Source organism: Cyprinus carpio, chromosome A9, assembly GCF_018340385.1.
Source record: "Cyprinus carpio isolate SPL01 chromosome A9, ASM1834038v1, whole genome shotgun sequence".
NCBI classification, from domain to species: Eukaryota; Metazoa; Chordata; class Actinopteri; order Cypriniformes; family Cyprinidae; genus Cyprinus; species Cyprinus carpio.
The window spans coordinates 17,559,896-17,631,984 of NC_056580.1; the positions used below are offsets into that span (position 1 = coordinate 17,559,896).

Below are 72,089 nucleotides of genomic sequence, written 5' to 3' on the forward strand. Positions count from 1 at the left end.
GACATTGGAGTCATTGATTTGATTCGTTTTTTTATGTTTTTCTTTTCAAACTGTTAAGCATTTCCACAGTCACAGCTGTCTAAACATTAAAAGGTTAATGAAAATACAAAAAAAAATCTCCTATGCCATTTTAATACTATTATTTAATGTGTAAAACAGAATTTTTAAGTCATATGGACCAGGGACCGTCATGGTCACCATTCACTTTCATTGTATAGAAAAGAGCAGCTTGGATAGTCTGCTAAACATCTCCTTTTGTGTTTCACAAAAAAGAGAAAGTCATGTAGGTTTGAACATCATGAGAATTAATATATTAACAAACTACCCCCATAGACATGCCCTTTCTAATGTTGAAATAGATTAGGATTGCTGGAGGGATGACAGTCACATCTATACTTTGGACAATGCTGGTAGAACTGAAATCTTTGTTGGCATGTTATTTATGGTTGAAGTGTAAATGTGTATATTGGCCTACATGGGTTTGGTTAATCTTATCACCTTACACCAACTGTTTGCCTGCTGTGTAGTAAACCGTGGTAAACACGGACATTAGAGCCCACCTAATAGCCTTGGGTCCTTTCTGTGCCACAGCTGTAATCAAGGGTGTTCACTCTTTTTCTGTCTTCCTTTCTCTCTCTCTCCTTTGTGCAGGGGAGCTAAGATGGGGCCATGTTCCCTGGCAGAGTTCCATACACAGATCACCCTCCCACTGGAACGCCTGATTCCAGTTCAGCCCTTTACAAGACATGCCAGGACCCTTTGTGTGCCAGGCTGGGCTGGGTGTATGCAGACTATTTCCTTGAGATGTCATTATTGCTGGGGAAATTGCCACTCTTGTCAAAGGTTGCAGCTGGGTGGTATAGCATTTCATGAAGAAGCATCAGGGCTAATCAGCATTAAAAGCATTAGCAGAGTGGTATTTCAATACCCATTTTGTCAGACATAAGTATACAAGTCTTTGTTTTTTCCTGTGTAATTCACAGTGATGATATTGTATTGATATGTCTTATAATCATCTCACGGTTACAATGGATGTGGGTTCTTCTTTGCGGGAATCAATATTACATAATTCTTTTCAGATCAAAGAAATTTCATCTGCATGTTTCAAGTGCTAAAACATTTGGCCTGTTACACCTCAGTATTTAAAATCAGTATATTTAGGGAATGGACTATTAAGGATGCCACTACACAGAGAGATTAGGTCCAAAATTTAAGTCTCCACAGCGTGATATTTTCTTGAAACAACAAATATATATGTATAAATGAAATCCAACATAAGTAAGTTAGTTTTAGATGGGCAGAGTATTCAAATCACTATCAACCGCATCAGTTTGTGTGGGCATGGAATGCAAAGTCTGTCACAGATGCAAATTAGCTTTGTTACATTAATTAGGATTCCCAGAATTCTAGAATCCTTTTTTTCTTCTTCTTTTTTTTCCAGAAGAGCAAATCTACCTCTTGAAAACCATAGCTGCTTCTTCAACAGACCATCATTGAGCCTTCGCAACATTGCCTTATACATGCTTACATGAACAGAAATAAATGGCTTCTGTTGAATTTCAGTACAGAGACGTATAATCTAAAAGGGAGCAGTGTCTGAAGACTAATAGAAATTGAGCCAATTAAAAGCTGTGTGGCTGGCATTTGTATTTTTATATTTACATTCTCTGCAGACTGTTTCTTACTGAAACATTTTTTAATGCAGACACAAAATCTAAATGTTTAATTCTATTTCTTGATATGTTAAATGTCTACAGATAATTACTTTAGGTAAATAAACCCCAATTTTTATATGTCTTCAATTTGTGATACATACAGTAGATCAAAATCATATTTTGGACATAATTGCTAAAAAGAAAACAACAAGTGAGGTTTTAAATATGAATGTAAGACTATAATACAGCATGAAAGTTTTAATAATAATAATAATAATAATAATAATAATATGTAATCATATTTGTATTATAAAGTATTATTTACTTTTAAAACAATTTAATTAACAAAAATATTTACATGCTTTCCCTTTCTAAGCTTTTTTTTTAAATTGTCAGTTTCTAAACTTTTATAAAGTAGGGCACTTTTTGTGAGGAAATATACCTACTGTCTCTCTCTCTTTCCGTCCGTCTCCCCATCTCTCTCTCTCTCTCTCTCTCTCTCTCTCTCTCTCTCTCTCTCTCTCTCTCTCTCTCTCTCTCTCTTTCTCTTTCTCTCTCTCTCTTCCCCTTTAAACGGGGAGGTACTCTAGCGTTTCTCCACTGCCTGGGCTCAGAGACATGTCGGAAACCTCCCACGAGGGGCCCCGTGTAATTCGATGCATGCTGTTAAAGCTTAGAGTATATTGTCTTCTCGCTTATGAAGCCTCCACCCACCGGCCCACCCTACATTTAACAGATCATGTGACCGTGGTAAGTCATTTGCAAGTACAACAGTTCTCTGTGAGCTCCCATTCATTTCCTGAGAACTGCCCTGAGCAGCTGAGAGGAGCTGAGAGGGGAGGGAGTCACACACACACACAGAGAGAGAGAGACAGACAGACAGAGAGGACTGTATAAGGAAGACAGTTTCTGTCGCTCTGCAGCTCCTGGTCAGGTCTGTGTATATTTTATTCTCTTTTGCCTTTTCTTGCTGTTCTTTTTCCTTTTCTTCTTTGAATGCCTCTGTCTTGCTTGTTTGTCTGCTGTCACTGTAGTGTTACGCAAATGACAAGTCTGATGCAGTCCAGCCTTCTATAACAATCGTACAATGCAGGTGGCCAAAGACATGATAAAAAAGCATGGTGTCATTTTTTTCCTATGGAGTTCTTTCAGTTTGAAATGTACATTAAGTGCTATACACAATATAAATGTACAATAAAATGATTTGAAGTGTCTCAACAGAGTTGAATTAATTTTCAGGTTCACAAAGTGTGTTTAGGAATTTATAGAGGTGTTTTTAGAAAAGATCACATTTTTTTAAAAAACAGGCAAAAGGTTTTTCTGGGTTAAATACTGACACGCTGTGAGAAAAGTGTGTGCGAGGGAAGGGAGGCGGAGGTCTCTAAGCGGCCACTGTTCCACTCTCGAAAAAGTTTGATCCCCCTCGTTCGGCATGCATGCATGAACGCAAGGGAGTGTGAGCGTGTATGTGTGCGTTTGCCGATGGCACGTGCATCTCAGAAGCGATGACAGGCTTCCCGGTGAGTGGAGTTACCGTGGTGACAAACTGGGGTAGGAATCAGACTCAAGTGGTGGAGGAAGGACAGTGAGGGGGCGGGAGGCAAGCGTTTGTATGTGTGCGCCGGGGTGTTGCAGGGGTGGTGTCGTGGATGTCATCTGCTCCTCAAGGAACATGCATTGGTATTGATGGCTGGCTGTCAGTGACGGGCTCCTGGCTTGGTGCGTTGTGTCTGTGGGCTGGCCCGTGGCTGTTCTTTTCAATTACGGCAGACCTGGCCACAACTGACAGCGAAGGCATTTGTTCGTGGAGAGAGTGATGTGGAGGTCGATGTGCATTTGTGTGTGTGTAATTGTGGGTGGAGGTAGGATCCCCTATGATTGCGTGTGGGTGTACTTTGATACGGTAACTGTGTCCTGATCTGTGTGACTCTACACAGTGCAAATGTTGGTCACTCAGCCTTAAACTGTGAGGCAGCCACTGCTGCTCAAGGCTATTCTGCCAGAGAGATGAGGTTATTTAATGCTCTTATTGCGGTTAAAAGACACTTGTTAATAAAGTGAGTGTATGTATGTATTGTCTAAAACACTAGTAGTAAACAGTACTATTGCTGCTGATACTGTAGTTCACGTTGACCACAAATGGCATTTAGTGGTGCTCAGTAAGCAACCATTAACTTTCATTATTCCTCATTTTTATGGTCAGGCATTTGAGTGATGCCTCAAATTGGGTGGCTTGTTCAGCAGAGGTGATCAGATTTACGGTTTTCACCTGGTGGACCATAAAATGGTTGGGAAAAAGCCCTTAGATTTACACAGAATAAAGGATCTTTGTCTTTGAGGTGGTCTCTTATGTCTTGGGTCAGTAAGTAACCACCTAGCAACCACTTAGAACACCTTATCAACTGCATAGCAACATGCTACAAGCCTCTTAGAACATCCTTAGCAACCGCAACCAAATCCCTGGCAACCACCCTGAACACCCTAGCGTTGTGGCGGTGAGTTTTGCACAGACAAGCAGCACTTACGTTGTTGTAATATAATAATAAAAAAAGGTTCAGTTTTTGTTTTAGCGTGTTTTTAATGTTCAAATCTCAGTTTATTTTGTTGTTATGTAACTGTTCATGTTCTAGACATCTTTTTCAAATGTATTAATTTAGATCATTTTAGATCCAAATCTGTTTTCATTTGAGCTATATACACTGTACGATTCAAATCTGAGGTCAGTATGATTTTTAAATTTTTTTTATTAATAGCTTTCTTCAGCAAGGATACATTAAACTGATCAAAAGTGACAGCACAGGCATTTATAATGATACAAAAGATTTATAACTTAAATAAATGCTGTTCTTTTGAACTTTCTATATTTTTGAATCTTAAAAAAAAAAAAAAATCATACAAATTTTAAATGTTTTCAACATTGATAATAAAAAGGAATGTGTTTGAGTACCAAATCAGCATATTATAATGATTTCTGAAGAATCATGTGACATTGAAGAGTAATGCCTGCTGAAAATTCAGCTTTGCCATCGCAGGAAGAAATTACATTTTAAAATATATTAAAATTTAGCGATTTTAAATTGCAATAATATTTGACAATATTACTGTTTTCACTGAATTTTTGATCAAAGAAAATGCAGACTTGATACGCATAAGAAACTTAATTCAAAAACATTGACATCTTACCAAGCCCAAACTTTTGAATGTTGTATACTGATATATTCAAGAGCATGTTGGACACACTCTGATAAAAATAAAAGCTTCAGTTTGATTCAGTGACTTTGTGAAGTATATTCCCTATCAGAAGAGTATTGAAGGATTTTATCCGTGGCTCAGTGATTGCAATCAGCTAGATAGAGGGCTCAATAATGGGACCCAATAATCACAGGACAGCGTATCTGCTTATCACCTCTGCTTTATGGCTGTGCTGGAGGATTCCATTAAAACAATCTCTATAGCCACACAACTGGGCCCTGCTGGCCATGTGGATCGGGAATTAAGGTTTAGCGCCCTTCTGCTCGGAGGAGCTTCACACAGGTGGGCTGGGGATAGTGAATTATTGATGGGACTTGCCAGAGACTGGACACCTTGCTGAAGGGATTATCTGGGAAATCCTTCGAAAGATACCACTAGAGCTTTAGCCCAGGAAGTGGGATGGATTCAGTCCCAAACCGGCCCCATCTGTCCCAGACTCAACCCAGGGGACTCAGGAATGCCCGTGTGGTCTACATAGCTGTCGACCCCAGCTGATCAAATGTTCAGTTTTGCCCTCAATCCCGCTTTAGTGACAAACAGCTAAAGAGCACAACACATTCAGAGTGTGGACATGTTGAGTTAATGTTGGGTCAGGGTCTGTCACCGGTCCTGTGTGGCGGCACAGAGAGTGTGTCGTTTTAATGATACCCTTCACTGCACTGACGGATCCAGGTGTGAGTTCTGTATAGCCAGACTAAACAGAATGATTTATGTGGTGCATAGTATGAAATAGTACGAAAAATAGTTTGTCATTCCTTATTGGATCATAACATACAGATATGCGTTTGCACTTAGGCTGGCTTCATGCATGTCGGTGTGTGATTCAGTAGAATAATGACTCCGAAATGTTTGGAAACTCAGAAAGGAATGTTATAATTGTTTTATAATACAAGAGGGATATGGATAATATATTCACCTACTTTCCATCTTATGTATGCTGTATAAAAGAGATTATTTTATTTTATTTCAATAATTTTCTTTTACACTCTAAGAAAGGGTGCAATCTGAGGTTATCATTAGTATTTATTTATTTATTGAAAAAATTCAGGCCATTCTCTATTTGATCATGATCATACATAAAAAAAAAATAGTTTATTGAACGATTTCAGGCTGTTTTCTGTTTGCTGTTTTCTGTTTCTGTTTTGCATATGTTTCTAAGAAAAGGGATGATTTGAGATTGTGATCATTAATTTATTTATTTATTAAACAATTATAAGCCATTTTACATTGAATATGTTTCTAAGAAAGGTGAGAACCTGAGATCATAATCATAACATTTATTTAACAATTTCAGGCCATTTTCCATTTGCTCTTTGTTTCTAAGAAAAGGGGCAATCTGAGATCATCACGATCATTCTTCGACTATGCGTTTAGCACCCATACAAAAACTGAAAGAAGAGTAGGTGAAAGAAGGGATTGTGGGTAACAACGTGGGTCTGATGATCTCTCTCTTCCTTCTCATTTCGACATTTTGCTAAGCTGACAAAATGTTCTAGTGCATGTCCTCTGGTGTTTTCAACCCTTGACCCTTGTGTCCAGCCCTGGTTTGTTTACTGAAGCCGTGCGTGGTGAGGGGGAGGGATGATTGTTGAACACTCTGACGCAGAAAGCAAGACGTGGAATTCTGCTTCTACTTCAAGTACAAAAATGATTAACGACAACTGTCACTATTCAGTATCAGTAACTCTGGATATACCCTACACTCTTTATTTCTGTCTTGTACAGTATTCAGAACAGTCTTTATGGTATGAATGTCTGTAGTGATGTATTTACATATTTTTTTTAGTAATTAGACATGGTATTGCTCTGCCTGACAATAAGAGAAATCAAAGACGACCAGACCTGCGACATACACTATGTGCTGTTCTCTGCCTGTCGTCATGACAACACCTTTAGCGCACCTAGCTGGCGTCCCTTAACCTGAGATGACTTTTGAAAACTTAATGAAAAATAAAAAATAGATTCAGGACAATCCCTCAAAGCATAACAATACATTAAGGATTTGCTCTGACTTATTTATTTATTTTTTTTAATTGGTCAGTCAGGGAACTCAGAAACCATCGGTAGGATGCTCTGAGATATGCATGAACTTTGTTAGCAGTTGTATGTCTGGCGATGGAGAGGTTGAGAAATTATTCAAACAACATATGGAGTCAATTACAATCCAATGGCAAAGCTCAGCATGCATGGCTCAGCTTTGAGAGACTCAAACGTAAGTCCATGTCATATAGTATAACTTCCCTCTGGCGACTAGCTCAAACACTTACCTGGCGCCTAATGCTCGAAAACGTGGAAAAGTAACCTGAAAAAAAGATGCTGCATGTGAAGCATGAATATAAACCCAGCTGCTTATTCTATTAAGTGAGGCTATGGGTGCCAGAATGTGTAATTTATATTTATTTTATAAATTAATGTCTAATATAAATTTATTTAATTTATATATATATATATATATATATATATATATATATATATATATATATATATATAAGAAAATGTAGAATCTGAGATTAACCTGAGAATTTATTTATTTATTTAAGGAAAACATTTTGGCCATTTTGGTGGTTTAATCTGAGATTATCACGATCATAAATTTGATTATGTCATAAACAATTTTAGGCTATTTTCAATTTGATGTTTCTGAGCAAGGTGACACCCTGAGATTATCACAAACATTAAAACTGTTTATTTATTTGTTTGATATGTATTATATTTCAATTTTTTTCAATTTATTTTACATTTTTATTTAATTATCTGCTTATGCTCAAACTCATACCTGACATCTAAATCTGGATATTAGCAAAAAATGTGGAAAAGTAAACTGAAAAGCAGACACTGCATATGAAGCATGCACATAAACCCAGCTGCTTATTCTATTAAGTGAGGCTATGGGTGCCAGAATGGGTCAAATTTCAGGTTAAAAATACCCTCACAAGGACTTCCTGTATTACTTAATGTTCAAGTGAGTTGAACTCTGAATTTTTGCTCTGTAGTTGTTATTTTACTCAGTGTGGCAAGAGCGCCGGTTATAGATTTGCAGAGAAAAACAGAACGTGCGAGATGAGTGTGTGCCTCGCTTCATTTGGGTTGTGATAGTGTGTTTTCTTGTTTGGCATAAATGCCATTGCTCAATCAGAGAGCATGTGTAGGAGGTTCTACAAGAGGATGTGAGCTGTGTAAATATGCACGTTCTGAAATTGTGAATCTGGGTTTACGCAAGGGAGATTTTTGTGTAGCTCCATCCTGTTCACATCTAACTTACAAAAATTTTGTAGGTGTTTAGTTGCAAACTAGAAGGCAAGTTTGTGTTTGTGCATTCATACCTGGTTTGGTGATCTGAATGTGTGTGTTTATGTGTGTAGGGGGAGGGGGCCGGTGCGCAAGGCATTGAAAGGCTACAGAGAGGCGTCTTAAAGAACCTCTTTGCTATTAAGGCTCGAGGATGCAGCCGGCCCCCCGAGACATGAGGAGTGGGTTATTGTATTGATCATAATACACTCCACCACCTCCACCCACAGATCTCCAGCCCCACTCCCATCCACCTCCACAAACACACTTAATTAACAGACTCACTACATTTTATAACCTGCACTGCTATGCATATTGTAGTACGACTGCTCTTATTTCCATGTGATGTTCGGCGACCAATAGAATGACTATGAATGAAAAGGCGATGATGGCAGTTGTGTAACTGCAAGTGGCATTTAAGTGTGCCATTGAATTGCTATTATTTATAGAAAATCACTAGTGCCATGTGGCACTAAAAGCATGTGGTATAATAAGACTTGATTTTCTGAAGAGATACTATTAGTGCTGCTAACCTATGCTAAGCTAATGACTGTGTGGGGCTGAGGTGTTGCTGTGCAGTTGCGAGGGTTTTTAGTGCACTACTATTCACTTCTTAAGATGTTTTGGGTGGTTGCTTACTGGGTTCAGAACAAGCTTTCAAACAAACATAATAGCAGTGCCTTAGCATGTACCACTAATTATCAAATTAATTTAGTTGCATAATTGATGTTGGCTGGTCAAACACACCACTCACCTAAACTCATATGATTAATGTTTACTGTTATTAGAAATAAAAATAAATTACCTGTCAAAAGTTTAGGGTCAGTATAAGACTTTATTTAGAAAGAATACGTTCAACTGATCAAATTTGACAGTAAAGAAAATTTATAATGTTACAAAAGATTTCTATTTCAAATAAATGCTGTTGAAAATTTCCACTAGATATTGAGCAGCACAACTGTTTTCAACATTGATAATGCTAAGAAATTCTTTTTTAGGACCATGTGACATAAAGACTGGAGTATGGGCTGCTGAAAATTAAGCTTTGCCATCCCATGATTAAATTACATTTTACATATTAAAATAGAAAATACTAATTTTAAATTGTAATAATATTTCACAATATTACTTTTTCGACTGTGTGTTTGGTCACATAAATGCAACCTTGATGAGCATTAGAGACTTCTTTCAGAAACATTTAAAAACTCAAGCTTATGAACACTAGTGTATATAATATGTATGTGCTTTTTATAAGCATTTGGTTGAGTGAATCACACTTTACTGTTGTAAGTATAAAGGTGAATATTTGCTCTAAGCATCTGACAGTGCACAGCTCGAGTGTGAAACTGTATTGTTGTTTGCTCATCTGTGTGTGATGTTTTCTTTGGATGAAACTTCTACCTTTCCAGCAAACAGACCTTCCCTGCTGTCCACAGCTGGTACAAATGCAGATTGCCCTTAAAGGTTAGCTTTGGATATCTTTAAATGGATTTACTTGAATGCTGGGGACAGCTGTGAATGCCTTCTAAGCAGGAGTAGGCTTTGAGAGGTGAGGCATTATTCCTAACTGTCAATCACATCACAAGCAATTGTGGTTGGATGACAAACAGGGCGTGCGTTACTAATTAGAAAAGCTATGTTGTTTCAATGTTGGTTTGTTAATTTATACATGTAAATAATAGCCAGGGAATTATAACTGGCTTTTCCAAATAAGCCTGCTGTACTACAGAGCTTTTATTTGTAAGACTGATAGCCTTGGGCTGGGTTCATTAAAAGTGGATTAATAATATGTGAACAAATGTGAATTGTTTTTAATATGTTTAGCTTTTTATTTTTATTTCAGTTATAGTTTTAATAATTTTAGTACTTCAAATTAAACGTATTTCATTTTGAATTTAATTTATAAAAGGGATAGTTCAAGTCCTTGATTATGATTGGGTGAGCTGCGTTTAAAGCCATTATAAAATTCTGTATAAACACACACCTGTGACCTCATTACATCAGTATAACTGCACCGCTGTGATTGTATGTTGCTTGGCAACCATTCTACTAAACATTGCTGAAGAACTACTTTGCATGGCGGAAGGATTATTAATGGGTTATCAATAAATTATTACATTTTTGTTTCTGTTTTTTTTTTTTTTTTATGGAAGCTTGCCAGCTATATGTAGTAACCATTTAGTAGCAGCAGGTGAATTCAAGACTTCTTGGGGATAATTGCTTTAATTTTTTTTTTTATGTTTACATTTTTCATCTAATATTTAAATTTTGTTTTATTTTAGCTTTATTTTAATTACCTAAAATGATTCTTAATCGTTTTCTTTAACAATACCACTACTAAACTAGAAATGTCCCCAGTGTACATTTGGGAAATATGGCCATCTTACAGTACGCCAACAGCAGACTTGAGACGTGACACACTCTGAGAGGCAGAGAAAGAGAGTGAGAACTGTGAGGCATTGCTGGTCAGAGGCGGTTCATTAGCTTTCTTTTCTGAATTGGAGATGAGATTGGATTTTCCAGTTCCTGTGCAAACTGAAGGCTTGGATGGAGAAAATATGAAGTAGGAGCAGCATATCAGCACATGCACATTCCTTATTGATCCAGCACAGATCATCAGCATTTAAGTCCACCTCTCTGCAGCTAATACCCTCTGCAGTGACCACTCCGCCCATTCCATACCTCTTGGAGCAATTGAGATTTTTGTGTCAGGTCTATTTTAAAGCACAGGCCACTGAGACCACTGCGCTTTAACTAAAGGGGGAAGGGAAGAGGTGTGCTAGCAGTGGCTGGGGTCACCTATCTCTTGTGCAGCCTACCATTGCAGATTAGTAGTGTGTAGGTAACAACAGATTTCTATGTATTTAATTTTAGGGCTGGGCAGTATAGCTAAGAAATTAAATGTTTTTTTTTGTTAAATTCTATTCTCTGAATTAAGTAGAAAAAATATTTAATGTAAGAACTAAAAGTAAAAATCTGGTTTATTTAATACTTTACGCATTTCCACACACTGTTTTATTTTATTTTATTTTATTTTATTTTATTTTATTTTATTTTATTTTATTTTATTTTATTTTATTTTATTGAATTGAATTGAATTGAATTGAATTGAATTGAATTGAATTGAAACTTAACAACCAACAATTGTTGCATAATTTTATGTGGCCAGAAAAATCACTGCAAATATATTGTGAATATTCAATATATCATCCTGCCCTATTTCAACTTTGTTACTGTTAAACCAGTTTAACACTTTACTGAGATGGATATACAGTGTACGTATGTGTGTGTATGGGGTGATAAGTTGGAAAATCATGTGAAATTTGTCAGAGGTCAGACAGATTTGGCACAGGAACCAAAGCTCAGGAAGCCAGACAGGTTTACGAGAAGCTGCAAAACCACGTGAATGAAAAAAAACCCACAATGCCTTTGCTTTAGCGGTAAAGACGCCCCTTTGCTGTTCAGTTACATTCTGAAACTTCAAACAAAATAGCTAAGTTCTGACTAAATATGTTACGGATGTGTTTACTGATACTAAGCCCTTTAATTCTGTTTTCACAAACTTTGACACAGATTCTTCAGCTGAAAATGCTGATTAGGAACAGGCGACCTGGAGGATGCAAATATTGCAGCTGTGTAGATTATGTATATTTTCTCAGAACAGTAATATTAGTTTTTTTCTTAGCATTACATTCCGTAACTTGGATTCCACTGAACATTATTTTTGTGGTTTTAAAAAATTGATTTGTGAAGAGTCGACTCTGTCCCCTCTTTTCTCCTTGAGTGCCTTTAACACAACTCATGACCTCTCACCCCCATAGCTCTGGTCAATCAGTAAATAAACCTGAGTGGTATCATTTAGCTTGTAATATTATGTAATATGGGAAAGGATTTGATAATAGGCTAAAAGTTGTGTTTCATGCATATGTTTGAAAGCCTAATGGGCATTTTAATACCCTATTTCTTTCCTTTTCTGAATTCAGAACAAACTGAATGGCAGAAATAGCCATGATTTATCTTGTTCCAACAGTACCAGAGATTGACTGTATCCAGCCGTTTATATGCAAGTGGTGTGGACTAGGGCAGTTTCTCATGGGCTGAGCTGTCTTATCCTCATTGGAACACTGACACAGGATCTCCCCGTGCAGAAATAGCTAGAGCCCAAGGGCAATTTGCTAAACTACGGGTGCTTCCGTCAGCCTGTGTTTTGGAAAGTTGGCCAAGTGTTTACAAGAGCCTCAGCCTTCTATTAAAGGTCTCTCACTTCCTATCAGGTGTGTGAGGCCTAGTGATGGGGGTAATGGCGTAAAATTGATGTACAGTTCAGCCTTTTGACAGCTGGCCCCAGCATTTGACTGTCCTGATGGGCTTTAGGGCTTCTTCTGGGTGAACTGGATAATGCTCTGTGCATCTTGATTGCATTGACATGGCTCTATAACCGGCATTCAAGAGTAGTACGTTCCCTTGTGACCTCATTTTTTGTTCAGAAGAGTTTATCTGGTCATGCCTTTCAGCGCTTTTTCTGTTCATGTCTGAGTCAGAGTACATTTGTCACACTCAGAAAAATAAAGAGAGCTATAAGACAGCAAATCAGCTATGTTGGGGGCCCGAGTGAATGACAGGCATTTTTGTGTGGCTGTTTTTAGCCAGAGGAAAGTGGCAAAGTGGGCTCCCTAAGGTGAAGCGCTACTGTCTGGAGGAGAGGAGGAGAACACAAGCTCATGTTATTTATCCACAAACTCGGCTGGTACTGAAGCAGCACATCTCTCTAGAGCTTGAATCAGAAAAGGTCCCAAAAGCGGCCAAAGTCTTAGGGCAGACTTGCCTGCCAAGGAAAATGTGCCTTATGAAATGGAAAGTCTGAAGTCATTCACTGTATGCCAGAAAAGTTTAACCCAGAAATACAGTCCACACCGAAGTATGGGAAGCATTGGGGTTAGAATCCATGAAATCCACCAGGAAGCGATGTGAATGTGGGTGTGATTGTTTGTTATGTTTTCTGAAATTCATTCGCTGTTCAGTTTGTGTAAGGGAAGAAGTTTTTTTGTTGGCCATCAAGAATTAAGTTCCTCTTCAAATGCGGTGTGTGTGTGTTTTCATAATACAAATTGTTCCCAAACTTGATTTTATCAGTTCTTGTTAGGGAAACATTAAGTTTATCACAAAATTACCGTTCTCTCTTCAAGGGTTAAGGAGTTCCTATGTCCAGCATGACAGTAAATGGAAAGGTGGTATTTAGCCTGCATGTTCTCTGCTGGGGATGACAGAGTGCTGACTCGTCATATTTGCTGTTTATGGGGCCTCTAAAGAGGGAAGTGAGCTTGAGCTGAGTTCTGTCTTGCAGACATTGTCTGGCAGTGGCCAGAGGAAGCCTTTTTCTCATTGCATCATGTGGACTTTCTGTATGTAGATAAAATTTTTGACTTAAGTGGTTGCAGGATTTTTAGGAGGAACATCAGCAGGAACTTTATTTCATAAAATGCATAAATAATAATAATAAAGGTAATTGTAATTTTGTATTTTGACTTTGGCTCTCTGACTCTGTTTGTCTAACCATCTTCAGGAAGCCTCCTTACAGACAGTCAATGTTTTTACAATCTGTTGGTAGCACTAGTGGTTCTGAAATTGCACACTTCAACTTGTTTGTTTTTTGCAACTCAAATGACAAGGTAATCTTTTTACAAGAGCTCAATGGGGAGCAGCTCTCAATAGCTCTTCTCCTCAGTGTGTAGTCTGATGTTACGTAAAATGCTGTTCTTTTGCTCTGGTTGAGCCATAGAGGCTCACTTGGCATGTTTGAGTTCACTGTTCTTGTCTGGCTCTTGGCTGGGCTCCAGTGCTTAAATCCCTATCTCCCTCCCCAACCACCTCCTCCTCCTCTCATCCCCATCCGCATTTCCCCCCTTCGGCCCATGGCAGCAGGACCAGCCTCTGTGCCACAGATGCCCACAGTTGCTCAGGGCTCTCGACATGGGAACAAAGCATTGGCAGGACCAAGGCAACCCGTCTGTTAGTGTGCTACTCCTCCAGTGCAAAAATCTAAAATTTCAGATATGAAACGCCTCCAAGCAGTAGGATGATCATCCTGCTCCACTTTCTTTTCTGCTCATGTTCCAAATTAATTTTGTCTTGTTATTCTGAAATTTTTGAGTGTTTTATTCTAGGATACATAATATATCGGTATAGTACCATGTCATTTATGAGCACATTATTACACATTTTTGAGTACATATTGGCCTACTGTACAGTATATTGAATATTCTATTGTGCAATGTAGTGTTGTTGTTAACTAAAACTAAAACTATTAATTGTTTTTTGCAAATTGAAATAAAGCTGAAATAAAATGTACTTATTTTAATTATTTTCATTAGTTACCAAGGCAAAATTTCTAATTTTCATTTAAGCTGAAGTACTGAAATAAAACTGAATAAAGAACATTATATTACCATTTAGAAATATAAAGTTAAAAAACTAATGCAAATGACAGAAGAACATAACCAAATTACTAAAACTTAAATTAAAATTAAAAAGATAGTTGAAAATATGAAAAAAAAAGCTTATTAAAAATATTAATATAATAGTAAAAAATGCTAAAGTAACACTGCATGCTATTTTAACCTATTTTTGCATTTAGATTACCTAATTTAATAAGATTGTTAAATGTGAACTTTAGCAAATCTTAAAATGAATACCCATTTTGTCATAGTGCACATGTAATGTTGTAATGTGTAAAGTTTTTTGTATTTTCTATTTAGTTTATTTAGGTAAAATACTATAGAATTTAATATCAGACATAACACAAAATCAATTATCTGGTTGTTCATATCAGCCAGAATTTAAGATGTCAAACAAGTTTTTTACACCTTGAGCCTGGACAGATTTATACTACTCTAGAAATACCTCCAAACCACTTAAATAGAGGCTCCTCCTGTGCACTGCAACGCCCCTCACATCAATGCCACACCAGGCTTGGCAAGGCAGAAAGTTACACAATGAGGTATGCAATGGGCTTTAGTGGGGTAAGTTGAATGCTCTTTAAATCACTGTGTAGCAAGGTCAGCGTGGGGTCCAGGAAGGTCAGGCTTTTCCACCCAGACTTGTCACCTCATATTGATCCGCTCATCATTCATCAGGGTCTGCTCGGCGATTCTGCCCCCCACACAGTGTCTTCACCGGCACCCACGTCCATCGGGGAGTTCTGGAGCTATGGCTGGGCATGGGAGTGCCAGCCAATCCCCTCCCCTGACTCCCCCATCCTCAGGAGGAATCAGATCCCAGGTGGGCCCCCTCCCTGTTGCCCTGTTTCCAGTTGAATTGCCCTCATTCTTCTCAGGGAGCCTCTCGGGGGACGGCTCCAGCCGTGCATGGCAATGAGATGCCTGAGCACTCAGCCACTGCACCTCCCATGCTCATAACACTCACACCTGGGATCACCATTTCATTTCAGCATCCTGGTGAAATGGAAAGTTGATCTTAATCTCTCAGTTGCTCTCTTTCCATTTCTTCAGGTCTTTAAAGCAATAGTTGCCCAAAAATGAAAATTCTGTCATTAATTACTCACCCCTGTGTCATTCCAAACCTATATTGCTTTCTTTCTTCTGTTGAGCACAAAAGAGGATATTTTGAAAAATGTTTCAATGGGGTCCAAACTTTTTTTATTTATTGTATGGATAACAGATTAAACATCCTTTAAAATAAAAATATCTCCCCAAACCTGTATGATTGATTTTTCTCTGAGGAACACAAAAGATGATATTTTGAAAAAAATGTCTGTTTTTTTTTTTTTTTTTTTTGTCCATAACGTGAGCGTGGATGGGGTCCAAAGTTTTATTTTATTTATTGTATGGATAAAAACTGATTAAACATTCTTTAAAATAAGAATGTCTTTCCAAACCTTTCTTTCTTCTGGGAAACACAAAAGAAGATTGAAAAACGTCCCAGTCATTTTTTCCCCATACAGTGATAGTCAATAGGGTCAAAAGTTAACAGTTAAAACATTCTTCAAAATATCTTTTTTGTGTGTTCCCCACTAGATGGAAATGCATACAGATCTCTTGTTCTCTGTGTTTGAAGTCAGGCCATGGCAAACAAATGGTATTAAAACTAAAGATTATTCATTATCCATAAACAATATTACATCTAAGTCTTAATGTGAAAATTCATTTGTTAGGGTCTTCAGAGTAATACACTGACAGTATACTTGATAATATAAATCACACCGATTTGACGTGGAACATTTGCGCTTTTTGGAGGAAAACGAATCTAGAATTGGTCATTGTTACTCTTGCCTCTCGTATCACCTTGGCACTGTTAACTACAGTTTGCGATATACCATCCTCCATCACAACCTCTTGATTAAGTGAGTGTTAATCAATTGGAGCTAAGATAGACAAATTGTGCCTAAACATTAACCTCATGGAGCTGTACTCAATTATGCTAATAATTTGTTCATTTGATGGTTAATGAAACAACCGAGACCTTGCTCGTGGTATTGATTTCCCATTTGGAGCTCTCTTAAGGGACAAGGATAGTTAGGCAAGAGGTTGGCTCATTTATCTGATCTAATGATCATTGTCTCAGAGTGATATGCTTTTACACAATACACATGAGCGTGATGACAGCTCCTTGGACACAAAAAATAGCCAGCTCTTGAACAGCGAGTGCCCTGGTCAACTGTGAAACCTTGCATGTCAATCCAGAAGGACAATAACCCTCTGAGCTCCAACTTGAGTTGCCATGGCAACATTATCTCAGCCTACCACTACCTGGAGCCATTGGACATCCTGATCACAATATGAATCCAGTGCACACGGATTAGCTTGGAAGCACGCTTTGTCAATGACGAACGTTGGGTTAAAATTCACACAGAAATTATATTTTGCTTTTAACTTCACATAAATAAGACCCATTTCTAAGAAAAACCAGAAAGCTTGTTAAATACAGTGCAACTGCAATGGTTAACATGCGTACAGACATAAAAGTCTCATATGCTCACCAAGGCAGAATTTATTTGATCAAAAATGCAGTAAAAAGAGTAATATTGTGCAATATTATTATCATTTAAAACAATGCTTTTTCTATTTTAATGCATTATAAAATGAAATGTATTACTGTCATGGCAAAGCTGAATTTTCAGCGGTCAGTCTTCAGTGTCACACGATGATTCAGAAATCATTGATATGCTGCTTTGATCATAATAAAAAAAATGTTTCTTAAGCGTTAAAAACAGCATTTTTTCAGGATTCTTTGATAAAAAGAAAGTGCTTATTTGAAATAGAAATCTTTTGTAAAATGATACATCTCTTAACTGTCAGTTTCGATCAGTTTAATGCCTTCTTGCTGAATAAAAGTATTAACTCATTTCTGTTTCAAAATTAAATTCTTACTGACCCAAAACTTTTTAACAGTAGCGTATGTAAAAATGTTTTTGATATGTTCAGATGTTTAATTGTTATACATTTTTCAAAATGTTGGAAAATATCTTGATCTGTTTACTGTTTGACACAGCGTTTTGTCATTTGGCATGTTATTTTTCTCAGTAAAACTATACCATTTTATGAACAAATTAATAAATTAAGACTAAAATTATTAAACACAACATGACAAAATATGAGCTTTTTTTTTCAAAGCACAATAACTACCAAAACAATAACTGTGTGAAAGTGAGCATGCCTGTAAAAACATGAAAATGTTGGTTCATCCGGTGGACTGTAGTGTTCTCTCTTCTTCACCAGAATGGGTTCAGCCCAAGTGCTGAGTCAAGATCTGGGCCTCATTTCCTGCCGCCCATGCCAGGAGTGAAGTGTAATAGAGATGTTTAAAGCGTATCTGCTTGCTTGCATTCCATCATGTGCTGCTGCTAAAATAATAAGTGCATGGGTTACTTTGGGACACATCCCTCTGAGCCACAATCGCATTGTTGTGATTGGCTCTTTCACGAGGTTCCCTTTTCTAAGAGGAGAACAACTCCGAAAGCCACACTGACCGTGTTTGCAACACTCGTGTGTGGATCATAGGAGCATCTGTTACATCTAAGAAAGTCATTTTGACAGGCAGAGATTTATGCTCACTCTTTTCTGTCCTCAAGACAAGTCATCGATCTGTTTGTTTGTGTGCGAGCTTGTCCCTTCCGACAGGCGAAACCCAAACAAACATGAGGAAACATGAATATTGCATTTCCCAAGATGCTTATGCGTCTATTAATGTGCCTTTATGGTGTTAAACATGGTAAATTGAGTAGACGGGGGAGAGAATCTATCTCGGTGGGAGTGCTGGAGCGTCTCATCTCCCCATCATGCAGTGCTCCAAGAGCCATATTAACTTGTAATCAGATTCCACCAGTTCATTAAAGCTGTCCTTGTGCATCCCTTGGATGTTGAGGGAGGTGGCCACTTTTTCATGTGTGAGAGTCTTGTAGAGCAATGCCCACCTGATAGCACAGAGCTGTAACAAGGCTGGAGTCTTTGTTCCGAGAACTAAAATCATCAATGAACATTTTGATTGATTGTTTTTTTGTTTTATTTTTAACCAGGCACAGAATAAGTTAACCATAACATGTTGCCTCAGCTGACGGAGTGGCTTTGGAATTCAAGGGGGATAGAATTATCTGTGTTTATTCACATAAAATCATACTTCATTCTGTATTTATCCTGTATTCTCTCAGCATTGACATGATTCAGTGTTATGGTATTCTTACTATTCTACATTCTGTGTCACTCACTCTTCACAACCATTTAGGTGTAAAATACCAGCCAACATACAGCCCAGATGCATTTGTTTACCCTCAGCCATAAACCTGAACTGTTTACTAACTGCATACCTTGATGACATCATTGCCTGTTGCATTGTAATCTGTGCTATTGTTCAGAGCTTGCTAGGTCTGATTCAGTCACGGAAAAGGTGAGAGGAGTCACACGCAGCAGCTTTCTCATGCCTTTCTCTTTTTCTCTCTCTCTCTCGGCTAGCAGACGCCATCAATAACAGGATGTTAATGCTAGACGGAATGCCTGCAGTCCGAGTCAAAGCAGAACCTCTGGAATCTGAGAGAGGGGTAAGAGAACAGTTGTTTTTCATACAATTTTTTTCCTAACCTCCAATCTACACTCCCATACCACCCTCTACTTCTTTCACCCCTCACACGCTCACCCCCACACTGAGATACCCTTAATTACTCCCAGGTGTGTGTGTGGAGCAGCCCTGATGTGGAGAGCCACAGCTGGAGCAGGAATGCTTCCAGGGCTCATAGTCAGGGCCACTGCAGCCAGGGCAGCCATTTTGGCAGGGTTCAAGCACAGATGCAGAGACACTGCTGTGGGGAGTCATTCTCTCTTTTTTGTCATTAATTCTTCATATGCTGCTTACCTAAGTGCACTTGTACTGTACATGATCATCCAGGCTGTCCTCCAGGCATTACCAGAGTATGTATAAACTATATATTTCAGAGCATGTAGGACAGCTGCAGATCATTTCAGAAAGAATTTTATGAGAAATAATTTTTCAGGAAGAATTTTATGAGAAATAATTTTTCAGAAATATATTTTATGTATTGTATATTTTAGGACTGTCAATTAAAATGAGACTTTATAATTAATTATTTCAAATTTTGTAACACATTTACTGACTTTGACATTATTACTTTTTAACTCTATCATTTTGGCATATATGAAGTTTAAGTTTGGGGTCAGTAATATTTTTTTTTATTGTAAATTTTAAATATTTATAATATATTTATAATTTAATACAAATTATTTATTTAATTTTATTTATTTATTATTAACTTTTATTCATCAAGGATGCATTCAACTGATCAAGAGTGACAGTAAATACATTTTGCTACAAACATAATTCAAAGAATGGTTTCAGAATGATTTCAAGTATCATGTGACACTGATGACTGAAGTAATGGCTGATGAAAATTCAGCTTTGGCATCACAGGAATAAATTACATTTTAAAATATATTAAAATAGAAAAGAGTTATTTAGAATTGTAATAATATTTCACAATATTGTAGTTTTACTGTATTTTTGATCAAATAAATGGAGCCTTTGTGTGCACTTCATTAAAAAAACAAAAATTTACCAAACTTTTGAACAGTAGTGCATCTAAGAAAAAAAAAAACTTATAGATTTTGTTTTTATTTGTTAGTGTTAAAAGCTAGGGCTGTCAATATAATAAAATAATCATGATTAATCTAAGCAGCATTTATATTTTAGAAAAGGGGATTGTCAGACCATGGTCCTTGGCATCAAAAAGTATATAACTAACCTGTCAGCTTTATCATTAAGCTTTTAACTCAGCAATACATGGCTTCACATATAAAGTTGGTTTTATGCCAAGTACATGAATATATTGGTCAAACCCAATTCATAAATAATAGAGTAATTCAGTCATTCATTGTGATGCACTGTTCAATGAACTGCTCTACACTATTTGATCAATTAAAGAAAAACACAAAAGTGTATATGGATAGATGCACTATTTTCTTGGAGAGAGAACTTGTGAATAGTTGCGTCTGAGAGCCAACAACATACCCTTGTTGTGTTCTATTTCACAAGCCAGCAAAGCAACACCTTGCTTCCTTACTGCAAAAGGCTGGTAGACATGTTTATCCATATGTGTCGAAATCCTGCCAAGCGCCAGGAAGTGTCCAACCTACACAATGACTCTTTGAAGTGCATCTCATCGCTCAAACATGGTCGTTGTTCTGGTGGCCACTTGCCAAGACCTTGCTGAGAATGGTTTGCCCCAGTTAATGCCCTCACCAGCTAGACCGATATCTCACGTAGGATCCCTGAATAAAGTGAAAATCATCAGTAAAGAGTCAAGGTGAAAAGTACAGAGGAGAGAGCTATTAAGGTTTGAAAATGTTTCTACAGAAAGTGACGTTCAAACCAGAACAGGAGTCTGCTTGCAAAACAACTATCATCTCATAGCCTTTGATTTAGACTTTATTCCATATGAAAGGAGGTCATGTGTGCTACAGTACACCATAGTTCACAGTTTCACTTTGCTACAGTTTACAGTTTGATTACAGTACATGTGATTTTCTTTCCTTTACACATTTCATTGTGAAACACTGTTTGATGTGTACAGCCTAATGGACCAGCCAGTGATACCATCGGAATAATTATGAGCACCTCATGAGTGCAGTTCTTTATTATCTGCCATTTTTATCTTCAAGTGCTTCGAACCTGCCTTAGAGCAAAATAAAGTGAAACAAAATTCAGACCTCTACAAGGCCAAACTGACTACAGTGTAAAGAGAGGAGATGAGATCTATTTGAGAAGGAGGATTGTCTCAGAGGGGATGCAAAGACCCGAGGCTACAGTAGCCGCAGGCACAGATCCGCACAATGTCCTATATACACACACAAACAAAAAAAACATATGCTTTGCAAAGCCTCTTAAGCATACCCTGAAGGGTACATCACAGAATTCAATAGAACTAGAGCGAGAGTTCACTACAGACAAACACTCTACTGAGTGATTTTATTATTACTGCTCCAAGGTGTTTTTCTGAAGGAACTGACCAGAAACATTTTGTCCCTTTTGCTGGGAACACAAAGGATCTCTTAGGTATTACTGAGGCAGGTTTTTCAATTAGATAGCAAGTCTGATGATGCTGATTGGTCATTAGCAGCACCTCCTTTCCTCTTTCATACAACCCTCATTAGTAGGTTGCTGATTGCATGCTATGCTAATAGAAATTCACTGACTGGGTTTGATTACCACCCTGTCTGTGCAGCTGTGCAGCATTTTTCGAGACTAAAATACTAAAATTCACTAAAAATCTGACCATGCTCTGCATTCATAACAGAAACAAATTACATGCAGTACATTTCCTATGAAATAAAGAATAGAAGTAGAAAAATCAGTATTCCACCTAAGGGTTATTATTTGATTTGTGACCAAGTTAATGGATAATAAAATGACATAATATGTATAATCTGAATCAACAGATATATAACATTTTCTCAATACGTTCATGTCTGTTATGATCTTTAATTGTTAACCCATGTTTTATGTATTTGTTTAATAACATTTTTCCAATTTGTTTGTTTTAGAATATTTTTATTAATTTATTTATTTTTGAATTCTTTTTATTGTTAAAATCAAAAGTCCCTTTAAGACAAGTCATGTCACTCGGCGGCCATCTTTGAAATGCCTTTCGGGCATGCAAGTGCAAATCCTATCTCTTTGAATGTGGAAACATCAAATTCTCCAAAACTGTTCACTAAGCTTGCGATTAAATTTCATATTTGAAATCACCAAAGAAATCTGCTATTAACTGTGTCATAAATGTTGTTTATTATGCTCAAATAGCGTTATAAAATGCTTATGATTCAGGCTAGAACAGCCAGTGCGCATGCGCAGTCCTGAGCGCATGTCTCAAAACGCTGACTGTTTCTATAGCAACCGAGACTTCTAACGGCAGCTGCAGTGACGCACTGACTTTACCGATTAGCGATTGGCTCCTTCATTCAGAAGGCGGGGCTTCCTGTGATTGAGTGGCCATATTAAGCATTGCATTTTTCCCCATTCAAAACTATACGAGTGAGATGTCTTGGGTATTCTATAGTCTTTGTAAAAATGCTTAAAATGCAGTGAAGTTGGGGGAAAGGGTTAATAATGGGGTTTGGTATAAAAATGATTGTTAAAGAAGCATGTTTTCAAATGCAAAATGTAAATATTTTGACTGGCCCACAAGAGAGAAATGACTTGCAGATATTTGGAGACCCTATAATCCCATGATAGCTCCACCAGTCAACGGGGCAGTCGTGGCCTAATGGTTAGAGAGTCGGACTTGTAACCCTAAGGTCACGTATTCAAGTCTCGGTACTGGCGGGGATTGTAGGTGGAGGGAGGGAATGTACAATGCCCCCTTCCACCCTCAATACCATGACTGAGGTGAGACCCTTGAGCAAGACACCGAACCCCCGACTGTTCCCCAGACGCCGCAGCAAAAATGGCTGCCCACTGCTCCGGGTGTGTGTTCACAATGTGTGTGTGTGTTTGTTTACTATTCACTGCTGTGTGTGTGTGTGCACTTGAATGGGTTAAATGTCACACTTTGCAGAAAGTGGTCTCTTTGTTCTAAATATACTGCTCCTTTCCCTGTCCAATCAAATCAGTATTGTAAGCCTGACCTTGAGGTCATGTTGTCCTGACCTGTAAGCTGTGACAGTGCATTCTGAACCCTGAATGACCCAACCTGGGTTTTTATGGGTCATGTCAGCATATTTAATTGCTTGATATTTGTTTGTTTTTGGTTTCAAATGCAGTTATATTATACCGCATTCTGCTGATTCACGAGTCGGAAAGTGACTCCACGTGTCCAGAGTAAAAATAGTATGAGCTCGGTGTGGATTTGTTACAAGCCCCCTCAGTCTGCATAAAGAAAAGTGAGTCTATAAACAAAGTCGAGACAAGATTCTGCAGCAAACTGTTTATCACATCTTCCGTCGCAATCCGAGAACTTTTCCCCTCAGTTTAATGAGCTGCTCTGTCATGATTAGCCGCCTGCTCAGGAGTGATCATTTCAGCGTATGCACTTGCTTAGAGAGGTATGCTAGCACTTTATTTACGCTGTGTTCTTGGGCAGACACCCATGTGAAGTTGACAGATCCGGTCTCCACGATGATGTTCTTATAGGCTATGACAAAGACGTGATGTTTGATTTGTGAACAAATTACTAGTTTGAATCTTTTTTATTTATTTATTTTTTTCGAGTTGGTCAAGAAGATTAACAAAATAGTCTGCTAACCTGCTTTGAATATGATTCACTCAGTCAGTGAATCATTCAGGGCCATTACAGAGTTTTAAATGGACTCCCTCACTGAGCCTTGAATAATTTTGCTGTCAGACTTAAAATAAACGGAGAACTGTTACTAAAAGATAAACACTACAGAACGCCCCCCTCCCCCCTTCATTTTTTTATTATATAAAGAAGAAAAATTATTTGGGTATCTTTGATATATATGTAGTGTGTACCCTCTTCATTACTCAACATTTCCGTCAGAAATATCATTAACAATATATTATGTCTTTGTTTCTTACAGTCACCCAAAGTGCACGGCTATCCTGATATGGAGACTGTGCCGCTCCTGCTCAGCAAAGTGAAGGCGGAACCTCCAGAAGACCTGCTCTCGTCCGAGCAGTTTCAGACCCAGACAGAGCCAGTGGACCTGTCCATCAACAAGACACGGACATCATCTCCTTCATCCAACAGCTCACCCATTACCTCAGCCTTCTCTCCATCTTCCTCTTCATCATTGTCATCCTCACCTTCCGTCATCACCTCAGTCTCCTCGGGAATGCCCTCCATTTTGACACCTGGGCCCTTGGTGGGCTCTTCTCATGGAGTTAGAGGCCAGCAATTTTTGCACATCATCCATCCCGTCCCCCCTTCCAGCCCCAGTAAACTTCCCAGCCAGGTGCACCGTATCCCTGTGGTGGTGCAGTCATTGCCCCTCATGTACACCACAGCCGTACGCTCCCCTTCAACCCTCAACTCCACCATCATGTTACCTCTTCTGGACGAGGCCAAGTACCATGGCAAAGGTGAGGACCACTTTCTGGATTGTTCAATAATTCCTGTTGGTTAATTTTTACTTGCTGTATTTACAGTGGGTTGACACCTTGATACACTTCTTAAAACAATATATATTTACTTGAGAAGCAAAAAAAAATAAACTTACTCAAACGAAAACCTAGATTTTTTTTCTTACCCCATCGATATTTTTTCTCATTTAAAGCAAAAACTCACTTCACTGATAAATTTTCAGAAAATGTGACTTAATATTTTAAGCCATTTTGCTTTTCAAGTAAATGCATCTTTATTTAAAAAATTTGAATATATTTGAATTGAAAAACAAGACAAAAAGTACTTATTTTTTTGCAGTATAAAAAGGTTGGATGTTTGCAAGTGGCAATAACTTGACAGTTTGAGAATTACTTACTTGATCACCATTGTGCCCCTGAGTGAAGCACTTAGCATCAGCCTGCCCCGAGGGGAATGTTGAAATCTTATGAAATTGTGATCACAGGGGAAAATAAATCAACTGGAATGGGGAAAAATGAAAGCTGATTAAAAACATCTGTTTCCTTCACATTTGTTTTAGGGAAAGACTAGCTTCAGACAACTGCATCTCTCTGTCCTTTTTTCACAGAAAAGCACCAGTACTCATAATGATATGCAAATATGGGGTTGTTTTGTCCTCAGCTGCCTGTGTCTTTCCTGCTGTTAGGGAGTCTGTGCTGGGTGACAAGCCTTACATACTGTCTGCTTTTGAAGTGGTGGGCATATAAAGTAAAAGATTAATTTCAGGTCAGGTAAGCAGGGTGGGAAATTAACTCTTGCCTCCAGCCTTTGGGCAGTGGTCGGTAATTTTGATTTATGTACCAGTTAATGTGGTGGTGTTTGTGGAAGATTTGATTTACCTGTAGATTTTGAAGTCAGTTGAAAATCTGGCAAGGTGCACGTCATTGCTATATATCTATATATTCAGATACTTGTAGCACTTCGTATTGTCACACTTGCTTTATTTTATCTCACGTTGCAGTGTATTTCACAAGTGGACCAAAATGAGATGAAAGGAAAATTAAAACACCAAAAGAATGGAAAAGTGAATTTTCACTTTGTTCTTTGTTCATTTTATTGGAAATATCTGAATTCTTTTCAAGAGAACTTAAATGTGAAAACAGATTATAGCTGTTTTTTTTTTTTTTTTTTTTTTTTTTTTAATATAAAGTTAGTGTACGTAAGAAGTCAACAGTGTCAGTGAATAGCTTAAAATAAAATAAAAAGCATGTGATTTGTGAAGAAAAATAAATGTTAAATACATTAATTTCAATTCACTTCTGTGTATTTAGGATACATAATGTGTTAGCTCTAAAAATAAAAGAAGTCTTTTCATTTCAGAAATGTTTTAAAATGTAATTTCCAACGTAACACTATTAAACACAATACATCATTGGAGATATTGGAAATATTGGAAATATTCATGACTTTCTGAAAGAAAAAAAAAGAAAAAAATTACAGAATTATTCTGGAAAGCATGTATGTCCACTGATGGACAAAGTTAGTAGAAAAATTAAATTAAATAGTAAGAGTGTGAAAAATTATTGTTATTTTCCAAAGGGCTAAAAGCGAAAAAACACCCATATACTGTGAGTTTTATACGTTTATAAAGAAAAAAACTTGCTTGTAAAAAAAAAAAAAACTAAGAGGTTGATAAAACAGTCATTGTCTGGTGGTCAAGAAATTAAACTTGCCAACCTAAAACTACTCTAAAGCCCATATTTGTGCATTATCTTAAGACACTGTTGCTTTTCTAACAAACAGAATATTGTTTACAGAGATGAAAGTGGTTTCTGCAAACATAGGATCTGCGCAGTTATCTCACGTCCAAGGTCATGCAGACAGGTCTCGGCCCCTCGCCACATACCCTAATCAGAAGCACACATCTTGCATGGTGCCTTCCCAAACTCTCGAGACCTCACCAATGGTACTTTGGGACTGCTGTTTAGGGTTGGTTTCCTGTAGGGCGAGTTTTAATACTCTGGCACTAAACCATGATGTTCTGGGTGTTGCTGTCAAATGGTGTTCGGCCCGAGCGGAGGGCACAAGGCAGCTGTTTGTTGCTCAACCTCTTGTTTATCTGGGAAGGGTGTCTGTCCCAAATGGTTGGGCAGGGCTGGGTATCCTGCTAGAAGAAGGATTTAAATACTGGGTGTCTCACTCAGCTTCAAGGGAAGGAAGAGAGGAAAAACAAGGTTTGCATAATGGGGTGGGGCGGATATTGAAAATGGGTGGCACCGCGAGCAGTCAGGCACATAGCAACATGGACTCCACCCAGAGTTCTCTGGAGCAGCACAGAGGAAATGGGGTCAGACCTGGGAGGGTTCAACATGGTAGCAGATGATGATATGCTTACATGATAGTGACTGACAGTAACATTACAACTATTTAAAGACACGAGTGTGAACCTTTTGTTCTGAAGTGCACCGATCGGCAATGCTTACAAGTAAATGTTCATGAATAAATGTTTTCGTCATGGCCAGTGACAGCTGAAAACACAATGGACAGCGCACACTTTCACTTGCACACGCATACTCATGTACAGGTTGCCAGGGGGAGGTGGGAAGGGGGTGTGCCCTTCTCCACAGCTCTGTCTCCGGCTGAGTTACCATGGAAACAGGCTATGGCTGGAAACAACAGGAGAAAGAAATCATGGGGTTTGCTTCACCACCTTCATGAACTCCGCTTTTGTCATTGCCTTTATATGGACATTTTTAAGGAATATCCAGGCAAGCTATGTACTGTAGGTAAATTGAATGGATTATGCTGGAAACAGTCCACAGAGACAGAGCATATTATTCACAGTAGCGGTCTACAGTATAAGAGTGTATTCAAAATTAATGTTTTTTTTTTTTTTTTTTTAACAGATTTAAAGTATATAGCACATTAAAAAGTGCTGCACAGTTCAGTAAAAGAAAGCTATTCAAATAGATCTAAAAAAATTAAGTGTTAAAAACTTTTAGAACATTTTAATAATAATATGCAAATTAGAAGTTATAAAAAGCATTTATTGCACTAAAAATAATCAGGGGGATTAACAGTATACAAGTATGATTTTAAATCTGTTTGAACATAGCTTCTGCTATAACTGATTTATGTCTAGCCTGAGTAGACAGAATGGAGGAGGAGAGAAAAGAGCTCCAGGCTCTTGTAATGTGTCCAATTAATCTTTCATTGAAATCCTCCATCAGTTTTGCTGAGTGTTTGTGGCACTCTGAAGTGGATGTTTAAACTACCCTATGAAAGGCATAGAATAAGTTTTGTGCTGAATTTGATAATGATTAGCAGTAAAAAGCAATAGGTATTAAGTTAGGACAGTGCATGTGATGTTTAACTTAATTCTTGACTAGTGGGTTCTCTTCAAAAATGGTGTGCTGGTCTGTTCTTATAGCATTGCTGACAAAATATTCATATGTACATACACTACCGTTCAAATGTTTGGAGATTTTTTTAAATGATTTTTAAAAAGTTTTTTATGCTAACCATTGCTGCATTTAAAAATAAATAAATAAATAAATAAAACAGTAATAACATTCATTTTGTGAAATATTATTACAATTTAAAATAACTTTTTTTCTATTTTAAGATATTTTAAAATGTAAGTAATTCCTGTGTTGGAAAAAAAAAGCAGAATTTTCATCAAGTATTATTAGCCCTGTTCACACCAAAAATGCTAACTATAAAGATAACAATAAAGATATAGTTCAAAAAATCGTTCTCAATATTAAAGAATAGCAGAGTACACACCTCTATAATGATAAAGGCACAGAAAAATGATCTATCTTTGGAATCTTTTTGATTTATTTTTTTTCAGTTTATGAATGATTGATTTTAAAAATATTGACAGCAAATCAGATTCAATCCTACTCTCATGAGCTTGAGAATTTAAAGCGGCAGACAACGAGCGTACCCTTGAATAAACAGATGATATTGTTCGCTGATGTGGACACTAATATCGTTATCTTTAGAGTGATCTTTATAGTTATCGTTCTTGGTGTGAACGGGCTTTTCTCCAGTCTTGGATATTACATGATCCTTCAGAGATTATAGTGTATATATGTACATTAATTATATCAGCGTGTAGTCTGGTTTGCTGAGGTCCATTGTTGTAGGAGCAGCTCACAAAAACTTGCTGTGAAGGTAGGAAATTTGTTGAATTTGGGTATAGGTCATGATTTATTGTGAATTTTGTTTTCCTAATTATGTCATTTTTTATAGTTATCAGTCACACTATAAAACCACTGACAATCGACAGAGACCTAATTTTAAGTTTTACTCAAAAATGCACTTGAGACCATATAGCTGACATCTTAGGTGTTCTTATTATTCATACAGAAATTCATAAATTGGCAGCATAACTATGTCCAAAACCCTAGAAACAAAGGGCGAGTGGCAGCATAGCTCTGTTGCCTTTAGATGCTCTCTGGGCATCTAATCGCCTGTGCTGGTGTCAAACCTGCAGGACACACTGCCCAAGGCTGATTGGGAGACAGCACAGACACCTCTGATCCGGGATCAGGTCTGACATTCTGCTGAGAGAGCAGCGAATTAGAAACACAGCCCTGCAGCCTGGGCTAACCTCCATAATATTAACAAAGCTTGCTGCTCTCGTTCTGTGGGGAATGAGATCCAGTAATCAGAGATGGGTGTTTTGTGACTGCCAGTCTAAAGCACTGACATATACAGGTGTGACTGAATTAAAAACCTGTATTTGATGACAAACTCACAAACAACACACACCTGAAATGTATCATGCGGTATTAAAATAACTGTTGTATTAATATTACATTGTAACCAGGTGCAACATAATAAAGCAACAATATTTTTACATTCACTGTACATTTATGCATTTGGCAGATGCTTCTATTTAAGGTTTACTTTTTTATCAGCTTGTAGTTTATATATATATATAAGGATTTTAATTCAATTTTAACTACTTTTTCCCATTTATTCAATGTTAATCTGGCCATTTGGGTGAAATATCATTGGTCCAATATGCCCCTCCACAGCACTGTACATTAAACATCAAATGGCTGAGATTCAGTCGCTTCACACCAGTGTGTTAACTAAAACTAAAACTATTAAAAATACTTAATGACAACTTAAAGAAAACAGAAATATAATGAAAAATAAATATTAGATAAAAAATTTGTAAAACTTAAAAAATTTGTTTTTGTAGTATTTGTTTTATTTGTGTAGTTTGTAAAAATTTTTTGTTTTTTTTATGGTTAATAGTATTTTGTTTTAATATTTTAATATTAATATTGTATTTGTTGAATATTATATTTGCTCCCTTTTGGCCCTGTAGACATTGATTTAATAAACTGCAGTGTCATTTCCCCATCTTAAAATGGTGTACTGTGTTTATCAGCATTCTGTGGTGGAAATGACATGTTTTATCGGGCATTATTTATTTTTGGGCATTTGAAAAGTAGCAGATATAAATAATGAGGGTGTGATAAAGTTTCTAAAGCAATTAATGTGACCTTAATATAATAAACAGAAAACAAAAATGAAATCTGTTCATTTGAATGGAAATGAACACTTGGGAGATCAAGGTGCCAAAAGTTGAAGAAACACCCTGAAATGCTGTGCTAATTTCTGCTCAGTGTCATGCAGCATATTGTAAGCTTCTGAATGGGCCTGAGAATAGCCTCGGGCGGTACGCGTATTACAGACATGTAACTAACCTCCTCCTCTGTTGTCCTCCCCCTGCGGCAGCACAAACAGACCACAATGGCCTGTCACCAAGACAAATCAAAAGTGACAGTGATGATGACGACCTGCCAAACGTGACCTTGGACAGTGTTAATGAAACAGGATCTACGGCGCTGTCTATAGCACGAGCAGTCCAGGAGTGAGTATTCTTTAAAGACACACTCTCGCAAACACACCAACATACACTGGAAGTCAAGCTTCAACATATGCACACTGACTGACTTCAACTAATTGTGTATTGTACATAGTGCTAACAATGTAGATTCATTTTGTATGTTTGAAGATTCTGCTTTGTAGTTGGACTCAAAATTCCTTTCTGAATCCAAAGCCCCCCTTTGTCCAAGATAATATTTGAAGACTTTCCTATTTATGCTGATATGCACCTTCTGTTGTCAAAAAAATAAACTCAAATATATGAATTAATCTTAATGTTATGCAGCTATATTTTTAGTGTTTTTTTTTAGCATTTTAATTAAGATTATGTTATTAAAACTAAATATAATTAAAGACTTATTAGGGCCTTAGTGGGCCTGGCCCCCTGGTTGAGAAACACTGCTTTAAAGAGATAGTTAACCCAAAAACAGCATCATTTTTATGTTGTTCCCAGTCTGGGGTGCATTTCCCAAAAGCATTAGTTATGGTGACGAGTTCTGTTGTTTTAGCATAGTTTAACAATTTGGTTTTTTGTGAATCCATAGTTCCAGCAAACATTCGCAAACAGCATTCCAAAGTTGTGTAGCTGTAGAACTACAGCTCCTGACATGTGGTTATAATCATAGTTTCTTGTTAGTATGACATATGGACTTAAATAGCTCAAACACTTAAGCAATTTAAGCAAGCTGACATGTAGGACAATCTATATCTTTTTTATTCCATATATATACAAATTTCATTCTATGACTTTTAGTTTAAGAGAATTTTTTAGAAAACGTTTTTGGAAAAGTGCACATATGTGCGTTGGAACCTTGGAGTGAGATATGGAAAACTGCAAAATTCAGCAAATTAAAGGAGAAGAAGAATGGCGAAGCAGTCCTCAGATGCTGTGTTTATTTACAGCAATGATCTGACATTCATTTGATCTTAAACTGATTAAGTTATCACTACACCACCTGCTTGACATAATAAATGACAGTTCTAAACAACATGGTTCGAACAATGAATGTGCGAAAAAAATCGCACAGTTGTGATTAGGTAGTTCCTTTCTCCAGCAATGCATCATTACGTTGATGTTCAGGAAACAAACTACACACTGACTTACTTTCTTCTGTGGAACACAATGGAAGATAGAAGATTTTTTTTTTCCGTGAAATGAAAGTCAATGGGGTCCAATCAGGGTTGTTTTGGACCCCATTGACTTTCATTGTATGGACAAAAACAGTTGAAACACTCTTCAGAGTATCTTCTGATGTTTTCCACAGAATAAAAGAAGTCACGCAGGTTTGGATTGACAAGGACATGTATAAATGATCATAGAATGATAACATTTCGGTGAATTATCCCTTTAATGGATTAAAGAGTTGAAAATGAATACCTATCACAAGACTTTTGCAAACACAAACAGTGAAGCAATTCTTTGAAGGCCATTCTTTGTTAAACCAGCTCTTTGGTAACATTAGCTGTCACCTCCCATTTTTAGCGGCACAACTCCATGTGTCTTCACTCAGATGAGGTGTAGTCATCCCATTAAAGACAGTTACATGATCAAAACCAGAAGACTCTCGAGCCCTGCAGGCTGTAAAAAACAGCCTAGGACTTCTCCCAAAGAGTTTTCCATGAGCCAGCCCCCCTACCAGCACCCTGCCGTCCGGCCTGTTATTTAGGCAAATGGTTTGGAAAGTATTCCAGGATTCCTCCGTATGTCAAAGCTCGCACTGACACCGTGCAAGTGTTTTTCTTTGCTTTGAGTGTGCTGTGGACGAACACTACTAGGACTTTGCCCCCCAGTGCAGCAGAATGCCAAAATACAGTTTAACCAGATATACAGGAATGGTGTTACTGGGAGAGCTGCTGCTTTTGCCTGTTTACAGAGAGAGAGAAAAGGAGAAAGAGGGCATGTGTGCAGCTGTGTTCATTCTAGCATGTGAAATAAGATAACATTGTGGGCAGCGTCGCCACAAGAATAACACTGATAGCACGGCAGACTCAATGGACGAGAACAAATAAGCATTTATCACATCAAAGAAGTGTTTGATGAAGAATATTGTCATTTAATTGGGTCAGTGTTTTTGCACAATAATCGAACCAGAAAATTAAAAAGGCAAGGCAATAAAATGCAGTCTACAATGAGACTGGAGCATCTAACAGTAGGAATGATGCCTTGTGAGGCAAATTTGTGGACGCAGAGTTTGGCTGGCACGGCGAGGCCCCACGGGACTAAAATAACCCCCTCGGCTCACAGACCTGTCAGAGGCCAGTCACAGCCGACCCAAAATGACTCCACTATAAGGCCGTCTTCACCACCAGACGAGCCAATTTAGGAGAGTGAACTGCCAGCTCTGCACTTAATTTAAATATCCATGCAGCTAAAGAAGCCCTGTATCACACAACACGGCACTCTAAGTGAAAGGCCAGATGCCATTATGTGCTGATATCTACCTTTAAGTTGCTGATATCAGTTTCAGATAAACAGATAAAACCCAACTTTTGCATCTCTGAGAGTTTCTATGAGAGCTTCTTAAGTGCATCTATGTGGGTTTCTGTGTTGTGTGTGTTTGTGTGTGTTGCATTATCCATGAACCCTTCTTGGAAAGGGGCTGTAATATTATTATTATTATTGACTGATATTGGACACTCATTTCTACAAATTTTATGATTTGAAATAACTTTTGCCATCATCTAGCATTGATTTTAAAGAATAGCTCTATAGTACAACAAAGAATTTAAACCTTTGTTTTTCTGAAGAGATCCAATCCCAACCAAAATATAAAATAAACCCTTTTTTTCATTCAGACCTTTTCCTTTCGATTTAATAATCCTATACAGCATACCATATATTATAATTTCTAAAATCACTGAAGCATTACAATTTATTTATTTAACATTGACATAAATGTGAATTATTTGTGCATTTGTTATTTATATTTAATATTAATAAAATATAAATATTTGTAATATGTACAATAAATAATTTTATATAATATATTGTTAATATTAATATATTATAGATAATATTGTTAATATATATATAAAATTGTGATTTATCAAATATTTATATTTAATAAAACATTAATATTATTTAAATAACATTAATAATTCACTATATAGTACTTATTTAAATAATGTTAATATTTTTTAATTCTGTCTGTATATAATTATATAGTTATATGTATAGTTTTATATATATATATATAATTTTTTTTTTTTTTTTTTACAGTACATAGAGTACACCTACAGTAGTACAGTAATCTATTCTAATCCTGTCTCTCCCTGCCTACTTGGTTCTTTTCTGTCATTCCTCTCTGCAGTCTGGATGAGATGCAGGTCTTGTTGTGACATGTTTAGGAGAGTGTATCAGAGAACACCCTGAGCCCTGAGCAGAAAGTTTACTTCGCTGGTCACTCTGAGCAGAGACAAAAAGACCAAGAGCTCAATTCAGTTTGAGCCATTTTTCAACATACAGAATAATTCATACACCCAGAAACACAATGACAAAAGCACAAAGCCAGGATGACAGGGTTATGCAGGGTTCACACAAGAGCTGTTTTAAAGGTCTAGGCATCATCTGGGCGGCAGAGCTATGCACTGTTCTACAGTAGGTCACGGCACTAGAATATGTTACTTTTTGACGAGGAGTAAAAACAGACATGGTTGAATCAGTGGGGGGACCCAAAAAAGACTTTGATTTAAGTAAAATTTTAAGTAAAATAGGGGAGAAAAGCGCCAGTGGAGTATGAACTAAAAGTAGCGTAATGTCCTCTTTGTGCTGGGGGAAGTGAGGGTTGAACTGGGCAAAGTCATGTTCCATCCAACCAGGGGATCTCCCCAGTACCAGCCTAGTGTTGTTGCACCACACCTGAATCTAGAGGACATCTGGTGCCTGAGCACAATGGTGTTGTGAAGGACATGTGTGAGACAGGATGCTTATTACATTATAGATTATATATTATAGATCTACCGATAATGGATTTAGCTGGTATTGATATCAAATGTGGCCCTATTTTAATACAGAAATCCATGTGTATGTTTTAATACCCCCCCCCCAATCCCAATTATAGCCAATAAAATCAATCAATCAGTACATAAAATTACATATATATTTTTTATTTTTTTGGAAATAAACATTTCCTTTATTAAAGAAGGATGCATTAAATTGATTCAAAATCACAGTGCTTTCTATTCATCAAATAAACCTGGAAAAATGTATCACAGTTTGCAAAAAAATATTAAGCACTGTTTTCATCATTGATAATAATGATGAAAATGTTTGAGCACCAGAGCAGGATATTAGAATGAATTCTAATGGTGTATGTGACACTGAAGACTGGAATAAAGAATGTTAAAAATTCAGCTTTGCATGACAGGAATAAATTACATTTTAAAATATATTTAAATATTGAATAAATAGAGAGAGAGAGAGAGAGAGAGAGAGAGAGAGAGAGAGAGAGATTGAATCTTTTATTGACTGAATCAAAAGATAAATTAGTTGATGTGTATTGGACATGCATCTAGACATGCTGATTTGAGATGAATCCTCCATTACATCAAGGAGAATAACCATCTGAACCTGTCAGGTGGATCTGTATTTTCAAGTCATTTTCTGCCAGTCAGACTACTGTATCACTATTTATGTCAGTGGCGTCCCCTCTGAAATATATCAGACTGTAAACATCCTGTGAGAGTTTTCCGCTGAAGTCTTTCCACTGTAAATCCTGTCACTCCCTCTGAACTCTCCTTCTAACATCAACCCCCCTCCATTTCTATCTGCCACCAACTTTCATTCTCACAGAAACTCTCTCTGTGACTTTCTCTCTCTCTCTTGTAATTTCTCTGAGAGAGAGAAAAAAAACAACCTGTTTGTTTGGTTGATTGTTTCTTTGTTTGTTTTTGTTTGTTTTTTTTTATTTCACTTCTCCCCTCCTGGGTCTCTTTCTCTCTCACTCTTTCACTCTCTGCGTGTGTTTGCTCGAGGCAGTGAGAGAGAGAGTTCAGCCTCATTTCTGACACACTGGCTCATTTCCGCTAGGCCTTCGCTTGGCAGCACACCAACATCAACAGGTGACCCAGGAGCAGGGGAGAAACAGGAAGTGGGCTGCATGTGGTGGAGACAGTTCACTGGAGGAGTTGTCTGGCTCCGCCCCCTCTGCCTTTATTGCCAGGCCCAGCCTATGCCAATCAGCAAAGCAGGGACATAGAGCTCTTATTACCTTAGAAGGGAAGGCGAGCGAGGACAATGTAATGTAATTAGACTCTCCTCTCTTTCTACCTATAGGAGAAATGGAATAAAATGACTCGTACGCTCTCTTGCTTTCAAACACAGCACGTCCTCACACTTAAGTGGCTCTCCGCTCTTCTCCAACAGTTCAGTGAGCTCATTGGTTGATATGTATAAATCCTCTCAATGAGAGCCAGCTTTACAGTCTGAAATCTAGCCCACCCTCTGGAATGGCAATAATTCATTTTCTCACAGCAATCACAACAGACAGCATGTTAGTACTGTACAGTTTTATTTATTTGATCGTATAATGTTGTGTAACATTGATTGGAATAAGTATGTTAAGACATTTCCTTGGATTTTGCTAAAAGCAAACTAACAAGCAACAAATGTCACATCTCTGTAAGAATTATGACTTGTTTTGTAAGGAAAAAAAAAAGATGACATGCTTTTGGCCTCTGAGTGTTTGCGTTGTGCCATCAAAATGCATCAGGTCTACAGCACCATCTAGTGATATATTATGAGTAGAACATTAGCAACATGGGCAAGTAGTCAAGTAACTTTATTTGTTTTTTTCAGTTAACAATGTGTAAAATATTGGTTAGAGATGAATGCATTTCTTTTTTCATACATTTCACACATTTTGTGTAAAAAAAAATTCATATATTTGAGGGATGGCAATTTGTGAAAATGTGTGTGCTTAATAGTTGAATCTCTTTTTGAATTGTTAAACTTTCCTCTCTTAGTCTCCCTGTAATCAATACTGCATTCAATAAGATTTTCTTTAAAGAAATTAATTCAGAAAGAATGCATTAAACTGATCAAAAAAAAAATGACAGTAAAGACATTTATACGTTCCATTTAAATAAGTGCTGTTCTTTTGAACTTTCGATTCATCAAATAATTCTGATTTTATATATATATATATATATATCACAATTTTTACAAGAATATTAAGCAGCACAACTGCTTTCAACATTTATAATGATAACAAATGTTTTGTGAGCAGCAAATCAGTGTATTAGAATGATTTCTGAAGGATCTTGTGACACAATTTAGCTTTGCCATCACTGGAATAAAATACATATTAAAATATATAAAAATAGAAAACCGTTATTTTACATTATAATAATAATTCACAATATTACTTTATTTTTGATCAGAAATATGCAGTCCTGGTCATTATAAGATACTTATTTCAAAAACACTAATATCTTAACCCACTTTATGAGGAAAACACGTGGTCCAAGTCTTAACTAATGATTGGAAAAGTTGTTATTTTTTATTTTATTTTATTTTATTTTATTTTATTTTATTTTATTTTATTGCATGTTACCACATGATGGCAGCAATTAGCTTATATACATGCTGCTGTCTCAGTTAATTTCTTAGGATGCGGAATAAGGTCAGCTGGCAATATTTTAATGCCCTATACAGGGTGATTAAAATCTCTCTCTCTCTCTGTCTCTGTCTCTGTCTCTGTCACTGTCACTGTCTCTCTCTCTCTCTCTCTCTCTCTCTCTCTCTCTCTCTCTCAGTTCCATGTCACCATTCAGTATTGAGAGCATCCGACGGCCACAGCCACCGGAATCTCCAGACTCCAAGAAACGACGCATCCACAGGTGTGACTTTGCAGGCTGTAATAAAGTTTATACCAAGAGCTCCCATTTAAAGGCACACAGGAGGACACACACAGGTTTGTCAGCACACAAATGCAATCTGTACATCTAGTTTCACTGTCAATTTATTTGAATTTGGAGTATTGTTTCTATTGTTAAAGAAATAGTTCACCCCAAAATTAAATTTGCTGAAAATTTGGTCATCATCAGGCCATCCAAAATGTAGATGAATTTGCTTCTTTTTCACAACAGATTTTAAAAAAATGTTGCTCAGCATTGGATCCTCTGCAGTCAGTGGGTTCTGTCAGAATGAGAGTCCATGACTCCAATCCATCAATTAATGTCTTGTAACCAAGATGCTTTTAACTTCAAACAATTTCTTCATATCATATCAAATATCATACATCATATCATACATCATATCATATCATATATCATATCATATCATATCATATCATATCATATCATATCATATCATATCATATCATATCATAATATTGCTTTCTCCATTCAAAAAATTGTTACTTCACAAGATGTTAATGGATGAACTGGAGTTGTATTGTGGATTATTGTGATGTTTTTATTAGCTGTTTGATACTCTCATTCTGACGGCACCCATTCACTACAGAGGATCCACTGGCGATCAAGTACTGTAATGCTAAATTTCTTCAAATCTGATTAGAAGAAGAAACTAACTCATCTACATCTTGGATGGCCTGAGGGGGCATAGATTTTAAGCAAATTTTCATTTTTGGGCGAACTATTCCTTTTTAAACAGTCTTGATTGTTTCACATTTTACAATTTCCTTAATATTTCCAAAATTTACAGTGGTGTTTATTTTTGCCTAAGTAAGGTTCATTATCTCTACTAGGTGAGAAGCCATACAAGTGCACCTGGGACGGCTGCACATGGAAGTTCGCCCGCTCAGACGAGTTGACACGACATTACCGTAAGCACACAGGGGTCAAACCCTTTAAGTGTGGGGACTGCGACCGAAGCTTTTCGCGCTCAGACCATCTGGCCCTGCACCGTCGCAGACACATGCTGGTTTGAACCCACCCACTCACTCACACACGGGAGAGCTGGATCTCCCCCAGTAGTGTTCAGCTGGGCTGGACACAGACACGGCCATCCCTGCCCCTGAGAAAGAACGAGAGAGAGGATAAAGCAAGCAAAGGAGGAGCATGATGCTTTCCCCACATTTGCAGAGCTAAACAGGGTCCATTCAGGGAGGGAGATGGCTCATCTACAAGCCTGAAACATTTGGAGTCCAGGATGTTGATTGTCTCATGTCTGTTCAAAGGATTATTTCACTCGGACAAATGGTTTGTTTTCTGTTTTTTCCTTTCTGAATCATCTGTGTGGTCTGTTTTAAATTGGCTGCTTGTCACTCAACATCTACAATGTGAAGCAATGCAGAGTGGAATGGCTTTATATGTTGTTCTGACAGATGCGAAGGGGAGCGTGACCGTGAATGGTATGCTTGCACAGTTTTTTACATTTACATCAAGAGCCAGACTATTTCAGAAGGATTAAGCAGATCTTCTAATGCGAAGACTTTGGGCCAGTGATTCCAGAGGTTTCAGAGGTTGCCATTTACAGGTCAACACACCAGCGAATGAGATTACACAACAAACAATCTATCATAATGTTCATTTTGGGTCAGTATATCTTCTGTTCCTCCTAGCTGATGGTTTTAAACTGAAATGGACTGAATTTGATAGACAGACACATTTGTCTGAATTTTATCACATTGAAATCTGGATAACGAGGGTCTACTCAGACAGGTAACTTGAGGCAGAAGAGCAATATTCTGAGCACCACAGGGGTGAGCTGACCTGGTCCCCCTCACCCTTTTACAGTCCAACCTTTTGTTTTCTATAATTCGGATACCTCTTCTATTTATAGCAGCCACATTTTGGAGGTGTAGTCTCTCACAACTTTCTAGGATATGCACTGTTTTCTTTTCCTTTTGTGAGACTGCTTTTGAACTATGAAGCCTGATGTCAGTTATGGTCAGTACAACAGCATTGTTCATTGGCTTTGTATTTATGAAGTATCTTTGCAAACATCAGTGTATCCATTTTCTAATTATTTTGATGACACTTCATTTAATTAATGCATTTGGTAACATTGGTAACTAACAATGTACATTACCATTCATAAGTTTGGGGTCAGTAGGAATTTTAATGTTTTTGGAAAGTCTCTCATGTTCACCAAGGCTGCATTTATTTGATCAAAAAATAGAGTAAAACAATAATATTATGGATTAATATTACAATTTAAAACAACTGTTTTTAGATTTAAAAATCTAGTTTAAATAATCATGTATTTATATATAATATAATATAATATTCATATTTATATTAATAGCAGCCATTACTTCAGTCTTCAGTGTCACATGATCCTTCAGAAATCATTCTAATATGCTGATTTGATGCTCAAGAGACATTTCCTATTTACAGTTGTGCTTAATATTTTTAGGAAAACCCTGATACAGTTTGTTTCATGATTCTTTAATTAATAGAGAGTTAATTATTTGAAACAGAAATCTTTTGTAACTTTATAAATGTCTTTACTGTTACATTTGATCAGTGTTATGGATCCTTGTTGTATAAATGTATTCATTATTTTCGTAAAAAAATCCACCACAAACTTTTGAATATACAACAATTTAAAGCATCTTTAAATCTAGGTAAATTATAAATATGCTTTCGTTCTATTCATGATATATTGTACTATTTATGTTTGCTCATAATACAGTAATGATAGTTAACCCTTGAAATATTTAAAGGTAGGCAATTGGTGTGTGTAGAAATTAACATTAACCCAGATAAATAACTGCTGTTAAACTATTATTACATTTATGCATTTGGCAGATGCTTTTATCCAAAGCGACTTACAGTGCATTCAGGCTATACATTTTTTTTACCATGTGTGTCCCCTTGGGAATCGAACCCACAACCTTTAGTGCTGCTCATGCAATGCTCTACCACTGAGCCACAGGAATCTAAAATCATATTGTTAGGCCATGATACCTAATGCATTCATAATGTTAATGAAGTCAAACTTATAGCGAAGTGTTACCAATGTACCAATTTTTTAAATTTTCAACCCAATTTTGGCATCATCCTAACATGACAGCAATTGAACAATCCCTAAAGTCACCAGTAGAGGGCAGCCAGTGAACTGAATTAAAAAGGGATCCCTGATATGCTCTCTTCAGTGGTTTTCTTCTTCTTCTTCTCTCTCTCTCTTTACATTTTCTTTATTCATTCTAATGTTGGAAAGTTATTCAAATATTTACTGAGCCATATCTGTTGATATCAGAATCTGTTCTAATGTTTAATTAAGAAATTTATAATTTCTAACTATCATCTACACTCTAAAAAATGCTGGGTTGTTTCAACCCAACTTTGGGTCAAATATGGACTAACCCAACCATTGGGTTAAATTTTTACATTCTATTTTTAACCCAAAAGTTGGGTTAGTCCAAATTTGACCCAAAGTTGGGTTGAAATAACCCAGCATTTTTTAGAGTGTATCTATCCATCTATCCATCGTTCTTTTGTTTGTTCATTCATTCTGTTGTTCTAGCATTCTAAGAGGGATTAAACAAACATATATATATATACACACACTACACTAAGATTCTCAAAAAAGCAATATGCTGCACTTGTGTGAATACAACTATCTCTTTCACATACTGTACCCTGATCAATTCACTGTATGTTCCATGCTGTGCCGTTATCGTTAAGGTATAGGTTTTCACTGAGATATCCAAGTTCTTTTTTTTTTAAAGGAGAGCTGTCAAAGTTTTCTGTCCCTGTGATCCATATGCACTTTCAAGTGGCCACAGAAAGTCTTGTGACTGCTTTTCAGATGATTAGATATTACTAGAATTCAGATTCACTTTAAAGTCTGCCTGTGCATGCAGGGTGATCAAACATGCTGACTTAATCTACAATCAATCACAGTTGCTGGGGCATGTAGGGATTTTCGTCACCAACAAAAGGAAACTGAAGTCAAATGCTGTGAAAGGAAACGTTTCAATAGAAACATTCGTTACTTAGTAACCATTTGTCCATTAGAGATGACCAAACCATTTCTTTGTTTGTTTGTTCATTCTGAAGTATTATAATCCACCATGTTTTATGTTCCTCACTATGTATTTGTGTACACGCGTGTGTATTCTGTTGTATATGGGCTTGGACATAACATGAGCACCTTGTTTTTATGAAGTATGGAAGTAATTATTTTAGACATGACATTAATCACCAGTGTATCTTATCATCATATTCAGTATTTTGAAACGTGTCTGTAAACGCGAGGCACTTCATCTGCATATGACTATTTTCTGTACAAAAAAATACTTTTAAAGATGTTGTAATATATGTGAAAGTGAAAAGATGTTGCTCCGTTTTACAGGCTGTAAATACCTATTAAAATAGGGCTTTTTTAAACATACAAGGGATTATCTTTATATGTAATATGCAGATTTTTCAGAGACATTCATTTACCTAATATATATAAAAAAAAGTGTTCAGTGTGTGAGAACAATGAAGGCTTGTCATCTTAAAAGGATACTTCAGCCAAAAATGAAAAATCTGTCATCATTTACTCGCCTTCATGTCATTCCAAACTTTTATGAATTTCTTCTGTGAAACACTAAAGAAGATATTTTGAAGTTTGAACATTTTTTTTTTTTTTTTTTTTGGACAAAAACATTCTTCAAAAAAATATGTTCTTTTGTGTTCTACAGAAGAAAGTCGAACAGATTTGGAACACCATGAAGGTGAGTAAAAGATGACATTTTTTCATTTTTGACCTATCCCTGTAAATGCACATGTAGGGCCGGTTTGCGTGCAACTGGTCGCAGTTGCATGCAGTTTTTATGAACAATCAAATGAAAAGTTCAGCTCATTACAGTATTCAGGCGGTGCTGCCTCATTTTTAGTAAGTTTGATGTTTTTATACTGACTCTAAAAATGTGAATAAAGCAAAAACAACCCAATGAAACGAGTGTTCGCAACAGTATTCAAGAGTCATTAGCAACACATAGTGATAAATTTCATACAGGTAAGATTTCATTTCTTTCAAATCTGAAAAATAAAGGGTTGTTTTAGTCAATTCTGCATTACTTTCCCTCCCCTTTGGCAGTCTTATGTTTTTTGGGGGCATAATTTTATAAAGGCAAACAGGGTCAAAGTTATGCAATAATGACGAGTGCCTAGTATTATTAAGATTTTCATGGTTTCCCTGGTTTAATCACCCAGACAAGACACAAAGATCTGTTCCTTTGAAATGCACTGAGCCTTATGAACCATTTTGAAGCTGTAAATATCCTGTTTGGTGTTTCTCGGACATTCTTTATGTGTCTCCTATGGAAGCTGCATAAGATTTACATGGTATTCTCACAAGGACACATTTGTTTAATTAACAGGACTCTGGTTTACCTCTAACTTTATAAAGTTGTGTGAACTTCTCATGCGTCCCCAGTTATGGAAATCGAGCAGTCACAGGAAATATTCTGAATGTTAAGACACTGGTGGTACGGCATAATTCCTCCGTGAATAGCATCCCCTCTTGAGTCTCTGTAAAATATTGCCTTTGTTTATGTATTTACTTTACTTTCATTGAAATCAAGTATTTACTCTATGGCCTTTTTCTTGTTTTGCTGATATTCTGTAATTATCTTTCTTGTATTTATGTATAGTGTGTGTATTGTAAATATGTTGAGCTTTTTTTTCTCTCTTGGTTTTATTGTAAAGTTGTGATATTTTAGCCCACTACACTTCAAAGGGATTCCCTTCACCATTGAATCCTGTTGGACGATGTCACTTCCCAAATGTTTTAAAGGTTGAAAGTGTTTCAGCTTTATTTTACTTCTTCAGAAGATGTCTAAATATTCTGTGCTTTTTGCTATTCTCTGTATTTTCTTTCCTTTTTTTTTTTTTAGAAGATTGAGCTGTGAATTGAAGTTGAGGTTACACATTATACTTGTTTGATAATCTAATCGGAGGCATGGAAGTTAATAAACTTGCATTTTGTATGGAACATATTGGCATATTACTTGATTATCATTTTTGCCCCATGGATTCCCATGAGAATATTTAATGGGTTTTTATACTATTTCAGATTTGAGTAACATAACATTAAGCTAGTTCCTATAACAAATAAGTACTATACCATATTATATAATAATGATAATAATAATAAATAAAATCCTGAGGGAACTAATAGCGAATTAGCAATACTGGTTGGGCAGCGAATTGACATCATGATAGTTCTATAGAAATGATACATCCTTCAGAAGTTTGGTGTCAGTCACTTTTATTTCTTTTTTATTTTATTTAAATTTTTTAATTAATTTTTTTGTAAAGAAGTTAATCCCTTTCGCATTCAACTAGGGCACATTAAATTGATCAAAAGTGACATTAAAGGCATTTATAATGTTAAAAAAGATTTTTAAAAAAATGATGTTGTTTTGTACTTTGTATTCATCAAAGCATCCTGAAAAAAAAGGATCATGGTTTTCACAGAAATATTAAGCAGCACAGCTGTTTTCAACATTGATAATAGAAATAAAAGTTACTTGAGTATCAAATCAGCATATTACAAATCAGAATAATTTCTGAATGATGTCATGACACTGAAGACTAAAGTTATGGCTGCTGAAAATTCAGCTTTGATTCAGAGTTATTTGAAATTGCAGTAATATTTCACAATATTGCTGTAATTTTGTAAAATAAATGCAGCCTCGGTGAGCAACATTTTAAAATCTCTTAGATGGAACAACATATAAATAGAATAACTGATTTTTGTTGTTGTTGCTGTGTGAAACATTTCCATTGATTTTGGTTTCATACCAGTGTGATTTTGTGGGAATAACTCAATAGTTTTCTCTTAAGGGTATGAGCAACATCACAGTGATCCTATAAGTGCTTTCAGTAAATGCCATTCACTAAAGAGGATCACAGCTGAGCTACTGTTTGATCCATACTCTCATCTGCAAAGATCATCTAAATGTCAGGTCAAATAGTGAATTAAACTATTGTTCCTTTCCATGAAAGAAAATAAATGAGTTCCCTATTGACACAAGGCTTTTCAAAGAAACATGAAGGCATTGACTTCACGATAACAATCTTCCTCAGAGACAAAGCAGCTGGGCTGATTCTGGGCATGTTTAACAAGTATTATATAACAAAGAATCTTAAAGTTACTAGCTGGAAATCACTAATAATCAAATAACATCACTCTGTTTGGCCAGCGAGTCTTGAGGCGCAATGTGACTTTGTTGACTTAGCATGCAGCTAGCATGCTAACCTCTGCTAAAAAGAAGTCAGACAGATAAAACTCACACCATAAGCTGGACAATACATCCTCAAAACTGGCAATTGTCTTGTATTTTATTTAAAAATTGTATCTTTATTTGATAAATACTAAAAAATCCTACACCTTTCCATCTTAGTATTTGTTAAAATATGCTTCTGAAGTTACAGTACAGTATCTGTACTGTATCTGTGATATCTCCATATATAACCCTGGAGTTTAACAATACAGCATCATACAGTCTATTCACTTGGTGTTTTTGGTGTATTTGTTCCTTTATGGGCTTATCTGTTATTTATTTCTGGACAATAGCATATACTATTAATATACTAAACTGAAAAGTCAATTGCTCATGTTCAGAATCGGTTGCTTATGTAAGAACTGATTCAGAAAATAATATACACCCTGATGAAAAGAATGCATTGTGTAAATGTCAGCTTATTTCCCTGACTGAGGCCTTTCTCCTGTTATTCAGTGATTTGTATACAGGCAAGATAATTATAGTATCAATTTAATTGGGTGTTACCACTCAATACTATCAACTTTTAGCTCTGTGATTTCAAATCTGGCAGCCTGTATTAGCAACTGTAACCACACCTTCATTTATTCACCTAATCACATGTGAGCCATGATGTCTGGACATTCCAGTTTAACCCAACAGACTAAGACTTTAAAGATCTGCTTCCATATTATGTGTTATAACATTAATGATGTATGTATTTAACATTAGCTGTACTCATCTAAGTGCTGCAAATTAGAGTGATTAATGGGTGTGTTTAACACTTCAATCTTAAACAGTTTGAACCTTTAATTACAGCAATTAGAGTTTTTATCATTTTGTTTTGGTCACCAAATTGAGAACTTCTAGTTAAAAGTCTTGAACACTGAAAACTGTGGATCCTTGTATTACATTACCTCAGATAAAATAAATAAAAAAAATAAAATAAAAAAAATAATAAAAAAAACTCCACATGTAGCCAATCTATTTTACTCCCATCTCAGGAACAACATCAGCTTGTCATCTGTAACGAGTCCCTTCTGTTACGCATTTGCAATCTCTGAAAAATAAGGCGGAAATCATTTTTATCACTGTAATGGAAAATAAGAGGTTTTATGGGGCCACACATACAGATGTAACACACACCATAAGCCAAGCCATCTAATGTAAACATTCAGCTGCCACATTGTTCCACATAATGCGGCCATTTAGAGCATTATTAGTTTGAACAAAGATTTCTAAAACCACTTCCCAGTAACCCGGTGCATATTTCATATGAGCGCTGAGTTACATTTTATAAAAAAGAAAAGAAAATCTGTGCAAAATAAATACACGTCATATGTACATTTAAAGCTATCCTTTATCCCAAACAAATGCATAGTAAGGAAAATAAACAACTATGGAATTAATCGATATCCGACCTCTTGTCTTGCCAGGAAAAATACAGCATTTGTAACCACTTATTGCATTTCAGTAAAACACAGCAATTAACATAAAGGAGTTCAGTCAATCTTCAGACTGTGCTCTTTCAAACCTTTTGCCTATGTAAAGTGAATCCTCTTCGAAATGTATCATAGTTTGGACTTCATCCAACTCTTTGGTGTTCTGAAGCTACATTTAATTTTATAATTCCTGGTGACTCCCACACAAATTTCTGAAGTTTCTTATCAAGTGCTGCTTGAGATATTAATTCATTGTGACTCTGCGTTTGTGGCTCACATTCTCATGACTATTCTTCAGTTTGGTTCTACAACCAAGACTACAGCTGATTTTATGGTTTACCTTGTGATACAAGTATGAACAGTCATTAACAGGAATATTCTGTGTTCATTTAAAGTTAAACTCAGTTGACAGAACTTGTGGCTTAATGCTGATTACCACAAAAATTCATTTCAACTTTCAAAATCTGGTTTACAGTGAACAATTGCAGTAGAAGTGAATGGGGCCAATCTTGTAAATGTTCAATGTTTCAATACTATAGCCACAAGATGTAAACAATATGTTTTTAACATGATCAACATTATGCCACAAATGATGTCAACTAATTGTAAATTGTATTAAACCTGGAATATTGCTTTAAAGAAGATTAAAATTGCCCACAAGTCCTTGAACATTGTACATTTTACGTGGCACCTCAATTCTACAAGCTAAAAAAGGCACATTAAAAGTAGTCATACAAGATGATCTCTATATGCAGACAAACAAAGAAACAAACAAACATGTCAAAAGAATGTCAAATGAGCCAAGTTCTCATCAATTAGCTGGTTTTGTGACCACAGGAGCCGTATCGACGACAGGGTTTGGTCCTGTTGTACCTGATGAACTGCCAAAACCCCAGATTAACCAACACACCCAAATCCTAATTAGTATCATCAACAGAGGTCCCTCCCCCGGCACTGTCAGAACAACGAGAGCGGGTGGCTCTAGTTCTGGTGTCTTTTCATGTGGAGGGCCAGGTGGTCCGATCGGGAGAAGCAACGGCTACATACGGTGCACTGGAAAGGTTTGGCCCCTGTGTGCTTCCTGAAGTGGCGCGTTAGCTCGTCAGAGCGGGCGAATCGCCAGTCGCACCCCTCCCATGAGCACTTGTATGGCTTTTCGCCTGCAATAAAACATAGGCCAATACAGGTTGAGGGGAGAGCACCACCACAATATAGTACTGTGTACTATATAATAATGGCAAGATAAGGTCTTCCTATAGAGTCACATTTATAGGCTGCATGCAATAACATACAGTCTGAACAGTATAGTCTGTTTCACAGACAAATGACAAATGTCTAATCTGGCTCTTTTTAGTGAATCAAATAAATTGAGCACAACCACTGTAGTACCTTTTATGACCAAATGACCCTTATGAGCCAGTCCTTTCAATGAATAATTCAAAATAACTCAGTCAAGTAACCATTCAAATCAGTCTTAAGGATCCTTCACTGAATGGACTAGGCATATCTATGACTGATGGAATTGGTCACATTAAAAAAATACATAAATAATAAATAAAAATTTATAATATTTTATATTAGAATGTTTTACAAATAAATACATTTCACAGATCACATCAGTTGGTAAAGATAAGTTTTGATTGTGTTGATTAGTATATTTGTTAAATAAATAGCAGTTGAACTTTATTGAAATATTGTGTGACAGAAATTCCACACAGACGATTACATGAAGAGCTCTCTTGTTAATGTGATATTGCTTATTAAATGTCTTACCTGTGTGAGTACGTAAATGAGCCTTCAAATGTGAGGACTTGGTGTAGACCTTCTTACATCCTGATGTGTAAGAATACAATAAATATGAATACATATCATAACTTTTAAAATTAAAGCTCATATCCATTATACAATCCTTAAAAGGATAGTTTGCCAAAAAAAGAAGAATATTCTGTGAATGCATTTCTTCAACCTCAACTTTCTGTCTTCTGAGAAACATAAAAGCAGATATTTAAAAAAAAAAAAAAAGTTCTTCAAAATATATTACTTTGTGTTCTACAGAAAAAAGTAAGTCATGTAGGTTAGGAACAACACAAGGTTGAGGAAATTTTCATTTTGGGGTGAACTATCCCTTTGAACTAACATTCTGGCCAGCTCTGACATGTCCAGCAGCCTCATATACAATGTCAAAAGGTCATTGTCTCCTAAGCCTCTTAGTCAGTCAAAGTCCAACCTACAGACCGGTAATTGCCCGAAGTTTAGTCATCTCAGTCCACACAATATCTATTCAACAACATTAAATCATCTAAATAGCCATTTAAGCCTGCACTGCTTCATAGACTATGTGGAAAAAGCTGCAGCTTCCTTTTACGGCCTTGAATATTATTTCAAATAAAGTGTACGCAATAATCAAATACTGAAGTGTCAAGATGCTAAATTCAATCTCACCTGGTACATCACAGTGATGTATTCTCCTTTTGTCTAGATCGGGATTGTTTCTGCGGTTGTACTGGGCAGGAACTGCTTGTGTTTGGCCAGAAAGTGCTGGTCCAGGGGTAAGACCTGCCATTTTAGATGCCATGCTGGCAGCATATGATGGAGGTGGTGATAAGTTCTGTATGACTTCTTTCCTCCTGTCAGGGCTGCCCGGTTCTGAGTTTGGAGGGGAGGGTGGTAGATAGGCCGCCCTCTTCTGAGGATGCTGACCAAACTGGGCAGGTAGCGAATATCCATTGCTGCTCATATTACAATGTGGTCGTTCTGCAATATGGCTGGTTTGTGGGTGACTGCTGTTATACGTCGGCATTGGAGGGCATGTGGCATTGTGGGAATCTGTGCAAGAGTGGCCACCAGGCACACTGGGCTCGAGCTCCGAATTCAACAGCTGAAAAAGTGGAACGTCTGGGTATTCAAAGGATGGCGTCTCATGCTTGATGTAAACACTGCTTCCCATTTCCAGAGCTGGGCTGTAGAGGTTTGTGTACTCTGGGTGCGTCGTGGTGGGCGCAACTGAGCCGTGGCAACTGGAGTAATTGAAAGACGAGTGCAGAGGTTCCGTCTTTATCTGTGGTGCCGCAGACCTCATAGGTCTACACATGCCGGTCCGTAGGTAGGTGACGTCTGGTAAAAAAACATTCATGTTTATGCTGTAAGGTGTGCCTTGGTCCATCGTCATGGAATTGTCTTGACAAAACTTCTTATGGTCTGACAACATGTGAAACTGAGGCGGCAGGTATCCATCCATGTCTCTTCTGATCTGAGGAACAGAAAAAAAGGGTTTTTATTCACCTCAAATATATACAATACATGAACAGAAACAAGTATGTTCAGCTACCCAACAATTATCCATGAAAATGTAGCAAAAATCTACGTTAAGCCGGTTAGCATTTTCCTGTTAGCCAGATGCTTTAACTGTGATCTCGCTGTATTCGAACAAATTTATAAATATTTTATTGTGTTACAGGTTTACCAGTGTCTGATTCTTTTTTGGGCTTTTAAAAGCACAAGCTGTGTTCACATCACAGTTCAGAACGGTTGCTCAGTGATGGATTTGGGACTGTGTGAGTTTTTATGGTCCCATCAGCATGACACTACAGTCATTAGTCACATGGTATTTACCACTCAGCTGATTGGCTCAAAACATTGCATTTTTCCTGCCGAGCAACTGCCACTGACATGGGAACGCTAATGGATAGATTTCTTCACCTATTACATATACCTCTTTGGCATTAATCCTCTGAGCTTGATTGTAAACATTGCATAAATTCCTGAGAATTACAAAACAAGTTCAGAGGAATGCATCTTCAAACTGACTGACTTTTTTTTTCCATTATGTTCACATGTAGATCCACACTCTTAAACTCAAAGATCAAATTAAAATTTCAGCCATTTTCAAGTCAACTTGTGTGCATCTCTAAATACACAGGCTTGTTGCTACCTTACACCGAAGAAGGAACCCCACATGTAAGCGCGCTCTCTCTCTCTCTGCCATCCATAAACTAGGAAATACTCCATCTGAATTTAGAGCCTACAGCTGCTCTGCTGTTATGGAGTTTTCAGATTAAGGTCAGTGCAGAGTTCAGCACAATTCATCTAGCATGCTTCATATATATCGTACTGGAGAACACCATTAGAAAACATTACTGTAAAACATGAGCTGTGCAGCGATTGTGTTATGTTTTAGATCAAAAGCATAAATAACACAGGCATTTCGGAAAGCTTGCCACCCAGCACTGTTTACCAATGTAACATGCGATTACAGATTCACTCTACCAGAATATGATGCTTTGATGGAGTGTCATTAAATCCACTGTAATCGTCTTCTCTCAATGCCTCGCTCAGTTCTTAGAGGTGTTTTATTCTAGCCGTGGATCCTGCTCAACAAAGCGTTGCCCATTACCGCATGTCCTCTGCTGAAATAAACTGGAGATCACGTCATTCAATACACCGCGAATGAGAACTACACGACAGACAGCCAGAGATGTCAAGCGCTTAACGCGTTTGACAAGACAAATTACGCAACTGCCTCGTTTCAGTGACTCAAAACGGGGCGGGGCTTTGTCTTTATACATTTAATAATTCACCCAAACAGGTTTTTATTATCTGTAATAGTCTTGTGAAGAAAATAAAAACATGGTAATGAACTGTAAAAAATAAATAAATAAGTTTGTATGTAATGTATTATTATGTATTATTAAAACTGGCTGCTGTAATTGCCAGAACTTTATCATACAAATACAGATCTTTAGGTGTTGTATATTTTTAGTGGCGTATATGCCATTAAATCATATAATTTTTACATACCAACCTATTTTATCTATTAAAAATGTTTGTTACTGTAAAATGTACTTATAAAAACACAGTTGGAACCCAAAGTTCATCAAAATTGGCCTGTCCAGCAACTGTGACAAATACAAATGTGTTTCCCACATACAAATACAAAACACCATAATAACATTACTGACAATTAAGTAATGCACTAACCATCAACTAAAACATACAATACAACACTCCAATTCGGACAAATGTGAGGATCTCCACAGGGATTCATCCCCCCGCCTCAAAAAAAGGTGGCATAAGGTGAAAACAAAAGTACAAAAATAATTTACTGTAAAACAATACATATTGCCATTTTGAATATTAATTATCTCTGCATTTGTGGTTAAAAAGTATATGTGTTTATTTTCTTTATGAAAATGGCAGATCGTTTCAATAGATAAGACCCTTGTTCCTCTGCTGGGATTATGTAGAGCCCTATGCAGTTTGCTTATCAAACAGGTCTGTGGATGATGCAGTCAATCATTCAAGCACTCCTCCAGACCAAACTAACCCAGCTCTCTCTTCCCTGCACCATTCGTCAATGCATCACCAGCTTTCTGACAGATAGGCAACAGCTAGTGAATCTGGGGAAATGCATGTCAAACAGTTGTACCATCATCACTGGAACCCCTCAGGGATATGTTCTCTCCCCACTGCTCTTCTCCCTCTACACCAACAACTGCACCTCTACTGACCCCTCTGTCAAGCTCCTGAAGTATGCAGACAACACTACAGTCATCGGCCTCATCCAGAACAATGATGAGTGTGCATACAGAATCGAGGTTGAGCAGATGGCTGTCTGTTGCAGTCTTAACAACCTAGAGCTGAACACGCTCTAAACAGTGGAGATGATAGTGGACTTCACGAGAAACTTCCCTGCACTCCCCGCACTCACCATCATGAACAGCTCTGTGGCAGCAGTGGAGTCATTCAGGTTCCTGGGCACCACCATCTCTCAAGACCTGTAGTGGGACAATCACATTGACTCCATTGTTAAAAAGGCCCAACAGAAAAATGTACTTCCTTCGCCAGCTGAGGAAGTTCAACCTGCCACAGGAGCTGCTGAAACAGTTCTACTCATCCATCATCGAGTCTGTCTGTCATGTACAGCTGGATACAACTAAAACTGTGTCTATCTTCATTTCAGGCTGCAAAGCAACAAAATGTGTTTATTTTAAAGGGGTGGGGGTGATTCTTTTCTATACCCACTGTTTATAGTATCTAACCAAATAACACGTTTTTAGTGAAGCTTTTCCACAGTATTTGTCCAAAAAATTATATAAAAAAATTATTATTATACATAAAGTGAGACTAAATGTCTGAAATTGGTTACCAAAGTGTTTAAATTAAATTAAATTAAATTAATGGCCTTGTTGTTATAATGTTATAAATTATAACACAACAGTTTCCCCAACAACACTTGAAGGTAATCAGACCAGATAAGGCACTCCAAAAACTATTCTTTTGTATTTGACTTATGAGATCCTAAATCAACATGAATACAGTATGGAATTCCATGGAATGGGTTAATTTATGCCTCCTCCCTCCCTCTCCCTCTCCCTCTCCCTCTCCCTCTCCCTCTCTCCCCCTTGGGCCATATGTGCTGGTATGCAAAACTGCTTGACTGCACTGCAGCTGCCTGTGTGGATTGCATGTTTTATGCCAACATGCTAGGAGAAGTGTTGAAGTAGGCAAAGTTGCTGCCAGGGACAAATATCAGGAATGTTTTGATTAAAATAGCACATGATCATAAACGATCACTGGAATGCCTTGGTAGGTTATTTGTGGGCAAATTTGATGTCACTTAAGGAAAGTTGAGTTCATAAAACCTGTTATGCTGTAAAAATATCAAACAAACAAACAAACAAAAAAATCTAAATTTACAGTTGCCGGAAGTCAGACAAGCATGTTTGGCTGGCTGTATTATCAAGTTAAATATGTAGAAAATGTTAACACTCAAAATGTTGCTAATTATTACTGAAAATGTGCCTGGAAGTTTCATTTTATTATGAAAGGAAATCAGTGTTATAATTAATGAAACATACAGTATGTGTTAGCATGACAAATGAGTTGTGATGTCATTCATATGTGAACCTGCATTGTCCTGCTTTACAGAAGTTTTTGAAAACCAAACATAGATATATTAGCAAAACAAAGACACATGTTGGACAGGTTTAAAGATTTGTTCTGAGGCCGGACAAACCACTGAAACTGGAACAATGTGATGTTCTTCTTTGTGAAGTTAGACTTGGTTTTCTGAAAATTACTATTGATTCACATTTGCAATCAGATCATTGTTCTGTGTAAAATACTACAGTAAAGGCATAAATGAAAATTCTGTCATCAATTATTCACCCTCAAAACCTGTATGACTTACAACTGTGGAACATTTATACAAGATGTTCTTAAAATTGTCTTACTTAATTTATTTATATATTTTTTAATTTATGTTTTTACCAGTGTCAGTGGAGTGTTGTCACTGACATTGACAAAAAATAAATAAATAATAAATAAAAATAAATTAATAAATTTAGACAATTTTCAAAATATCTTACATTCCACTGATGAAATACTGATTGTGATATTGAAGAGCATGAACAAATGTGCAAAAACCTGATTTTTCATTCATTTAATTTCACTGATGTGTTGTCATGAAGTCTTATTTGTGACATACATGCACAAACATTTTGTTTTGCCATGCCTTTGCCTTATTGCCAAATGTTAAATCAAGATCCACTGATTCTAGTTATGTATTGAATGCGCATCAAAGGCAAGTATTTTCTGTTGCTCATTAGAGAATTTAAGGATCATAGCAGCCAGGGAGCATCTGTTGATGTTGGCACACAGACATCCGCATATGAATGCAAGTAATTTATGTTGCATGTCATTAAAAACTCAGGATATGCCGACAATTGGATGCCAGAGTTCAGAAAATGCAAAGCATGTGAGTGAGCATCTACTGTACATGAACTAATAAGGTGAAACTCACATGATTAAAAACTGTTTTCCACAGACGAATTGTGAATTCTTATTTGTTATCATTTAAAGGTTCAAATCACAGTAAAAAATGCCATGTATAATGCAAATGTATTCTATTTTAACACAGCATTCATGACATATACAGAATGAGGTCTTTCGTGTTTTGAAAGCATTTGCATTAAGTGGTCAAATTCTCTCAAGCTCAGTAAATATCAATGCACAAGAAAATGTATTTGATCCTGAAATTCAAATTCAATACATTTATTATTTAGGTTGTCTCAAAAGGATTGTATTGATCACCAATTGTGTTCATATTCTGTGATATTTTAAAAAGCAGGTTATAATGTTAAGTGTAAAGTTGGAGTTTTAAGGGGTGTGGTGTGTCAGGAATCCCACATTGTCAGTGGCATTATGGGTGGTTTACTGAAAGAGCTATTTAAGATAATATTTAATTCTTGATGGCACTGAAAAGAACTTCTTAATCCATGTGAGTATATGTGTTTATATGACATGTGAACTAGCACACAGACAGAAAAAAATAGACAGAGAGATATATGTGTGAATAACCTTTGGTTTTATTGATGAATATGGGCATCTTCAGGATTTCTAATAATGGGAAATGTAGATTAGACAAGTACAAAGTGTTATAAGCAAAGAGCAGAGCGCCACTGAGACATCTAGACATCATTGTAATTTGTTTTTGTTTTTAGGTTACGCTTTAAATATGAACATATGGGATTTTACAGCAGTTATGTAGATATGTGAGAGATTGAAAAAAACATTTATTTTTTACACTGTGGAATACAGATGGTTATTCCGATGACGGCTCAGCAGAAATATCAAAGTCATCAGTCTTTTTCAGTCATCAGAGGTTCAGCATGTACTCCAAGTGCAATTTACTGCAAAAGCTGGTTGCACGTTAATAACTAAATTGATTGTGAGTCAATCTTAGGCTTTTGATGAGGAGATTTATATGATTATGTATAAACACTGTCAACCCAATTTGTCTGATAGGAGATATCAATCATAGGTTACTCTCTTTCTCTGGGGCCAGACTCACATGTAAGACTCACTTTTCAATTTGGCTGAGCAATATTTGGGAAACAAAACTGAAAAACTCTCACATTAGCTGGCTAGCATCATCATCTTTTGCCTGGTTATATCCTCCTGAGAACCAGGATTTTTTATTTTTTTCATATTATTACATTGTTTCCAGGACATCCAGATTTAAAACTGTGACATGTGAGGTCTCAGATAAAGCATAAGCCATAACCAAATTCATGTAAGTTCAGCCTAATTTCTGTATAATATTGTGGCTGCTTTCAAATTCACCAAGCTTAGAAAAAAAAAGAATTCATTATGAAGCTTAGACAAAATTATGATAATTTGAAAGTAATAAGAAAAGCAATCATGTCAAAATTATTTTTAAGTTTCCCAGTCAGACTATTCATAAAACCTAAATAAGTTTTATGAATGGGTTTTTGTTTAGATGTTTGAAATAAGGTCTGTGATTAACACAAGCTGAATATATTTTCATGTTTTATTCTTAAGTAGGCCTATTACTAATAAAATCCATCAGTAATACAACCTTTATCATCAAACATCATCATGCTGACATGTAAACCTCTTTACCGCTTTTACAGACTTATAGTGTTTATAATCACATTCTTGCAAACTATTATAACTCAGACTTTCAAGTCTGAAAGCGTTGTGGTGGTGACATCGGAGTCAGTGGTTTAATTTGTTTATAAGCCTACGTTTAGCCTTTTTATTCCTGGCAATTGTATTTAGGCTTCAGAAGTCATAAAAACTGTGATCACTGGTGAAGATTATAAGAAGAATAAATAATGTTATATTAGTAGGCTATATAAAACACTATATGTTTTAAGATATAGAAATTAATTCACAATAATGCATAGAAATGACTCTGCTGTCACTGAAATCTGAAAGATTCCACTGAAAGCTTCTCTTACTAAAGAAAGAGACAAGTTCGCCTTTGTAAGCGAATCACATAAAGGACCTGGCGTCATTAAATCACCTGTCGCAAAACTGTCATAAAACAGTTCTTTTTCGTAATAAACACCAATTATAGCGCACTCCAAAATAAATATGTAAGCAAGTTAAAGATGATCAGAAATTTCAAGCTGTTTCCACACAAAATGAGTTTATTCAACGTCCAGAATCTACCTCGTTGATTTTTCTTTTATGTCGCGTTACGGGATTCTGCGATAATAATAATAATCTTGGAGGCTCCCTTAGGGACGTCCAGAAATGATTACGGTAATATTATAATAACTCCCTTCTTACCGGCAGTGGTTAACATGTGGTATAACTTTCCTATCAACATTTGAAACATGGACTCCTAAATTAAATAAGAGTCAACATCCCAAAGAGACTCGTTCTTCAGCTTTCCTCAATGAGAAAACAACGCAGCGTGAGGTAACCTACAGTGTTATTGAAACGCTTTCTCTGTGTTTATGATGTTTGAATTGACACTTATGTAATTAATTTTGTACAGAAGTCTTGATTAATATACTCACAATATATTCACACAACATCTTCAGTCCACTGTTTTTCCTGATGACATGTAATCGTTATAATTTGATCTAGGCCACAGGTCTTGTAGGTCTAGTAGGTCAAACTTACTGAAGTGTCAGCCCGCGGCCTCTAGATGGCAGTGTTTAATCGTCAGACAGCCAGTCATCCAGGATCTAACTCTGAATATGAGGATAAAAAACCCTTTCTGTTATTAATAAGATATTCTATTCTAATATATTCTATTCTGCTTTAAGATTTATTATTATTATTATTATTATTATTATTATTATTATTATTATTATTAGTAGTAGTAGTAGTAGTAGTAACAATAATTAGTAGCCAAATTCTAGGATCATTAAACTAGTGCTAAATTCTATAGTGTTATATGTAATTCATTTATTTGATACAGTGTACAGTGAACCCAAGTGTGAGCCTTTTAAGCCCAGCGAACTGCTTCTTTGAGCATAATGTAAGTTGTTGTAATAATATAGTGATTTAAATACATTTATAGAGCTGCAGTGTGCTGTCAGAATGCTATCAAATTTAATTTGCAAATGAGGGAACCAGATCTCTCTAGTGTAGCCCATTAAGGTATGAAAAAGTTTTCATCCAATTATGTTTTCCCCCGTGCATCACAATCATCCGTGATTGTTTTACAACAAATGACAATACACACTCCATTGGTTTGTCTTTGTCTGTGTATTTTATTTGACACGGTTTCATTTCCTTCTGATCTTTGCAATCGTTTCCTCAACGTTATTTTTGCTTGTTTGTAAGAGAGAACACAAGTCTAATGTTGCTCTCTGGGGAAAAATTCAATATAATTTGTTAATTAAATGGATTAATTTAATTACAGTAGCTCCAAAAACATTCATCAATATAATTGTTCCTCTAGCGCCAATTTAATTAATGTTTAAGTGAAAACAAGTCTGTTTCAAATGTTCATAATACTTCCCTACATGCCCCCCCGCCCCTTGACGCCTATTCATTTTCCCTCTCTGATCCTCATCGCACAAAAGCCTGTCAGTGTTTGTTTGATTTTCAATGATACAGCTTCGCTGAAACCAAACATTTATTACAGCAATTTAATTTAACCTCTCAACAGGCTTTTACAAGACGACCAGAGGGATAGTATCAGTGAAGGCACTCAGTGTTCAGTTATTAATCTCCTGCCGCCGTTGTCCCTTTCATAAAAGGTAAGTATTATCCAAACTCCAAGCATACCACTGCCATTCAAGCTGTCTCGAATTTCATCACAGTGCGGACCAGATCGAGTTCAATTCGTCCATGCAGGCCAAAATAATAAAAGATAATTTAAGATAATCTGCCCAAGGAATGTGGAACGTTTGATGTGGACAGTGGTGGATCTTCAGTTGAAATAATTGCATATTGACTGGGTCAGGACGGTTGGCTCAGGTACGCTCATCTGTGTCTTACAGGTGTTCTCCTGGCTAGACAACCAATCCCTTGTTTAGGAAAGAGAGAGAGAGAGAGAGAAAGGATTCATCTGATAGCAGAAACAGCTTTTTGCTGAATACTGAAATAATGAACAAAATGATGTCTGGGAACACTCAAGTGTATCCAAATTCAAAGGAGCTAGATAGTCTGGTAATAATATTCTGGTCTGATGAAAATTGCAGATTTTTATTTGCAAAATGCAAGGTATACCTCCTAAATGATATATAAACTATTTTTTTGTATGAGTTTTGGGCCTGGAATTTAATGAAATGCGCAATTGTACTAATAATTCCCATATTTATTCCTTAGTACAAAACAGACGAAAAAAACATAAAATAAAAGAGACATGATTTTTTTTTCTGTTTACTTATTACATATAACATTATATGTACAGTATGTAAGTACAAAACGTAAAAATGAAGTTAAACATAAGAAAATCATTGTCTGTCATATTGTTTTTTGTTCAGTTCGGAATAGCTCACCCAAAAATTACATTTTTGACAAAGACTGACTTAACGGCAGACAATCCAAGATGTAGCTTGAAATGGAGATGATTCAAAATTTGTTTGTTGAAAAAGCTAAATTTGTGAGCTTATTTTTCAAAACAATGTATTTACGTCTTTGAGAGGTTTGTATATTTGAAGCAATTAAGGAACGGCACAGCAATGCTTTAGTCAAACATACAAAGCTTATCTACTCCAGCATAACGAGTTTCACTCTGCTACATGGGTAAATATTTGTAAGACTCATGGAGGATTTTTTTTGTAATCAAAAAAGCGTCAAATCAAGAGAACATCTGTCCAAAATTGCTGCATCAAATGAGTAAGATTATAATGCTGTAATATTCACTGAAGGCTCAGATCATTATGCCTCTATTCAGCTGTGAGATTGGAGAAAACAGTTGCCATTTTTGAGGGCAGCAGGAAAAAAATCCCCTACACAACAGATGTTATGTGCTGAAATAGCTTACACTGCCCCCAAAAAGTATTTAGACACTTAAGACACACTTAAATTACCAAATCATATTTTATTCAGCCAAATGGCATCTGCAAACAAATGATTTTACAATGACATTTTTGCAATTACTTTTAACCAGCTGTCAGATCCCTTGAAGTTCACACAGGTGTCAGAGGAACCACAGGTGCCCAGATATATATATATATATATATATATATATATATATATATATATATATATATTATATATATATATATATATATATATATATATATATATATATATATATATTCTCATCTTAATTTTGAACAGTTAAGACTTTAAATGCTGCAAGTATTTAGGCATCATAAAACTATATATATATATATATATATATATATATATATATATATATATATATATATATAAAAATAGATATTCATTTAATTTCCTAAAGATCATATTTAACTTTTCTTTTAATTATTGGTGTTTTTAAAGATTAACTTTAAGTGATCAGTGTAAAATAAGCAAAACGAACATGCACAGTTAAATATTCAGTATAATTAAAATCTATCTATCTATCTATCTATCTATCTATCTATCTATCTATCTATCTATCTATCTATCTATCTATCTATCTATCTATCTATCTATCTATCTATCTATCTATCTATCTATCTATCTATCTATCTATCTATCTATCTATCTATCTATCTATCTATCATCTATCTATCTATCTATCTATCTATCTATCTATCTATCTATCTATCTATCTATCTATCTATCTATCGATAACCGTTATGGTATAGATATATACAGTAGTGCATCCATCATTATTTTTTTGTACAATTTTAGCTTGAAAATTGGGTTGACTTTCTTAAAACACATGCTTCTCGGTTTGACATTGTAGTTCTAATGCAGTGATTTTGTTTAAAGTCTCCAAAAACATTTTAGGGCTGCTATATAATTTTAAGATTATCTTACTATTTTATATTTATTTATTTACTATTTCTATTTAATATTTATGATTATCTGATAATTAATCTAAAACACCCACTTTCACTGTTGTTTATTTAGAGGCAATATAAGGGAAAATACTATATATGAACTGAAGTATATGAGAAAATATAAGAGTAACTGGTACCTCTTTAGCTGCCGCATTCCGAGCCATTAGCTGATCTTTCCACACCTCCTCCTGTTTAGTCATTGGCCAGATTCCTTCAGAGCAGACCACTAATCACATGACAAAGCTGTCTCTATTAGCCTCTGTCTACCCCTCCCTTCCCTTCACTCGTCTCTGTTCAGCTTCAAGCACATGCACAGATTTGCCTATTATTATTCTTTTTATTGTTGTGTTAATGAATTATTTGACCAACAGTGTTATTTACCGTCATGTAAAATGCACTGGTTAAGCCCTGAAACTGATGTGGAATATTATGATAAAGCTAAGCCTCTTCTGGCTCAAGTTAATAAAATCTGAACAAAGGGGCACCTTCACCATTAAAGCCATCAATGTCTGGTGAAAAACAGACCTGCCAATCAATGGACTGCTCCAAAGGCATCTGGTTAAACATGTAGTGCATTCCTAGTGAAAAAGAGGGAAATTAATGAGGTTTTTATTAGAAGCATTGATACAAAGACCTCTTTAAATAGACTCCAGTGTTCCCTGTGAAATTACTCAGTTTGATTGTTCTGAAATGAGTGTAATCAGATCAAACCAAGTTTTTTCTCAGAACTACACTTTTCTGAGCTATTTTTTGGAATTATTTGTAATGTAATTTTAAATTAATACAATTAGGACATGCATATGTGCATATTGTATATGCTTATTTTATGTAATTATTTAATATATTAATATCTTGTATCTATGCCAGGTAACGTTTTGTTTATTTATGAAAATATAAGCATGTAAGTTATAACTATTTCCCCCTTCTTTTTAAGCATCTTGTATGCATAACGGCATTTAAACATGCAGGCTGGTATTCCATTTATATAACACAAGCAGTAATCTATCAAATAGCCATCCAATGAGAAATGATCACTGTGGGTCATACATTAGGCTGGATTATTTTAATGGTTATTCCATCACAGGTCAGAAGAACAAAAGGTCCAGAGTACAAAACTCGCCATGTTTCTTGATCGCTATCCATTTGTTGAGTTTTACCTGGGGGCATCTTACCTTTCCCTTCATAATTAAGAACGCCTTAGTATTAAATAGTACAGAGGTTTCTTCAAAGGTATTAATTAGGACTTTATTTATGCAGATCCCCGAAAAGATTTGCATAAAATCTATTCCACAGATGGGTTTATGGGAGTAATGAATGTGCAATGCTGGTATAACATCTGGTTCATCATAACAATGCTTGTCCTTTAGAAAAAAAATGAAGATGCATTTGTGGGAGTGCGTCTTCTACTTTGTTTTAAACAAGTTCAAAGACATATCAGCAGGGACAGTCATGTTAAATTTGGTGATTTGTCCATCTTTTCTCTTTTTTTTTTTTTTGGACACACATGCTTTAAAATCTCTTCATGATATATATGATCATCTTTAATATCTTTAATCTTCCCCTTTTTTGGTAATACTTTACATTAAGGATCAATATGATTGTTTATTAAAATGATTATTAAATTTATTTAATGATAAGGCAAGACACTACAGGCGAACAGGGTATAAAATTTAAATAATAGATATTACCATATTTTCTCCAGTTCCCCAAAAACCTTGAGAAGATAGGAATAAAACTGGAAAGTTTTGCTTTTAATGTCTTTCCTTAATTTCTATATAAATTCCACTTGTATGAATTAAGATGAGTGTATTATGAATGAACAATAGTATATTCATTCAAATCAAGTTAGAATAATAAATCTTTACAAAAAATTTGTTTAGTGTTGCTTTTATCTTTCTTTAGTTTTTTGCATTTCTCAAAGAAATCCACATGGCAAGCAAACTCCCTTTTTTTGGCCAATGCGCCACTTGGCACATAGACCCAAAATGTGGATAGTTTCAGGGCATTCAGCAAGATTTTAAACGGGGGGTGCTTTTTTTTGTTTTTATATAGACCCAAAATGTGGATAGTTTCAGGGTGATTCCCCCCTGACAGCTCAAACTAACATCAACCTGGATGGGAGAGAACAAAAGACCATCAAGCGGCCTTTTTCTTGACACTTTTATTCAATCGCGGCCAGATTGCTTACGACAGCAGCAGCAGCTGTTTTGTCTTCATCTTTCCCCATTTGATAAAGTGTGTCAAGTCATATTTTTGTAAGTATTTCACGTCACCCCTGCTGAGTGAAAGCGGCTGCCGTTTGGCATATGTATTCCACATGAGGGGATCATCAAATGGGTCAGGGTTTAATGACATCCCTCCCAAGGTCATCAGCCATCTAAAAGGGAAACTGCCACAAAGCTACAAGCTGAGGGTCAAAGATAAGAGCACGCTGGGAGATATTGCAGATAAAAACTAGAAAATTAAACAATGAGGGAACGCTTTGATTGTGTTGTTCGGTGCAATTGTTATTTTGGGTGCACCAATGTGTCGATGTTAACCTTGTCCTCTCAGGATAGAGGTTACTGATAGGACTAACATTGTTTGTTTTAGAGCTCCCAGGAATGGGATTTCCATTCCCCTGTTTGGGTCCAGTTATAGATTGCATTTGCAGCAGTTGTTTTGTAAGGGTGATGTGTGATCACAATTACCGATGATTGAATGCTCTCTGATGGGGTGAGTGAGAGGTGAAAGGCAGTTTGAAATGACAGAGAGTCAAAGTCTTGTGAGATTAGAGCATGTGAGAATATCATTTCAGAGAGACTCTGCAGTCCTGGTGGGTGAAGTATTTATATGGGACATTTCTTACCAGTGGGTGGTGCTGAAAGCTATATTGTTTTAGGGAACACTCATGGTTTATTCAGGGACTTGAAGAGACAAATGAAAATGATCTAATGATTTTTTTCTTCTTCTTTCTGAATCGCATTCAATGTTTGGTTAATGTTTCCAAAGACAAACACTTGCTCATGTTAACTACTTTATGGCTGCCCAAACTTGAAGTAGCCTTGAAGTGGTGCATAGTATTTTTGTTGCTAGCAGTTTTTTTGTGTTTCTGAACTTGAAAACAAACAACACTTTTTAAGCCTCCAACAACATGAAACAATATCTTTGAACACTAGTGATTAATTAAGTTTAAATGGTCAAACATGCAATCTGGAAAACACACACCATGTATCAGGTGGGGACAACTTACTCTTGAGTTGGACAGAATCCCAGTTTTATACACGGCGTAGAATCGCTCAGCTCGCCACAAAAACAGATGCACTGTCCATATGCTTACCTCCAGAGAAGGAGGATTCAAGCAGCCGATCTCCTTCAGGTTAAGAGATGAATGGCAATCAGTCATTAATCCCCTGATATCCCCTCTGTTTACACTCTTGGATTGCTCGCCAATACTTTTATTCTTTTATTCAGCTTTTTAGCATTTCAAAGTCTTGACTCTTTAGAGTGTGCCTGTTGTGTGCGTGTGTGTTTTATATATAACTGTATTATAAATCTCTATTATTTGACTTTTTGAATAACACTAAACAGAGATTTCATGTGCTTGTAGTCTTTGTTATTCCATAAATTACTCTGGAAGGGATTTTCATAGCCGCAAACATACTTTGAACTTCTATACTAGAGTAGTTTTGTTAATATAAGTTACGTTTTCATTTGTTTCAATGTAATGTGCAATAGGTTTCAAGGAGAAAACCCCCATTATTATTATTATTATTATTATTATTATTATTATTATTATTATTATTATTATTATTATTATTATTTTGCTTCTTGATTCTTTACAAAACTTTCAGGACAGACTGATTATGAGATCTTTTATGAGGTTTTTAAATGATTGTATATGCTTTTTGAGAAAAAGAAAGAGGAATTAAAATTCCAGATCAAAGGCCACAGAAAAAGAAAAGGTTCAAAACTTCAGCCAGTTTCAAGACAAAAAAGAAAAAATTTCCCCTCTCAAAACAAGTATATAAACTATTCTGTATATGTGTTGTTGTGTTTTAAGCTTCTTTGGGAATGACAAGGTAAACCACAAACCAGTGGATTAATGTTGTAAAGCCATAAAGTCTATAGGTGTTATCAGTTCACATGAGATTTAAAGAATATTTATCCAGTTTAATTCATCATATTTTGAACACTTTTAAGACTGCAGGCTAAGGCCAGTGTTTGTCATTGTAAAGTGCATGTCGCTATAGAAATTACACAAAGAATTCTGTTTATTAGTCCTCAAGTATTATTTTATAATGCCAAGCATAATAACATACTGCAGTGAAATATAACAGTGCTTCTGTATAATTACTGTTCTATTAATGTCATTTTACAACCATGACACACTGTGCTATTCACATACATTTACGCCGTCAAGGACAATGCTTGGAAATTGTCAGAATATTCATTAAGGGACACATTTTCATCAGCTCAATGACATCTTGCATTTCACAGACAATTGTGAGACGTTTCAGATAAATGACTTTTTTTTTTTCTATTAACAAGTCTGTGCCCAGCATTATCAATTCATAATGGTTTTCTTTCCAGCATTCTGCAGCTATACCTTATCAAAGAATAGCAGCCCTTCTGAGCTGGGGACTCATTTTATGTTGAGAAAGGCCTCCTGAGAACTCTAATATTTCTGTGAGTGCCATTGACTGCCTACAACATTAGGAGACGCTTACAACGACACCATGCAGCTGTGAAGGAAAGTTTGTAGCCTGTATGAAATTCTCTGCATTTTTCTGTGCATGGCTTTTGGAGTGTGATTTGATCTTTTGTAAGTAATAACTAAAGTTGATCTTATTTTTCATTTATTTTAGGCCTCACGTATTGATTTAGGCTAAACAGGAGATCGGGTCATGACACAACCCAACTTTATCAGGTTTACTTTTGTGCTCATATTTCTGGAGCAAACCGCTGAAGCACTGCTCTTATTTGATATAATAATAATAAATGGCATACTTTTACTGAGTACATGATTTGAACAATCAAGATCATTGACAGAACAATGTTTTACTAGCCATAGTGAGCAATGACAGAAGAGAAAATCTATGATAGATACATATGAAAGTGCAATAGATATAAAGCTCTATGATACTGACAGCTTGAAATGGGGGTAATCGGAGTCAGACAGTCCTGTCAGTTCAGCAGAATTCCAGATCATTCCAAAGGGTTCACTAACTTTCCCTCACAGCTAATGTTTTAGAGTTTCACAAAAATGTAACTTAAGTATTTGCAAATGAGGAGCGCTAAAAACAAAAAGCCATAAAATGATCACCAACGCTCCTTGGAATGACAAGTATTATCAACAAAAATTAATCAGCCGCATCTTTTCATGAACTCAATTAATAATGTGCAACAACAGGGTCTTTTTTTTTCTCGGGATGAAAATTAATTAGCAGTGGGAAGGTCACTCCGAGACGCTGACATCACTCATCAGAATGGTGTGGCAGTTCTAATTATTTGTCTTCCAGGCTTGGGTGATCAAAAATTATTGCAATACCTGAGCAACATTTAGAAAAAGCCGTGTTTTAAACCCGTTTAATTAGACGTATCTATTTGATTAATGCCATGTAAGCATTCCAGTTCAGCCGCTTATCAGCGTTCTGACAAGTTTGGTGGTCACTGGTCTGTGAAAGACGTTTCATTGACGCTAACCGACTGTTTAGTATCTAATTCACTCATTTCGTAACAATTAAAAAGCTATTTGCTAGGAGAGTACTTGTTGATATCAATAAAGATGTTAGGAAGTTTGACAAACCACCCAGTGTCACAGGAAACACAAGTGAGCACAAATGCTGAACGTCACAGTTTATTCAGCCAGAATTATTTATTTATTTATTTTTTGTTAGCTGAATCCCTTAGACTTAAATATTCACATGAAGTACCTCCTGAGATTTTTAGTTAATATTTAAAATTTTTTTTGTAATATTTTAATTTTTTTTTTTTTGTTTTTGGATTTTTATGGTGTCTTTGATTTTGACTTTTGTTATGTGCAAGTTAATTGTAAATTGTTTTAAATTATTGAATTTTTTTTTAATTATTGAAATTATTTTAATGCATAATGACCTGTTGAATCCTGTGTGTTAAAGACCAAATGAACATTAAGTGTGCACTCCCAGCAGTCTCAAGTCCAACTGCACTGTCAGCTCAAGTAGCCCCTACCATAACCACATCAATTCATATTACCTGTAAATTAGCGAAGTTCTACTTTCAGGCGCGCGGTACATTTGATCCAAATAGACTTTAAATGCCATTTCTGTTCCTATTAACCTATGGAGCAGCATGGCAGATATTTCCATGAGGGTGTGTGGATGAAAAACAGGGGGCTAATGGCTTAGTTGTGACAGCGCGTCTCATGATGATTTATGATACTGTGTTTAACTTGATTACTCCACTGCTGACTCTGAATACTATTTCAATTAGTACACTGAAGGTCACATCGCCAGATCCCTCCATAATCTATTCCTATTAACACTAATGCAGAGAGTATCCATATCTGTTCACCCTTGTTGATTCAAATCATCCCTGTTCCTAACAGGAGCCTTGTTTACCAGTTTACTGTTTTAGACATATCCGAGATGGCAATTTTCAATCCTTAGCATATCATTAGTGCTCTCACTACTGGAAGGGACATCTCAATAGAGCCCCTTGATATTTTAATACTTTTCATTAGATTTTTCCCCCCATCAAATTACTTTTTTAAATTAATATTTTTTATTCAGCGTGACTGGCCATTTGCATACAATTTTACTTCAATAATTCTTTTTTTTTTTTTTTTTTTTTTAGAATATGAGATAATTTACATTTATAAGTATGGTATTTTTAAGAATGTAAAACAAATCTGACAATTTTGTATCTTGCTTTTTAAAAGAATATTCCATTGTTTGTTTTAATTTAATTTAATTTAATTTATTTTTTGGAACTTGACAACATGTATGCATAGAAAAGAGATGTGTAAAATGTATTCAAAATTTCTGCTTGTACTCCACAGAAAAAAAGTTTGGGGTTGAATGAATAATGACAAGAATATTCTTTTTGTGTGTGTGTGTGTGCTGTTACTTTAAGTGTAAAACTTGAGAAGCTCTAAATATGTATTGTCCCCAAGCAGTTTGTTTGAGAAACGTTCCCCACTAAAGTTTAGAGATCCCTTAGTCGCCCATCATTTGGAAAAGCCACTTTTTTACAAAGTAAGATGAAAGTGCTGACATTGACACGGGATGACAGAGGCCCGTCAAGGGATAGGTGAAGCACTTTGGCAAAGTGACATCAATTTTCAAGATGATTTAATCTAACCATAACGCTCTTCTGGAGAAGGGGCAAAATTTCCAAAGTCTGATTTACCCCCACTGCCAATCGCACAACTCCCGCAACAATGTTTCCAAGGCTACTAGCGAATGACGAGTGGTCATGTCTGTAGAACCGTCCCCATTGCTTTGATTTATGGGCGGGAGATCCAATAAAAATGGCAATCAAATCAGCCCAGCCACTTTACAGGTAGTAGGCTGTCTGATTAAGTTGTTGAAGGCATGGCTATAGGGTTCAGAATGATTATTCCGGGGAACCAAAAAGAGGTCCATTCCCATTGCCAACAAGGACACCATTCATCTCCCGCTGTGTTCTTACCCCTCAGTGATACATATCCAAAATAACTGCACATCTACTGCTCACATCCCCTTACTGAAGGTTATTTGTTGTCTGAAGGACTCCTCTTGTCAAGATATGATGAATACCATGTACACAGACAGGGGAGCATCAAAACCCGGATTAGCCGGAAAACTCACTGATCTGTGAATAACCTAAAAAAGAGGAGCTGAAGATTAGCGACGACGCTTTTAAGAATGATCCATCAAACTCAACTACCAGAGGAGTGCGAATGAATCATCCGCCTTGATTTTTGTACCCACTCTCTGCGACTCCAGCGCCATCATGTAGTGCCGAGAAACCATGGGAGAATGTTATTAAATAAGCACTATTAATTTCCACACACATAATTTCTTATCTGGCCTTCAGAATGAATTATTCACAAAATGATGTCACAGATTGCTGAATTAATCTCGAGTCTTTGTCTTGTATATTCAACCGTGTTGACCAGAAAGCCTAAAGCGATGTCATTGATTTAGCCCCATGTGAAAAACAATGGTTAATGGAGAAAGAGAAAATCCCTTAAGAGTTTGTGTGACTTATTTTCTCTCATTCGCAGTACAATAGAAGTAATGGCTGCGTGTTGACCATCGGGAGAGCGAAGGACAGTGGTATGAATAAAAGGGCATTTCCCAAACCATGGGGGCTATTTTTTTTTGCTTCAGAAGTATGCTAATGCTACATGTCCATATGATTTCCTGTCGTAATGGCCCTGTGGTATTCAGTGATCATATGGCTGAATTAACACCATTGTCTCAAGATTTGCAGTGGGGAAATGTGGAGGTTGGAGCACTGCTACGCCAGGCCTGCTTTCTTTCTAGGTCCAGTGGGACCCAGGCAACAGGTAAAATAATCAATATGAAATGTTTTTGCTGCTCTGAAGTAATGATATCATAGTTTCAGCCTGTTTACTGCCTGTTTAGGAAGTCCATTGCAGGAAGTACATTGGATCAAAGTCCGGGCAGCTGGTTTAGCAGTTAGTGTGTGTGATAAGTCAAATGAAATCACCCTCATTGTTACATTAGAGTGACTTGTCTCAGTGTCTTGACAGGAAAAAAGCAGGAAAAGGAAAATGGAGCTGATAGTTAGAGTTGCCTGAGTAATAAAAAAAAAAAAGGCCACGGGCAGCCCTCCAACTTGGAAACAGAACAATTGAGCAGAGAAGCTTTTGTGATAGCAACACAATCACCCCCAAGAAATAATAGTCCTGTATGCAGAACAGACACAGGCAAATCTTTTTAGACATAAATCTAACCAGGCACCACAAACATGGCAATTATAACCGTGCTTGGCTGTGATGTCTTATTTTAGGCCTTATTTTAGTAATGTTTTTGTTTCTATAAAAGAAAAAGAAAAAATCTGACAATATGATACCTTGCTTTCTTAAAGGAATAGTTCAACCGAAAACAAATTTAGTCATAATTTGAAAAAAAAAAAAAAATGTAATAATAATTTAAGTAAATTGGTTCCAATGTTGTTTGGAGTAACATGAGGAAAGGATTTTTTTTTTTTGGCTGATATATACTTCTTAAAATCTTCTTCACATTAAAGTTGCAATGTCTTGAAACATAACCAGGCGCAAAACATTAAATATACATCTATGCTTTACATTTACAACGAAGTCCTGGAAATTCTGGAAATTCTTAATTATTCTTAAGTCAAAACCTTCATTAAAAAATCTTCTATTGTTTACAACAGAGAAAAGTAAGACATATACTGTAGGTTTGGAGTAACATGGGGGTGCATAAATAATGACAATTGAATTTTTTTTGGGTGAACTATTCCTGTATCTTTATTTCAACCATTGCCATTTTTGCAATTTATCTTGTTAAAATCACCAATAATTCAAATGATATTTTTCTCCCTTTTTCGCAGTGAAGTTGTAATGTTTTGAAGCATAATTAAGCTAGAACATTAAATATGCATCTATGCTTTACATTTACAATCAAGTCATTGCTATTCTTCAAGTAGAAAAGGAAATTCTTAAAGATTCTTCCGTTAAAAAAAAAAAAAAAAATGCACAGAAGAGAGAATGTCATATAGGTTTGGAGTAACATGTGGGTGAGTAAATGACAATTTACATGGTGAACTATCCTTTTAAAAGTACTTGCCAAGTTTTTAACATTTTGTCTTGTTAAAATTACCAATAATTCAAACTGAAATTAACCCCCCCCCCTTTTCAACTTAAAAATGCAAAGTGCAATTGAAGCATAATTCGGCCAAAAACATTAAATCTGCCGCTACACTATACTGTAAAGTCCTTGCTATTCTTGAAGTAGAAAGGGGAATTCTTGTAACTTAGTGACTCTGTCTAAATCCATGCATGAAACAGGAAATAACTATTCATTGATTTCTGTTTCCAGAAAGATCAATTTTATTCTTCCTTTGTTTTTCCAAGCACAATGCTCCAAAGCTTCTTGCAGCTGGATATATCCTGTACACCAAAGAAGAAAAGAGGCTATTAATCAAACGGTGTTGGTGCATGCACATTGTGTTGTTCTGCACAATAGAGACAACTTAAAGTGCTCTTGTTGCGCTGCCAGTCACACATATTTTGTAGCTAAAGAAACATAGTTCACTGGACATATGGAAGGGAGCCTGGCTGAAACAAATAAGCACTGATGGAAATATTTTAAGATATGACATGCATTTCTCTAAGCCGTCTTCTTGTGGCAACATGCGCCTACATATTTCCATTTTATTTTTCATTTCAGAGATTTAGCTGAACACAATCAATAACTTATTTTAATAGCATAAAAAATGTTCAATATGCATATTGCAACAGTACTTTTGACATTAATAGTCTTCAGACCCATACTCAAGTGATGCTGCTTGCAGCAAATAACAGAATATAGTATGAGTTCTGTGCCCCTTTTTATTTCTCCTGTATATGTCATCTACATTTCATTCCCATCACTTATTTTTCACTGCCAAAGTAGCATCACAGGGAATATGGATGTCCTTTTCCCCGTCCGGTGCAGTGACAGCAAGCGAAAGTGATACCTCAGGCTTTATCTTGCATCTGCCTGTTTAAGATTCATAGAAAAGGCTATCTGCCCTAATCAATATTTTCTTGAAATTTAAGTTGCATAATGCATCGCCTTCACTGGCATGATTTAAAACATCAGCACAAAGTATTCTTAATTTTATTGCCTGCTGTAAATGAAAATTAATGATGCTGACATCCACAATTAACAATGAAAAATGCAGATTCCTATAATTACTTTAGCCATGATATAAAAGTTTTTCAACAAAGACTCAAGGTGCTCCTCGACATTCAGCAGAACACAAAGAGACAGCTTCATTACATTTTATTTGCTATCAAAAAAAAAACAAAAAAACTTTTTATTTGCTATAGAAAAAAAGGAACGCAAACAAAAATCCTCAGCTCATTTGGGATTCTTTCGCCATGCATAATTAAGCAAATTTGATTGGAATTAAGCATGGTTGAGTTTTAATGAATGCAAATAAGGCATCTACATCCCTATAAGATTAATTTCAGCCAATTAAAAAACAAAGCTTACTGGAAAGTGTAAAAGTGTTCAAAGCTGGGTAGCAAAGCATTTTCCTCTGCTCGTCTCATCCTCATAACTTACACTCAGGAGATTTTTCCCCTCTCAACTTTGATCATTAGCGTAGAGTTGCAAGCAAGCCCTCTGCATTCAAATAGTGTAGAAAAGCACGATACTCTAACCACAAAGTCACTCCTGCACAACTCCTAACAACTTTGTTCTTTCACACTCTCTGATACTTTCATTAGCTGCCTGTAGGATTGCAGTATAGCCAAGGATAAGTATTTTACTTGAGAGATGAGTACACAGTGAAGGAGTTCAAGGCCATGAAAAGTAGTTTATTATATATTAATATTAATTTAATTATTTAAACATTAATATTAAGTTAATTCATTTTTTTAATTGCATATATGTACAGTATATTTATGATTTATAATATATATAAATATATGTGTGTGTGTGTGTGTGTGTGTGTGTGTGTGTGGGTATAATATAGTTACTCATACAATGAACACACACACACACACATATATATACATATGTAATAAATACATAATTTGATGCATGCTAGTATAGTTTTTTATTAATATTTTAAATCAATTTTCCATGTTCATTTTTCCATGTCCATGTTCAGTTTAAATAATTTTGTTGTGTGTTTTTCCTTAATTTCTATTACAGTTTTATTTTTAGTCATTTTAGTACATCAAGTTAAGTTAAAATGAAAAATGTTGGCAACTAGCTAAAATGAAAATATTTAATATTTTATTTTAGTTAACGTTCATTTTATTTCAAGTAAAACAAATTCTTTTTATGGTTTTAGTTAATCCTGATTTGGCAAATTGACCAGTCAGAATAAAGTATCTCAGACATCAGTTTAATAAAGGGAAAAGCAAGCAGAGCAAATTTCTGCGAAAATCATGC

The 72,089-nt window shown here is 36.2% G+C and overlaps 2 protein-coding genes across 4 annotated transcripts; one reads left to right on the forward strand and one right to left on the reverse strand.

Moving 5' to 3' along the window:
- Positions 1-2,422: 2,422 nt before the first annotated feature.
- Positions 2,423-39,757, forward strand: klf12b (Kruppel-like factor 12b). The gene is made up of 6 exons (XM_019074811.2): positions 2,423-2,589; positions 19,163-19,245; positions 24,254-24,755; positions 30,496-30,631; positions 37,402-37,559; positions 38,355-39,757. Exons 2-6 carry the CDS (start codon positions 19,180-19,182, stop codon positions 38,534-38,536), a joined length of 1,044 nt encoding a protein of 347 aa, XP_018930356.2. The 5' UTR covers positions 2,423-2,589; positions 19,163-19,179; the 3' UTR covers positions 38,537-39,757.
- Positions 39,758-46,620: 6,863 nt separating this feature from the next.
- Positions 46,621-52,019, reverse strand: klf5b (Kruppel-like factor 5b). Of its 3 annotated transcripts, none has more exons than XM_019074813.2 (4): positions 51,963-52,019; positions 48,698-49,505; positions 48,029-48,088; positions 46,621-47,415 (listed from the first exon to the last, which is right to left on the reverse strand). In XM_019074813.2, exons 1-4 carry the CDS (start codon positions 52,017-52,019, stop codon positions 47,237-47,239), a joined length of 1,104 nt encoding a protein of 367 aa, XP_018930358.2. In that variant the 3' UTR covers positions 46,621-47,236. The 3 variants fall into 3 exon arrangements, with proteins under 3 accessions (XP_018930358.2, XP_018930359.1, XP_018930361.1); XM_019074814.2 differs by lacking the exon at positions 51,963-52,019 and adding an exon at positions 50,522-50,787; XM_019074816.2 differs by lacking the exon at positions 51,963-52,019 and adding an exon at positions 49,719-49,944.
- Positions 52,020-72,089: the final 20,070 nt, after the last annotated feature.

Excerpts from the sequence above, each read along its gene's own strand:
- klf12b (XM_019074811.2), top strand. The coding sequence starts at position 19,180 with ATGTTAATGCTAGACGGAATGCCTGCAGTCCGAGTCAAAGCAGAACCT. Across the intron at positions 19,246-24,253 it reads CTCTGGAATCTGAGAGAGGG|TCACCCAAAGTGCACGGCTA; the intron begins GTAAGAGAACAG and ends TGTTTCTTACAG. Across the intron at positions 37,560-38,354 it reads ACACAGGAGGACACACACAG|GTGAGAAGCCATACAAGTGC; the intron begins GTTTGTCAGCAC and ends TATCTCTACTAG.
- klf5b (XM_019074813.2), bottom strand. The coding sequence starts at position 52,019 with ATGGTGGTGCCCAGGAACCTGAATGACTCCACTGCTGCCACAGAGCTG. Across the intron at positions 48,089-48,697 it reads ACATCACTGTGATGTACCAG|GATGTAAGAAGGTCTACACC; the intron begins GTGAGATTGAAT and ends CTTACACATCAG. Across the intron at positions 47,416-48,028 it reads TCATTTACGTACTCACACAG|GCGAAAAGCCATACAAGTGC; the intron begins GTAAGACATTTA and ends GTTTTATTGCAG.